The sequence below is a fragment of the Dryobates pubescens genome, chromosome 2 (genome assembly GCF_014839835.1).
Source record: "Dryobates pubescens isolate bDryPub1 chromosome 2, bDryPub1.pri, whole genome shotgun sequence".
NCBI classification, from domain to species: domain Eukaryota; kingdom Metazoa; phylum Chordata; class Aves; order Piciformes; family Picidae; genus Dryobates; species Dryobates pubescens.
In genome coordinates this window covers 17,963,717-18,034,289 of record NC_071613.1, presented here as the reverse complement: position 1 = coordinate 18,034,289, position 70,573 = coordinate 17,963,717, and the positions used below count along the sequence as shown (strand labels likewise).

General features: G+C 47.1%; 1 protein-coding gene across 1 annotated transcript; it reads left to right on the top strand.

Annotated features, from left to right (window-relative positions):
• Positions 1-11,510: 11,510 nt before the first annotated feature.
• XDH (xanthine dehydrogenase) lies at positions 11,511-64,517 on the top strand. The gene is made up of 36 exons (XM_009910570.2): positions 11,511-11,792; positions 17,826-17,883; positions 21,560-21,656; positions 23,346-23,454; positions 24,205-24,331; positions 25,544-25,605; positions 27,805-27,873; positions 28,298-28,384; positions 30,332-30,473; positions 31,289-31,381; positions 33,055-33,206; positions 34,128-34,221; positions 35,055-35,164; positions 37,573-37,757; positions 38,505-38,679; positions 39,120-39,209; positions 39,872-40,041; positions 40,551-40,674; positions 41,878-41,997; positions 43,692-43,788; positions 45,227-45,351; positions 46,055-46,188; positions 49,114-49,201; positions 49,746-49,832; positions 50,968-51,159; positions 52,164-52,309; positions 53,266-53,347; positions 55,206-55,301; positions 56,875-57,003; positions 58,505-58,579; positions 59,396-59,448; positions 60,562-60,676; positions 61,311-61,376; positions 61,649-61,837; positions 63,067-63,234; positions 64,372-64,517. The coding sequence occupies exons 1-36, from the start codon at positions 11,739-11,741 to the stop codon at positions 64,420-64,422; spliced, it is 4,011 nt and encodes a 1,336-aa protein (XP_009908872.2). The 5' UTR covers positions 11,511-11,738; the 3' UTR covers positions 64,423-64,517.
• The last annotated feature ends 6,056 nt before the right edge of the window (positions 64,518-70,573 follow it).

The window sequence follows — 70,573 nt, the reverse complement described above, 5'->3', positions numbered from 1 at the left end:
GAGAGGTGCTCCAGCCCTCTAATTATCTTTGTGGCCCTCCTCTGGACCTGCTCCAGCAGCTCCATGCCTCTGTTGTGCTGGGGGAGCCACAGCTGGACACAGAACTCCAGAGTGGCAGAATCACCTCTCTCAACCTGCTGGCCACCCTGCTTTTGACGCAGCCCAGGCTGCCATTTGCTTTCTGGGTTGCAAGTGCCCATTGCTGGCTCGTGTCCAGCTTCTCATCCACCTCTCTAAACAATCCTGCTCTTGGAAATCCACTGGATTATGCAGTGTAGAATAAGCAACTATAGCTGTCTCATATTCCACACAAAAAAGCCAAACCAAAACCCTTCCAGGAAAATTTGTGGTACCTGTGTTCTTCAGGCTTATGTTGCTTTGATGCCTTGCAGGTCAGTGTGGGAAAACAGTCTGGTCTGTTTACTTTTGTTTTAATTGATCTTACTTTGACTTTGCATCCTTTTGCTGGGGCATCAGTGCTGGGAACTGTAAACAAAGCAAAGATCTATCCCTTGTTTGTTTCAGTCCCTTGTTATGTTTCAGTCAAGAGGGGATAGGTTTAGGTTCAGATTCTAGTCTCAGTGAGACCAGTGGGTGGGTTCTCACTAGATGAAATTATTCAGAAAGCATCTGATGGTTGGTTAGCTACTATCCTACTGAGTACTCTTGAAAATTTCACCCTTGGTGTCATCACCGTTTGTCCTGCTGTTTGGTCAGGTCATCTAACTTTTCTGTACTGCAATAATTTCTTCTGTAAGATGAGAAACTCAAACCACCTTGTGACTTAGGCTGGAAGGGACCTCAGAGATCATCTACTCCAACCTCCCTGCCATGGACAGGGACACCTCTCAACTAGACTCAGCTGCTCAAGGCCTCCACCAACCTTGTGGCCTTGAACCCCTCCCAGTGAGAGGGCACTCAAAACCTCCCTGGGCAACCTATTCCAGAGTCTCACCACTCTCTTACTGAAGAACTTCTCCCCATGATCCAGTCTAACCCTGCTCTGCCTCAGCTTCGAACCATTCCTCTTTGTCCTGTCTCTAGACATCCTTATGAAAAGTCCCTCTCCAGCCTTCCTGCAGGCTCCTTTCAGGTATTGGAAGGCAGCTCTAAGGTCCCCCTGGAGTCTTCTCTTCTCCAGGCTGAACAACCCCAACTCCCTCAGCCTATCCTCATAGAAGATGTGCTCCAGCCCTTGAACCATCTTTATGGCCTTCCCCTGGACTCAGTTTCTATTTCTTCCCACTTATCGGCGGCAGAGATTGGAATCAGTACAGCTGATCAGTATGATCGAGTATCGTTCCTTTATTGTTCCAGTATCGCAGGCCTATGGCACAGGCCTATGGTGAGAGTATAGCACAGTAAAGTAAAGCAAGAAGAAGAAGGGATAGGAAAGGCAGAAGTGCCTAGCAAGGGAACTGCTACAACTCATATAAACTCGGAGAGCCTCGTTGGCATGGACTCATTGGTTCCCTATGAGTGACCACACATCACACTATTATAGATTATTGGTCCAACTACTGATGACACGCGAGGTTTGGTGATGCAGGTGCATGTCCTGTTGTCCCAAGATAACTCGCTGTGTTTATAGCTACCAGTGCCTTGCTTTAGTTACATGCTGCAAGACAGCACTGTTTGGTACACTGATAGCTGGCTCTGCACTTATGCTGAGCATGGCCTACCACCATGTCAGGCTCTAAGCCTGCACTGCCACATTGCTCACACTGCTCATTGCTGGCATTGCCACAGCCACTGGCCTCTCTCAAAAGAAGTTTGGGGTTTTTTCTCTTTTCTTGAGAGGCTTTTGGTTTAGATTGCAAGCTTTGTGGCATAGAAACTGATATATCTCCCTCTTATTGGAATTATTCTTTTGTGGTAACAAAGGCAATAATGTACAGCACTATCGCTGCAGCTCTCCTGGGGCAGAAGTGTCAGAGCATTTACATATAGATTTCAGTTTAGGACTGGAACCATTATAGTTCCAGGTGGTGGAGTCACCATCACTGGAAGTGTTCAAAAAGAGCCTGGATGAGGCACTCAGTGCCATGGTTTAGTTGATTAGATGGTGTTTGGTATAGGTTGGACTTGATGATCTCCAAGGTCTTTTCCAACCTGGTTAATTCTGTATTCTGTTTAGTCTTAAGGGAGATGCATCTGAAATTCTGAATCCAACTCCACTGTGTTTTTTTTTATACAGAAGAGCTTCTACTTTGATCAAGGTGGTAAAAGATTTTCTGTGTTTTTAATAAGGTATTGTTGGCTACTCTGACCACTTAACTGGAGATGCTTTGTCTAGCTCTGCTTTATCTCCTGCAAAGATCACTGCAAAAACATTGCAAAGAAACCTGGGTTACCCAACAAAAGCCAGCCAGAGGTGTGATTGGACATTCCTCTATTGCTAGCAATTGAGATAACAGCAGAAAACAACTAGCAGGCTGTTATCAATATCTGCTGACCCAACTTGTTAACCATCAGGGCACACTTGTCCTAGGAAAACCAGCTTTGCACACTCCTGGTATTCACACACAGAATGACAGAATTGTTAGGGTTGGAAGAGACCTCAAGGATCATCCAGTTCCAACCCCCTCTGCCATGTGCAGGGACACCTCACACTAGAGCAGCCTGCTTAGAGACCCATCCAACCTGGCCTTAAAAACCTCCAGGGATAGAAGGGGATCTTTAGTCTTACTCTTTCATATTTTTTTTAAACTCAAGTATTTTTCCAAGCTGTTTGGTTAAACCCTGTCTTACAATCTTCATTTAACAAGGTTGTTAATCATGTTCCCATGAAGATACATCAGCAGCATTCTCCTGGAAGTGCAGGTATGTCTGTATCCTCCTTAGGTGCCTGCATTAGTCATGCTGCACATTTCATTGCAACAGCCCTGTAATTATTTTATTGGTAGATATTTCAATCCCAACCTCATTTGGCCTGCTTTGATTCTGCAAAACTACCTCCTGCCAAGTTGTTGTGAAAATTATCAGCTTTGTCTTTTGTGTTGGGATATAAACTAACACAAGATACAAACTAACAACAGTGGGGGAAAACAGATTTCTTACCAAAAGGAAGCCACTCCAGTTCAAAAGGGAGAGGAAAACTGTCACATTTGTCATCAGGTGGTACAAAGGACAGTCCTGTCAGAGGACTGGAAGCTCTGCCACATGAGGAAACTGGGTTTGTTCAGCCTTGAGAAGAGAAGGCATAGGGGAGACCGTATTACCGCATACCAGCACATAAAGGGTGGCTAGCAGGAGGATGGAGATTCCCTTATCACAAGGAGTCCCATGGAAAAGACAAAGGGTGATGGGCACAAGTTACTGCTGGGCTCCAGAAGAAAATATTTCCCCATGAGAACAGTTAAACACTGGAATCATCTTCCCAGGGAAGCAGTGGCTTGCCCTACAGTGAGCAGTTTGAAGACTCAACTAGCCAGGGTGCTAGGCCAGCTCATTTCAACTCTAGTGTGACCTAGAAAGGTTGGACCAGATGATCCTTGGGGTCCCTTCCAACCTGGCATTCAGTGATTCATGTTACATGGTCATAAATATTTGGGATCTGTAAGTCTGCCATGGAAATACAGGAAGAATTGTAATGAAATAAGTTAACCTGGTTTCCAGGTGGGTTCTAGAAAAGTGGATGTAAGTTGTTTTTCATGAAGGGAAAAGCTTCAGGAATGATGAAGCTGTCAAGTTTCTGTTCAGTGCCTTCAGATATCTATACCTGGTCATAAAGTCACTGAAAGCAGTGAGTCTTGACTGTGAGGCACTTCTGTTTGAAAACAATCCAGGGGATTAAAAATATATCTCTGTGACTCAGAGAAATGTTTAAGCTGTCCATTATTCCAGGATTTCTATGAGCTGTCAGCTTTCTTCACTGTCCAATCTGATTAGAATAATTTGGGGAGTATGAAGGGGTTTTTATTTTAGGTTGAGGCTGTAGGGTATCCGGTGCATTACTTAAGAAAATCTGTCCTTGAGCATGAGGTATGATTGGAGGGGAAACACAGGACTTGGAGTTATTAAAGTTTCCCCTTCTGGGAAGGAACAACACCATGCACCAGTAGAGGTTAGGGGTTGACTTGCTGGAGAGTAGCTCTGCAGAGAGGGACACTGGAGTCCTGGTTGATAATAAGCTATCCACAGGACAGCAATGTGCCCTGCTGGCCAAGAAAGCCAAGGGTATCCTGGGGTGCATTAAGAAGAGTGTGGCCAGCAGATAAGGGAGGTTCTCCTCCCCTTATACTCATCCCTAGTTAGATCACATCTGGAATATTGTGTCCAGTTCTAGGCTCCCTGGTTCACGAGGGACAGGGAACCGACTGAGAGAGTCCAAAGGAGAGGTATGAGGATGGTTAGGGGACTGAAGCATCTGTCTGGTGAGGAAAGACTGAGACACCTGAGGGTGTTTAATCTGGAGAAGAAAAGGCTGAGAGGGGACCTTATCAACATCTACAAATAACTGAGGGGTGGGTGTCATGGTGAAGGTGCCAGGCTCTTTTTGGTGGTTCCCAGTGATAGGACAAACAACAGTAGGTACAAACTGGAACACAGGAAGTTCTGCCTCAATATGAGCAGAAACTTCTTTCCTGTGAGGGTGCTGGAGCCCTGGAGCAGGCTGCCCAGAGAGGTTGTGGAGTCTCCTTCTCTGAAGACATTCAAAACCTGCCTGGATGTGTTCCTGTGTGACCTGCCCTGGGTGATGATGCTTTGGCTAGGGTGTTGGGCTAGATGATCTTTGGAGGTCCCTTCTGTATCCTAACATTTTGTGATTCTGTAGCTGTTATCAGAGGTTTGATAATGAGCCATCTAATGCACAGACAAGAGAAAACTAAATTTAATGGTCTTCTGAGAGAAATTCATCCATACTTTCACAGGGTCAGAAGAAAACATGCAAGGCAGAGCTTTGTGTAGAGATTGTCTTCTGTGAAGAAAAGCAGTGGAAAATTAGCCACATGCTATGCAAGCTAGGTATGGGGACTAGCTTTGACTTATTTAGAGTGGCCCAGAAGCTCTTACTTGCCTGCTCAGGGACGCTGCAATATCAGGGTGGTTTTTGATGCCAGAGAGGGGATGCTTTAGAGGCTTGTCAGGAGAATGAAGTCGTTACCTTCCTCCCCTTTCTTCTGAAATATTTGCTGGAGACAATGCTTCCAATTGTGACAAAGACAGCAGACAGTCTCTGCAAGGGGACTCTGCTTCCTTCTTGTGCATCCTGGGGCAGAATTATATTGACTAAATATGAAAGGTAGCACCTAGAATACCAGCAGATGAAGAGAAAGAAAGGCCAAGAGGAAAGATTCAAATACCTTACTTATTTGTTGAGTTAGGCTGTCAGGACAGGAGGATGAAGTTTCTCTCTCATTATACCCTGCAACAAGTAACAAGCAACTGCTAGATGTCAGGGTAACTGCTGAAGAAGACAAGGAACATATATTAAAAAATCCTGCTTGAAGACAGATTGCTTTCCAAATCAAATATAGAATCATAGAATCAAGCAGGTTGGAAAAGACCTCAGAGATCATCAGGTCCAATCTATCACCTAATCCCTAACACCTCCTGACAACTAAACCATGGCTCCAAGTGCCACATCCAAGCCTTTCTTGAACACCTCCAGGGATGGGGACTCCACCACCTCCCTGGGCAGCACATTCCAGCGGTCAATTACTCTCTCTGGGAAGTACTTTCTCCTCCCCTCCAGCCTGAACCTCCCTTAGCACAGCTTGAGACTGTGTCCTCTTGTTCTGGTGCTGGGTGCCTGGGAGAAGAGACCAACCCCCACCTGGCTACAACCTCCCTTCAGGTAGTTGTAGAGAGCAAGAAGGTCTCCCCTGAGCCTCCTCGTCTCCAGGCTAAGCAACCCCAGCTCCCTCAGCCTCTCCTCACAGGGCTGTGCTCCAGACCCCTCCCCAGCCTCATTGCCCTTCTCTGGATACCTTCAAGAGTCTCAATATCCTTCTTAAATTGAGGAGCCCAGAACTGGAGGCAGGACTCAAGGTGTGGCCTCACCAGTGCTGAGCATAGGGCAGAATGACTTCCCTGCTCCTGCTGGCCACACTGGCCTGATGCAGGCCAGGATGCCCTTGGCCTTCTTGGCCATCTGGGCACACTGCTGGCTCAAGTTCAGCTGCTGTCCACTGGTACCCCCAGGCCCCTTTCTGCCAGGCTACTCTCCAGCCACTCTGACCCCAGCCTGTAGCACTGCATGGGGCTGTTGTGACCAAAGTGCAGCACCCGGCACTTGGATTTGTTAAGTGCCGTCATGTTGGACTCTGCCCATCTGTCCCGCCTGTCAAGGTCCCTCTGCAGAGCTCTCCTACCCTCTATCTGAAACATCTTTTTTTTTGGTCCACACAAACTGGATAATGAAGGAAAAAACACAGAAATCTTGCTTTGCTACTTGTTCTGAAGGCTGGTGTCACACAGTGCTTCTCACCAGAAGGCACAATTCACTCCTGCCAGAGGAAGCCAGATGCTAGGACTAGGGAAAAGAACTATAATTAAACTCCACCCATCTTCGAATGCAGGTGAAGAGTTTGTAATTAATGAAATGAATCTGTACAATTATACAATATTTATACAATTATAAGCTGAACATGGAATGATTAAGTGATTCATGAATAATGAGCAAGTACTCACAAATAGAATAGAATAGAATAGAATAGAATAGAATAGAATAGAATAGAATAGAATAGAATAGAATAGAATAGGATAAACCAGGTTGGAAGAGACCTTCAAGATCATCGCGCCCAACCCATCAACCAATCCAACCCACCTTTGGGACCAGGAGCTTTTACAAACCTGTATCTATAGCCAGAAAGGAATTTGGATGCCTCATGAGGGAGTGAATGAAACATGAGATTTTTGAAAATTATTATTATTACTCTGAGAAATCCCATTGAAAATAATAAGCAAAAACCTTATTTTCATACTTATTTGGCAGTTTGGTGGATTAGATTTTTCATTTATTACTGCAGGGTTTTCACAAGGGCTTGTAGAGATAGGATGAGAGGGAATGGATCGAAGCTTGAGCAGGGCAGATTTAGGCTGGAGATTAGGAAGAAACCCTTGACAGTGAGAGTGGTGAGACACTGGAACAGGTTGCCCAGGGAGGGTGTGGATGCTCCTTCCCTGGAGGTGTTCAAGGATGGATGAGGCCTTGAGCAACCTGGGCTGGTGGAAGGTGTCCCTGACCATGGCAGGGGGGAAGGAACTGGATGATCTTTATGGTCCCTTCCAACCCAAACCATTATATGAATGTATGAATCTACTGCCTTTGTTAGGACACAGAAAAGATTCTATTTCTCTGAGATCTTTTGGGAGAATCTCTCAGTAAACTATGACTGTCCCTGTCAAGTAAGATAAAAAGATGACTTCTTTCAGGAGCCTTCAACGATGGTCAATAGGTGATGCCAAGGAGAAGAACAGACATCCTCAGGCAACATTCCCTGCCTTTACTTGCACTGTCTGTAATCAGTACTGGATATTTATTTATTTATTTATTTATTTTTAAATGTATACAGAGAAGTTAGCATCACAGAATTGGTTTGGTTGGAAAAGAACTCTAAGATCATCAAATCCAACCGTCAACCTGACACCACTAGGGCCATTAAACCATGCCCACAGGTTTCTTGAACACATAGAGGGACAATGACTCCATCACCTCCCTGGGCAGCCTGTTCCAGTGCCTGACCACTCTTTCAGTAAAGAAATTTTTCCTAATCTCCAAACAAAACCTGCCCTGGCACAACTTCAGGCCATTTCCTCTCATCCTATCAGGTGATACTAAGGCGAAGAGACCAAACCTCACATTCACAACATAGCAACAATAGTTTATGCCCTAAAAAGGAAACTTTAAAAACTAGGATAAAGTGTGTAAAGCCCTAATAACCTTCATATGCCCTTGTAGCTGAACCTTATTTCAGCAGGTGGGGACCTCCTGCAATCCTGAAAAGTGTAGCAGCTGGAGAGGGATCTCCAGATATAAAACAAACAAGCTGTTTCCACTTCAGCTGAAGGGTGTTCTCTGCATGTTTTAGTAGTGGTTGATACTTCACAGATTTGTAGAGTCAGTCCAGCTATTACTGACGGTGCAGCAACCACAGAGTTAATGCAAAAACACTGAGACTTGGTTCATGGGCTACTGCATTAAAGCACTGACTTGGGCCTGTGCTACCTGCCTCACCAAATTGCTCCTTATAAATCTCTCCACAGAATCCTCTTCAGAGCTGCCTGTAATTTCCCCCCTCCCATTTCCCACAAGAGGGACAGGAGAACTCTTATGAAAAGTCCATCTCCAGCTTTTCTGTAGGATGTCTTCAGGTAGTGGAAGGCAGCTCTAAGATACTCCCCCGGAGTCTTCTCCAGGCTGAACAATCCCAGCTCCCTCAGCCTGTCCTCATAGCGGAGGTGTTCCAGCCCTTGAATCATCTTTGTGGCCTCCTCTGGACTCACTCTAACAACTGTGTATCCTTCTTATGATGGAGTCACCAGAACTAGACACAATATTTGATGTGGGCTCTCAGTACAGCAGAGTCAAGGGGCAGAATCCCCTCTCTTGTCCTGCTGACCACATCCTCTTGATGCAGCCTAGGATATGATTTGCCTTCTGGGCTGCATGAGCATATCTATACTTACCTAATGAATGGTGGGTCAAAAATAAACCATCATAAGATGCTGTTTACTGGTTTACCAGAAAGGGAGTGTGCCCAGAGAAGGGCCACAAGGATGAGCAGAGGGCTGGAGCACCTCTCCTACAGACTGAGAGAGTTGGGGCTGTTCAGTTTGGAGAAGAGAAGGCTCCAAGCAGACCTTATTGTGGCCTTCCAGCATCTGAAGGAGGCTACAAGAAAGCTGGGGAGGGACCTTTCAGGGTGTCAGGTAGTGATAGGACTGGGGGGAATGGATCCAAGCCAGAGGAGGAGAGATTCAGATTAGACATTAGGAAGTTCTTCCCCATGAGGGTGGTGAGACACTGGCACAGGTTGCCCGGGGAGGTGGTGGAAGCCTCATCCCTGGAGGTGTTTGCAGCCAGGCTGGATGTGGCTGTGAGCAACCTGTTCTACTGTGAGGTGTCCCTGGCCATGGCAGGGGGGTTGGAACTGGATGATCCTTGAGGTCCCTTCCAACTTTGACAATTCTGTGATACTCTTTAACTGTAAGTTGTCACCTAAAATTTGCATGTGAGATTCCTTCAAGAAGCTCTGCCACACTTACAGGTGTTCTTCACAGCTGAGAACATTGTGGTGTATTGTGGAGAACACAGATAAGGAAGCTAAGCATGTTTGATTCTGCTGTTACTGCTGTTGTGGCTGGTTGCTCCAACGTTGCTGTGACACCTTACCTGTGGTTGTGAGTAATCATGGCCATTTAAACTATTACAAAACCATTTACAAGTGCTAACCTTGTGTACGCTAATTTTGAGACTGATGATTGATGAGACTGAACCAGGGCAGTGCTGCTATGAATTTGCAACACAAAATTACAGAGCTGAAGACTTAGAATCATAGAATTGTTAAGATTGGAAGGGACATCAAGGGTCATCTAGTTCCAACCTTCCTGCCATGGGCAGGGACACCTCACACTAGAGCAGGTTGCGCCTTTCTTGGAGTAAAATGTTGTTTATTCCTAAACCTTTTATGCTACAGAGTGGGAGGTGGCAGACCATGGGTGTCAGCACTGCACAGCTTCACGACAAGTGCAGAAGGAGGCAGCTGGTGTTAAGCACAAGTTTGTCACTGGCTAGGCTTTCAGAGAGCAGAATGCCTGTGAAGAAGTGCTGAGGCAGTGTTTGACAGCTGTTACAAAACACCTTTTCTAGGGGATATACTGGGCAATAGAATACCGTGAGTCAGAAGATAAACGCTGGGAAAAGAATAATGCGTGCCTTGTGTTTGCCCTGGCACATTGCTACAGCACTGAAAGGAAGACTGCCTCATCAGGATTTTGCTGCTTTGTGGCTTGTTTCAGAGAGGGTTCCTGGGAGGGAGGCTTTGGTGTAGTGTATTCCCAGTGATTTTGAGAAAACCAAAGGTCCTAACAGAAACTAGCAAGCCTGGGATGCTGAAGAAAGGGAAACAAAGCCACAAACATCAGAACAGAGCAGATACGATTAAGTACAGTATTAGGAAACTTCCAGGAGACTTTGGAATTCTGCTGTTTGTGGAGAAATTTTTTAAGTGGAATTAAGGGTTTAGGTACTTTGCTCATGAAACTGACAAGTGTCCTATCTAGGGGTCTGCAGACAATTCTGTGGCAACTCTGGAAGGAAAACAGGAAGGCTAAAACAGTGCAAAATACATGACTGTGTAATGGAGAAACCAGAAGAAACCACCACCAAGGAAATGGAAGACAAAGCCTTCAAAGAATTGGTTTTCCTCTGTGTTTCACTGGCATATTGCACCTATGATCCAGGATGTGAGGATTCAGCTAAAATAGGTAAGCCTGAATGTTTTAAGAACCCAGTGAAACCATTGTGATCCTAGCCCAGCAGCTCTTTTGAGCTGCTAGGCATCCACATAGAATTTGTATGCTCAGTAAGTCATTCTGACATCTGATTTTTAAAGGGGATTGAAGTAAAATGTTAATTCCATTTCCATTTAAGAACCCAGAAAACTCTTTAAAAGGGCTGTTCAGTCTGGAGAAGAGAAGGCTCTGAGGAGACATAAGTGTGGCCTTCCAGTATCTGAAGGGGGCCTACAAGAAAGCTGGGGAGGGACTTTTGAGAGTGTCAGGGCAGGATAGGACTGGGGGGGGATGGAGCAAAACTAGAAGTGGGGAGATTCAGATTGGATGTGAGGAAGAAGTTGTTCCCCATGAGGGTGGTGAGAGCCTGGCACAGGTTGCCCAGGGAGGTGGTGGAAGCCTCCTGCCCAGAGGTGTTTGCAGCCAGGCTGGATGTGGCTGTGAGCAACCTGCTGTAGTGTGAGGTGTCCCTGCCCATGGCAGGGGGTTGGGACTGGCTGAGCCTTGAGGTCCCTTCCAGCCCTGACAATCCTGTGATTGTATGACATCTGAAGTCAGTGTGGAGATATAAATCACACTCCTGAACCGAGTGTCGGTTCTGTGGAACTGCTTTGATCTGGGCAAATACACATCTCTTTAAATTATGTCCTGGAAGGTAGAAGGTGCTGTAAGGAAAAAAAAACCAAAAGAAAAGAGTAGTGAAATATTGCTGCTGTTAGTCAGCTAGCTGATGTGCATGGATGGAAGAAGATTGGAGTAAACAGGTGGTATCCTCCTAGACCTCTGTGTAGGGAATGCCACGTGGATGGCTCTGCACAGAGCAAGGGAAACGTAGCTCTTCCATGTCAACATTAGGTGAGGGACAGTTGGGAGAACCTCTCCTCCCCTGGAGTTTGCTCTGGATTGCAAAACACTGTGAATTCCTGGCAGCCCTGGTGGTGGCACACTCCGGGTGCCCTGAGCCTGGCAGTGGGAAATGCAGCTGAGTTCTGATCTGTCACTGTATAAAAGGGGGCGGGCCGCTTCTGCTGTCCCAGCTCCCTTTCTGTCACGACTGCTGCTGCAGAAGCACCAACCAAAGGCAGCTGTCACGCCTCTTCCTTGTCTCTTATATAATATAGGGTTGCACAGGGCGCTGATGCAGAAACAAAGTCAGTCTTGAGGGAGACTCCTATTTCTTGTCCTATCGCTGGTGCTCCCTTGGCTGAGGGGTGTAGGGCTGCTCTTGAGAGGGTGATCAGTGGCCCTGTTGGAGTGACCTGTGGGAGGTGTGCAGGATGGCTCCCAATGAGACGAGGGATGAATTGATTTTTTTTGTGAATGGTAAAAAGGTAAGGAAGATTCCAGCTTTCTGTCCAGCTTGCTCCTGGATTGTGGTTTGATTACTTCTTTTTCAGTCTTTTTCCTCCTCTGGAGTTTTCTAATTGCCTTGACTTTTAAATATTAAGTTGCGAGGGCTGTTTATTTGCTTTTGCTCTTCTTTGACTTTACCTTGTGAATTATTCCCAGGGAGGTGGCGGAGTCACCATCACTGGAAGTGTTTTAAAAGAGCCTGGGTGCGGCACTTGGTGCCATGGTTTAGTTGATTAGGTGGTATTGAATAATAGGTTGGACTCGATGATCTCTGAGGTCTTTTCCAACCTGGTCAATTCTGTATTCAAAGAGTGACACAACTACAGCATGCCCCTTTTGCATTTTAGATTTGTCAGCAATGATTTACTGCAGTTCTGACATAACTGCCCTTAAATGAAGATGCACTGACTTAAGTGCAGGCATTGCTACTAGGAATAACGTCAGTCAACTAAGTCGCTCTGACATTTGATTTTTTAAAGGGGACTGAAGTGAAATGTTCATTCCTTTCCCATTTAAGAAGCTAGAAAACACTTTAAAATCTGAGCCCACCAACTGATTCTCTTTCCCAGAGCAGGTGCTGGGAAGTGGTTGTCTCACAGGAGGCTTGCACATGTGGGACACCTTTGAATACTTTGTCCCAGAGTCCCCTTTGTCAGTTTGGACTACCCTTGATGCTTCAAAAGCTTTTCAAGTCAAGGCTGCCTCAGTTTTGGATTGAGTAGCAAGTTGGTTCTGTTTCTGAGCTCAGCTCAATGCTAATCTTGCCTCACCACCTCCCCCTTGCTGAGATGCTCAGGCAGGGAAGTTTGTGCCAAAGGAGCTTGCAGCTGGGAAAGCTGAGGAGGAGAGTGGGTTTCATATCCACTGTGTACTGTGCAGCTGAGGCTTTTTTGGGCCTTCCCTGTACACTGCTCAGGGGTAAATAATAGGCAGCACTAACTTTGGGATGGAGAATTCCTTTTTTTAACCCCCTGAGGGACTGCAGAATATTAGCTGATTAAAGAGCTCCATGCCCTGCCCTATAGACTGGCACAGGAGTACCATCAGTTTTGCTTTTGTTGCTCTTTCCTGCTAATTTATCCAAGTCTAAATGTGGATAAGATTCTTGCTTCAGTTAGGGTGTTTTACTTAGGAATTTGGATCCCAAACTGGATTGGAATTTGAAGTTTCCGAGGTGCTAGAGCATTTGATGTCAAAATTTTCTCAACCAATAGCTAGGTGAAGAATGAAATTTATCTGGAATGGGTTATAAATCAGTCAAGGAACTCTTGAATGTATTACTGACATAGAACCCAACCCTAGTTCTGAAGTTTTATGAAGACAGATGACAATGAAAACTTTTCTGACACAGATCAGTAATGGTTCATATGTCAGCTTTAATTGACATACACAGCCATCCATTGTTTCTAAATGGAGGTGAAAACTTGAAGCTCCTAGTTAATCATGACTAGCTAGTTGAATCTGGTAACTGAGATTGTGAAGAAGAGGCACAGGATGACCTGTGAGCAGCATCTGATTAATTTTTCTGCTATGATGGGCAAAGGTGGTATATCATTAACTTGTCTTCTTGCTCTGTGAAGGCTCTAGAGACTTCAAACCCTTCTTCTGAGAACCTCAATCTTTGGAGGGTGACCTGGGAGCTTTTTGCAGGAGGAGGTTGGCACAAACATCTTGGGCAATCCAGACCTTGATACAGGCCAAGGCCATGGCCAAGAGTACAGTTTTGCTTTCTTTTTCTGCTGTGCTCTTATTAAAGAATTGCAGTTCTGGTGCCAGAGTGGCTAAGGTTCAGAACCAATATGCTACTCATAGTAGGTATGAAGAATTAATAAATAAATTTCTCTCTGTGTTTTCAGCTGGTGCTGCAGCACTGGTTGGTGCTTAGGTGTTACAGGAGCCTTGTTCTGTGTGAATCATTAGTAAAGCCCTTTCTGGAGGAGATTCTTGGCTAACACAGCCAAATGTGTAGTAGCCAAAGCAAAGGAGAATAGCCTGAGCAGCACAGAACTGGTTTGTATATGCATGTGGAGTGAGGCACAGGAGAGAAAGAGCAGCCTAGGCTCTGAAGGCTAACAGCAGAAAGCAACCAGATCCTTTTGTATCTGCTGTCTGCTCTTGTGATATCCTGGAGCTAAGGAATGTGCTGTGAATGGCATTGCCCTTGGGGCATTTCAGCAGTTTTTATAGCACTGCAGTTCCTGCTTACAAAGGGCACGTCTCAGAGGTGAGCTGCTGCACGTGTGAAGGGCTTTGTCATGGTGTGATGTTGGCAGCTGCGGGCTAAAAGAAGCACACCAGGCTGGATGTGGCTGTGAGCAACCTGCTGCGGTGTGAGGCGTCCCTGGCCATGGCAGGGGGGTTGGAACTGGATGATCCTTGAGGTCCCTTCCAACCCTGACAATTCTGTGATTCTATGTTGAATGCAGCTAATGGTACCAACTCATTCCACCTGTCAAGGCTATCACAGCATCTGTCTCTGCTGGCTCATGGAACCAGCAGTGCTAGCAAAGAAGCAGGTTCCACTTGATCAGAACAGAGAGGGCTTCCTGGATTGTATGCAACCCAGAGCTTTTTTTCTTTTCTTTTCTTTCTCTTTCTTCTCTTTCTCTTTCTTCTCTTTCTCTTTCTTCTCTTTCTCTTTCTTCTCTTTCTCTTTCTTCTCTTTCTCTTTCTCCTTTTCCTATTTCTCTTTTTGGGTGTGCTGCCAAAGTGGCTTGAGTTACACTCCCACCAAATCACAGAATCATAGACCCCAAGGACCATCTAATTCCAACCCCCCTGCCATGGCCAGGGACACCTCACACTACAGCAGGTTGCTCAGATGTGCTGATGTGCCTGTCAGTATGATATTTGCTTTTAAAAAACCCCAAATGCCCCAGTAACAGAGCAAAAAGGAAATATTTCCTTAATGGTGATATACAGTTAGGCTGATGCTACTCATTGAAGGCAGTGGATAGGATTCAGTTTCCTCCTGCACAAAAACACTGAGAGAGGGGGTGGCAAGAATTGTTTTGATGGGTAAGATACTGAGATATTGAGCTGTGAATCATATTGTTCTGGGCATCAGACAAGAGAGGATGTTATCCCCACCCACGGGGTTGTAAAATATTTGAAGAACAAATCACCACAGGTGACTGCAAGAGGCCACTGGAGGAATGACATTTTGGAGAACAAAACCAGATCAATGACAGAGAACAAAAGGCAGGAGCAGGGAAAAGTTCTTCTGCTGTGGCCAGCACTTTCAAGACCCATCTGGATGTGCTCCTGTGTGACTTGTGCTAGATTCTGTGGTCCTGCTCTGGCAGTGAGGTTGAACTCTATGTCCTCCAGAGGTCCCTTCCAATCCCTGACATCCTGTGGTCCTGTAATCTGAATGCAAAGAAACATCTCCTTAATCTCTGATGCATGAGATTTGCTTTAACCCAGAACATCCTCCAAACTCTTACCCCTTATCTCCCTCTCATCCCAAGTCTCTGCAAGCCCTGAAGATACACAGCTACAGCGGAGGCATTTGAAGTGCCTCCAGTAGGAACTGGGCATGGTGGTTTGAGCAGGGTAAGAGTGTGGTTTGTGCAGGACATGTTCTACTATGTAGTGGGATCCACTTTCTTATAAAGTTGAGCAAAGGATTGACTTTGGGGCTCAACAGAGCCCCAGTGTGTGGAGCTGAGTGGCTAAATGCTTTGCTGAATCAAAGCTGAGGCCTGTGTTTTCTTTCTAACTTCTTGAAAAGAAGCCCTTGTGCCAGATGATTAATTTGAGCACATAGTGGAGTGCTTCTTGGATGCTTGCAAGAAAACTTCTTGAGACATTTTCTTTGATCTAAGCAAAGAATAATTCAAATAGTCTTTAACTGTCTGGAAAACTGTCTTGAAGCGTTTTCTGCGCCTGGCTATCTTAGAAGCTGCTTTGGAAGAGTTTGCAATGTCCATTGGCATAGTCCTGAGAAAGAAACTCAGCTTGACAATTTCAGTATGAGTTCAGAGTTCACAGAGTCACAGAATCATAGACTGTTGGGGGTTGGAAGTGATCTCAAAAGATCATCCAGCACAACACCCCCTGCCAGAGCAGGATCACCCACAGCAGATCACACAGGAACACATCCAGGTGGGTTTTGAATATCTCCAGAGGAGGAGACTCCACAACCTCTCTGGGCAGCTTGCTCCAGGGCTCTGTCACCCTCACAGGAAAGAAGGTTTTTTTTTCTCCTGTTGAGATGGAATTTCCTGTGATTAAGTTTATGTCCATAACCCTTTGCCTTGCCACTGGGTGTCACTGAAAACAGCCTGGTTCCATCCTCCTGACAGCCACCCTGTGGATATTTGTAGACTCTCAGCCTTCTCTTCTCCAGACTAATCAGCCCCAGGTCTCTTAGCCTTTCCTGGTAAGAGAGGTGCTTCAGTGTCTCAACCATCCTCATAGCTCCCTGCTCAACTCTCCCAAGCAGTTCCCCATCCCTCTTCAACTGGGGAGCCCAGAGCTGTACATAATATTCCAGATGTGATCTAACTAGGGCTGAGTAGAGGGGGAGGAGGACCCCCAGTGCAGGAATGAGACATGCAAAACATGACCAGTGGTGTTTTGCAGCAGCAGCTTTATTGGACAGCTCTAAAAACAAGGTCTCAAAGAGGAAGCATGAACCTTGCCTGTTTAGAATAACCTCATCACGTGTCAAAGGCATAAACCAGAAGCAGTGCAGATGTTGTAAAGGTTTCTTATCAGTAAGAAAAAAAGTCTCACCTAAATGGCCTCTCTTTCAGTTTGCCCTTCAAACTAGGAGGGATTAATTTAAGTAAACTATAACTACTGTACTTAGGACTCGCACACTGTAAGAGCCAGAAGCTCAGGATTCCATTCTGGCACACAGTGAGCTTGGAGCAGTTTCTTGGTGCTCAATTAATAACAGGAAATCGAAAGACAAGCTCTGCAGCCTTCAGGAGGCGAGTGCAGAACTTTGGTTTCTGACCATGGGGCAGAGGTTGAAGTAGAGTCTGATTTTATGTCTAATAGATAACTGCTAAGAGTGTTTTTCACTGACTCACAATGTGAAGAGAAAAAAAATCTCCCCTGGTTGGCATTTCCCATTGCCACATTTAGGACAGCTACTAATTGAACACTGGCTGATTTAATGCTAGCAGGGAGGGACAAGAAACTTCAAGGTAATGACTGGAGCTTGCAGGCTGTCTTGCAGCATCTGTGTTGGTCACATTAGGGTTTCCACTGTTGGCTTTTTTGTCCTCTGGAAGGTCTGTCCCTGATGCTGTTTCTGTCATCCTGCCCATAGCAGGGAGGGTTGGAACTGGGTGATCCTTGAGGTCTCTTCCAACCCTGACAATTCTATGGTTCTGTGACTACCTGCTCATTTTCTTTTGTTCTAGTTGTAAGAAGGGAGAAGGGGCAGAAGTAAGCTGTGTATGGTCAGTAAAGATGAGATGCAGCTTGGGAAGCTGTCAGGAGTTCAAAATTTGGATACACAAGACAGTTCTTCCTCTGCTCAGCACTAATTCTGCTTGGTATTTGTTTTATTTTGTTTTATTTTACTTTACTGTATTTTACTTTATTTTACTTTATTTCTTTTCCTTTATTTAATTTTATTTTACCTTATTTTATTGTACTTTATTTTCCTTTATTTTATTTCCTTTTACTTTTTTCTTAAATTTAATTTTCATGTTTGCCTCACTGTGCTGTATCTGAAAACCCCTGACTTATGTAATGCGTCTACTTCTATTTCTGCCACAATACATTCAAGTAAATCATGGAATCACAGAATGTTCTGGGTTGGAAGGGACCTCCAAAGGTCACCTAGTCCAATCCCCTCTGCAGTCAGCAGGGACATCCTCAACTAGATCAGGCTGTGTCTGGATACGTGACCAGCATTGTTGAACCTAGCACGGGGCGTTAACCACTGCTGCTGCTTCCTGCTTGGGAAAAGAATTTGCAGAAAGAGTAAACTTTCTCCTTCCACTGTGTGTTGTAAAGCACTCTGTAACAATACCTGTCCCTTCTTGCAGGTTGTGGAAAAAAATGTGGATCCAGAGACAACTCTGCTAACCTATCTCCGGAGAAAACGTATCCAGAAGAATGTCAGAAGAAACTGCAGAAGGCTTCAAATGCCTGCAGCATTTCAGAATTGCTTACTGTTCTGTCTGCCACTTGAGTGCTAGGCAGAGTTTGTGCACAGTGTGTAAGAGGGTAGTGCCCTGCATGGTCTGGTGTCACAGAATCACAGAGTGTTAGTGGTTGGAAGGGACCACTAGAAATCCTCTTGTCCAACCTCGCTGCCAGAGCAGGATCATAGAAGCATAGAATTGTCAGGGTTGGAAAGGACCTCAAGGATCATCCAGTTCCAACCCCCTGCCATGGGCAGGGACACCTCACACTACAGCAGGTTGCTCACAGCCACATCCAGCCTGGGGTTCAAACCCTCCAGGATCACCTAGAGCTGGTCACACAGGAATGCATCCTGGCAGGTTTTGAAAGTCTCCAGAGAAGGAGACTCCACAACCTCCCTGGGCAGCCTGTTCCAGGACTCTGGCATCCTCACAGTGAAAAAGTGGTCGCAGCTGTTTGTCTAAGCTTAAGCAGCAGCAAATTTTGAATAATAAACTTTAAACAAATCAACTTTAAATAATTCATTAATACTTTAAAGAGGAAAATGCTTGGAATTACTAGAATCATAGGATGGCTTAGGTTGGAAGGGACCTTAGACATCATAAGACAGAAAAAGCAATACTGAGGTGACAATAAAATTTAAGTAAATTTGTGTGTGTTCCACACAACCTGCAAAGAATTTTCGGGCCAAAACTCTCCAGCCACTGGAGCTACTTGATGTACAATAATTTGGATAGTTAATATCCAATAACTTGATGATCCTGTGGTTCATTTATCATATGACAGAGGGATGCAAACTCAAGAGGCAGGGTTGCCACCACACACTGTGGGCATGTTTACATGAGCACATGCAAGCAGTCACGTTTCACTCCTGTTGGAAACTGGTCACCACATGAGTCAGATGAGTTTCAGGAGGTGGATAGCTATTACTGTGATGCCCAGGCTGGCTCTGCCAGGTCTGGCTTGGTAGGTGGTGTCATTCCCTGTTTTCTGAGTTCTGTCTGGCCAGGTGGGTGTGTATTGTGGTAGTTTTAGGCTATGCCTTTAAAATTTTTCTCAGATCTTGAACAGAAAAGTAGTAAAATGTAAATAAATTGCTATTGGGTGTAAAAAGGAAATAAAGATAATTCTAAGCAGTCCCCTTGGAGAGAGATCTACCATAAGATTGGTTGTACCAAAACAATTTTTATTTCTTGCTTCTCGGCTCTGGAGAGATACTAACTTGCTTCTGCTTGACCTTGGCTGCACTGTTTTGGTTAAGTCTAACAGCAACTTTCCCTGCCTACCCAGACCCCCTGTACAAAAGGGAGAAGATCTGTTCAAGATCTGTGGAAAATTTTAAAGGCATAGCCTTAAACTACCACAGTACCTTTGCCAGACTGTTCACATCCCTGTTGATGTATTCCTTAAAAAGAATGGTGCACACTTATTTCACCATGCTACCATCTTCTGTCTGACATTGTTGACCTAATTGTGGCCTTCCAGTATCTGAAGGGGGCCTACAAGAAAGCTGGGGAGGGACCTTTTAGGGTGTCAGTGAGTGATAGGACTGGGGAGATTCAGATTGGATGTCAGGAAGAAGTTGTTCCCCATGAGGGTGGTGAGAGACTGACACAGGTTGCCCAGGGAAGTGGTGGAAGCCTCCTGCCTGGAGGTGTTTGCAGCCAGGCTGGATGTGGCTGTGAGCAACCTGCTGCAGTGTGAGGTGTCCCTGCCCATGGCAGAGGGGTTGGGACTGGATGATCCTTGAGGTCCTTTCCAGCCCTGACAATTCTGTGATTGTATGACATCTGAAGTCAGTGTGGAGATATAAATCACACTCCTTCTTCAGTATGAGAGTGGTTGGTGAGACTCTGGAACAGGCTGCCCAGGGAGGTTGTGGATGCCTTCTTCCTGGGGGTGTTCAAGGGCAGGTTGGATGAGGCCTTAAGCCACCTGGGTTGGTGGAAGGTGTCCCTGCCCACGGCTGGGAGGTTGGAGTAGGGTGATCTCCGAGGTCCCTTCCAACCTGAGCCATTCTGTGACTCTGTGACTCCTCTTTGGGGTTTCCAGCAGAACTATCACCAGCCTTACTTTGCCTGACTGTTCCTTGGGTGGCTGATGTTCAAGAGGGAAGATAAGTGGCATGACTTTTGTGCCCACATTCACACCTCACCTCTAGAGCCCTTTTGTGCTGTAGCTTATTAATACCTGAAGCAATAGCTTTGTAAAGAGGTAATGTGAGCTCTTCCAAACCTTCTGATCTTCTACAAAAACATTCTGGTGAAGTTTTTTGTATTTATCTGGTTAAGGTCAGACAAATACTTTGAGAAACGTGTGTTGGTTTGGGGTTTTCTTTGAGGCAGATTAAGACTGCTGTCAAGAGAAACCTTGGATGGCATAAGAAAGCTGTATCTTTGTGGAAGCATGCATGTGGTTCTGGGAGAAATAAGCATGGTGGTTAGGTGCATGATTTGGTGGTGGACTTGGTAGAGTTAGGTTTATGATTGCACTAGATGACCTTAAAGGTCTTTTCCAGACTAAAGGATTCCATGATTTCCACAATTCTGTGAAAATAGTCAGTTCCAGAACCTTTGCAGTGAAGGCAAAGATGATTTGAGTTCCCTCTAGCATGATGCCTGTTCCTTTTCCTCACACCTAAGGTGATTACCTCAGCCTGGACATGTGCACATTGCCACTGAAAGCAGCTGTTCTCTTCCCAACAAGAGTCTCTCAGTGCTGGCTAATCCTCTTGACAATAAGTAGCAGTGGGTAATTGCCTACTAATGTGAGAAGGAATCTAATGGAGAAGTGGCTCAAGGAACTGTCTCCTGAAATCCCTTAGTAAACCAAAGGCTGTGATGCCTGCCTGTAAAGTACAGAGATGAGCTTTGCAACCTGTTTAGGCCAGTCCATACACCTGGTGAGTTCCCAAATGTCTGTGCAGTGGCTCTGTGCACCTCAGTTCTGGATCTCAGAGCCTCCCTCCTCTGGTTCTGTAGGAACTGGGATTCTGAGGAGTGTGCTTGGCTGGTTTTTGTCCTTGGCAATGAGGAAGCCATCATAAATGGGGCCCAGAAAGAAACTGAAGTGGCCTGACTCTGACTCTTGAGATGCAGGTAGTTTGTGAGCAGTTCAAATGTTATGTCCCATGGCAGTGGGAGTTAAACTAGTTGTAGCAATGCATGACTGCCCTGCCTGGGTGCCTTCTAGGTGGTGAGAATCACCAAGTGCAGGAAGAAACCAACCACCACTGGTAAGAGGTGCTGAAGGAGATGTCACAATGTGTCTCAGGGATGTGGCTGTGTGCCTGAACAGCTCCTGCTCAGCAGTTACTGAGTTCTTTGTCTCCCTTGTGTCATTTCCTTTTCTGAGTCTAATGGAAAGTGGGAATTGTTCAGAAATCTTTTGTTTATTCTGAGAGCCTGCTGGAATGTCGACTTGCCTCCTTATTAGGGCTTTTGAGTCATGATCTCAAAGCTTACATGCCAGCATATGAAACTTTGCTTATGTTAAATTAAGTTATTAAGCAGAAAAAAATAACCCTCAGTGCTCAGGTTTCCAGCAAGAACTTGTTGCAAAAGCTTGACTGACAGGTCTTGGAGCAGGCTTCTGCCCAAACTCTTTGTGTTTTCCTTGATTCTTGTTCTCTCAGTGGGCCTATGTGGGACAAAACTAGGCTGTGGAGAAGGTGGATGTGGTGCTTGCACTGTGATGATATCCAAGTACGATCCCTTTAGGAAGAAAATCCTGTATCCTTTGCAATCTGAACTCTTCAGCAGAGAAATGAAGTGGGGACAGATCCAGGTTCTTGACATTTCAGAGGTGGTACTATTAAAAGAAAAATGTTCTGTAATGTGTGTTTCTGCCAAAATGTGATTTTCCACGTGAACTCAGCAGCCTAACACAAGAAGGTGTTTTTCCCTACAGCATTGCACAGTGCTGCCAGGAAACTCCTTCTTCGTGCCCTGAACTATCTGCACTGACTTTAGCACTCAGATTATCTACCTTTTCCCAGCTCATAGAATCTTTCTCTTCCTCTCTTTCATTGTAATATGACTTCTTGCTGTGGTGAATCAAATGGTGATTACTGTGATAAAATCTTTATTGCTGTTCTACCACTACAAAAATCAGGTTTCTGTACACCAGCAGATATTAACTTTCTTTCTCTTGTAACCTTCAGAATTACTCTTATTCCCTGAGACATAAATGTTCCTCATGTTCCGTCTATAATTAATTGAGGACCGAAGCAGTGGAATCACCTGTACTTGGTCCTGGTGAGGCCACAGCCTGAGTTCTGTGTTCAGTTCTGGGCACCACAGGGTAAGAAAGACATTGAGGTGTTGGAGGGTGTCCAGAGAAGAGCAATGAGGCTAGTGAGGGGTCTGGAGGACATGGCTATGAGGAGTGGTTGAGGGAGCTGGGGCTGTTAAGAAGAGAAGGCTGAGGGGAGACCTCATTACGCTCTGCAACTACCTGAAAGGAGGTTGCAGTGAGGCTGGTGTTGGTCTCTTCTCCCAGGTAACTAGTGGTGGGACAAGAGGAAATGGGGTTTTGTTGTGCTAGAGGGAGGTTAGGTTGGATATTAGGATAATTTCTTTCCTGAAGGTGTTGTAACAGGCTGCTCAGGGAGGTGGTGGAGTCACCGTCCCTGGAGGTGTTCAAGAAGCTGTAGATGTGGCCCTTCAGGATATTGTTTACTGGTTGTGGTAGTTGGGTTACGTTTGGACTCAATGATCTTAAAGGTCTTCTTCAGACTTAATGATTCTATAATTCCATGATTCTATGAAAAAGGGGAATGGGGAGGGATAATGAGGCAGAGGGACAGGCCCCATTTCTGTGCTGTGAGGAGTGGAAAGCTCTGAAATCATGGATATATTTGGAATAATACTTGGGAGATACGTTAACTTGGCCTTAAACAGGGTATCTTTAGGGTCATTATTTTCTCTTGATATAGAGAAAATAGTCTAGTCTCTAGGCTAGTCTCTGTAAGAATTTTTGCAACACTGTTCTCTTTTGCCTTTAGCCTGGACTTTTCCCCTATGTGTAGCTGCTAGAGATGGTTTCCTGGGTAAAAGGCCAGGAGATCTAGGGTCTTTTGTAGGTGCAAGTGGGCCAGGCCACTGTCTAACATCTTGGTATTTGTAGCCTGCCTCTATAAATTGATTACATGGGTTCTACAGCTTAACATGCGATGAGGATGTGCAAAGTTGCTCTTTCTAGTCAAATGCTATAGTGCATACTCAATTTAAACTTCAAGTGAAGTTGAAGGGAAATTTGGCTGAGGAGGTGCTGTAGGATTTGACTTCAAACAAATCACATCTAAGTGCTCCTCTTGCATCCACTTGCTCCAGTTTCTGAATACTCTTCAGTCCTCCTGTTCCTCTCTTCATCTGTCAATCAGCCCTGCCAAATGAAATGACCTTAATTTGTTATTTTAGCCACCATACTGCCAATGCCTGCCTCTTCCCTGTCTGTGCCCTGCATCATGTAGCTGTGACTACTGTGGAAGGCATAGGAAACACAAAATCCAGGCTGCACCCAGCCCAGGTAAGCTATGAATGCTGCCAACTTGAAACCTTTGTCCATATTTTCTTCTTGAGGAAACCTGGGACCTTCATCATCATGTTAAAGCCAGGAGTTTGACTTTTTCACATGAGTGGCCTTTACATGCAGGAATGGCTAAGTGATAGAATCAATATCCTGGGTCAGTGCTGCAAGCTCTGCTATGCCCTGGCAAACTGACTGCTGGCTGGGTTGCTAATGCTTGTCTTCTAGGGCTACATGGCTGTATTTGGTCCATGTCCTGGACCAAATCCTGGGAACTGAAAAGGCTAATGTGTTGAAAGCCTCCTTGAGGTCTTTAGGACACTTCACACTAGATCAGGTTGCTCACAGCCACATCCAGCCTGGCCTTCAAAACCTCTAGGGATGAGGCTTCCACCACCTCCCTGGGCAACCTGTGCCAGTCTCTCATCACCCTCATGGGGAACAACTTCTTCCTCACATCCAATCTAAATCTCCACATTTCTAGTTTTGCTCCACCCCCCCACCCCCACCCCCAAGTCCTATCACTCCCTGACACCCTCAAAAGTCCCTCCCCAGCTTTCTTGTAGCCCCCTGCAGATGCTGGAAGGCCACAAATAGGTCTCCTCAGAGCCTCTCTTCTCCAGACTGAACAACCCCAACTCCCTCAGTCTGTCTCCATAGCAGAGCAGCTCCAGAGGGATTGCAGAAACAAGCACAATGATGAGCCCACCTTGATACTGTGAGCTGATGGATGTTGTTACTTTTTCTCAGGAGAGAATAGCAAAGAGCCATGGGTCTCAATGTGGCTTTTGCACTCCAGGCATTGTCATGTCCATGTACACATTGCTTCGGAACAAGCCTGAACCCAAGATGGAGGACATAGAAGATGCTTTCCAAGGTAATACTCTTAGACCTACTGAGATACAGTCTGTTCTCCTTTCATTACCTCTGTTTCACCAAATGGGATGGAGGTGCACCTTTGTTTGATGTATTTTGTTGAAGGTGGAAGTTAAGAAACTAATTTTTCCACTAGGAGAATGGCCAGGCTCTATGATATGAACAAAAATGGCCTCTGGAAACCCTCAGTGAAGCAGGGGCAAGTACCTTCAATCTTAGATCAGGATCCCACTAAGCTTAACACAGAACAAGTGGCCCGTTCCTGGGGGTCTTGCATGAGCCTCCACATCTCTTTGTTTATTCATTGCTGTCACAAGATCTTGCAGAGGTTACAAAGAGCATCTAAGTGAAGGACCAAGAGAGTTGAAGTGGGGCAAAATACAGCTGAAGAAATCATCTGTTGCTATTGCTGAGGTTAGAGCTGTTACCATGCTTCTGGCAGTGACTTGAGAGAAAAGCACATACAGAATCACAGGATCACAGAATTGTCAGGGTTGGAAGGGACCTCAAGGCTCAGCCAGTTCCAACTCCCCTGCCATGGCCAGGGACACCTCACACTGCAGCAGGTTGCTCACAGCCACCTCCAGCCTGTCTGCAAACACCTCCAAGGATGAGGCTTCCACCACCTCCCTGGGCAATCTGTGCCAGGCTCTCACCACCCTCATGGGGAACAACTTCTTCCTAACATCCAATCTGAATCTCCCCACTTCTAGTTTTGCTCCATCCCCCCCAGTCCTGTCCCTCCCTGACACCCTCAAAAGTCCCTCCCCAGCTTTCTTGTAGCCCCCTTCAGATGCTGGAAGGCCACAATTAGGTCTCCTTGGCCTCCAAGAACACAACCTCTTTGTAACTCAGGAGCGTGTACTGATTAGACTTCCACAGCTGAAGTAAGTGAGTGCTGAACAAGGCAGGTTTTGTTTGGTTGGTTTTGTTTCATTTTGGGGGTGTTGCTTGTGTTTTGTGGTTGTTTTGTTGCTGTTGTTGTTTTTCCCTCCTAAAGTAAATTCAATTTCACATTTCTACAAAAAGTGATGGTAGAGTTGTTGCAAGATCACTAATGGAATTTTCCTTGTGCCAGGGTTTTGGTTTTTTTCCCAGTAGTTTTATCTAGATGTGACAAGCTTTGGGGAGAAACACTAAAATGTGCTCAAAGAAGAGAAGTTTGCAGGCAAATGGCACTAAATTTTTACCCTTTTCCACTCTGGCAATGCAGGAAACTTGTGTCGGTGTACAGGGTACAGACCCATTCTGGAAGGATACAGGACATTCGCTACAGTAAGTGGCTTCAAATGGTGTTCAAAACAACCTGGAAAGCTGACTGGTTTTTCCCTCTGATATTGAAGCACCTTATGAGCTGAAATGGGCAGGAAGGAACATGCTGCAACCGGTCAGCTCCAACCTGGCCATCACACTGCAGGATACTGCCTTCCATTAGCAAGGGAAACACCTACTTGCTTGCCACGTCCTGTCTCCTCTTTCAGCTTTGGATACAATAAGTGGGGGGTCTGTTTCTCTCAAAAAGGCAGACAACCCTGACTGACTTCCTTGGAATCTGCAGGTGTTTCTCAGAATGGTTTTTGTCCCTGAGAGGACTCAAATTGTTGTGGCAGAGTAGCCAATGATACTGGATGCTGTCGTGATGGTGGGAGGGAAAATAGCATGGTAGGCTAGATTTTCAAACCTATCACCTCAAATCTGCAATAGAGTGTTAGTTTGGATGTTATTCACCTCTCTGGCCCTACCATAGAATCACAGAATCATTCAGGTTGGAAAAGACCCTCAGAATCACCAAGTCCAGCCATTGACCCTACTCTACATGGTCACCCCTAAACCATAGCCCCAAGTACCACACCCAAACCACCTTTAAACACATCCAGGCTTGGGGATTCCATCACCTCCCTGGGCAGCACATTCCAATGCCTGACCTCTCTTGCTGGGAAAAAATGTTTCCTGATGTTCAGTCCAAACCTACCTAGTCCCAGCTTGAGGCCATTCCCTCTTGTTCTGTCACTAATGACCTGTGAGAAGAGACAAGCACCAACCTCCACAAGGTCCTGAAAGGTAGTTATAGGAAGCAATGAGGTCTCCCCTCAGCTTCCTCTTCTTCCAACTAACCATCCCCAGCTCCTTCAGTTGCTCTTCATCAGATTTATTCTCCAGGCCCTTCACAGCTTCCTTGCCCTCCTCTGCCCTGGCTCCAGCACCTCAATGTCTCTCTTGTGTTGGGGTATCAAAACTGGACATGATACTCGAGGTGTGGCCTCACCAGTGCAGAGTACAGGAGGACAAACACCTCCCTGGTGCATCTACTTAGAACCACCTGAGGTGGTTCGGATGTCAGTATCTTGGAAAGCACTGCAGCTGCCTATGTCCTGGTTAGCATGGTCCACCACCACCACACATGTTCTCCTTCTGAATCTGGGAGGTACAAGAGGGAGGGGACAGGCTCTGCTCACTTGCACCCTGGCATAGGCCAAGGGGCAATGGATGGAAACTCCAGCACAGGAGGTTCCAGCTCAGCATGAGGAGGAACTTCTGCCCTGGGAGGGTCCCAGAGCCCTGGAGCAGGCTGCCCGGAGAGGTTGTGGAGTCTCCTTCTGCGGAGCCTTTCCAGCCCCATCTGGATGTGTTCCTGTGTGCCCTGTGCTGGATTCTATGCTCCTGCTCTGGCAAGGGGGTTGGACTTGAAGATCACTGGAGGTTTTCAGGAGGAGACTTGATGGGGTGCTTGGTGCCGTGGGTTAGTTGTTTGGGTGGTGTTTGATTGGTTGATGGGTTGGATGCGGTGATCTTGAAGGCCTCTTCCAACCTGGTTTATTCTATGTATGTATTCTATGTATCTCTAGAGGTCCCTTCCAACCCCTTGCATCCTGTGAGCTGGTGGGCAATTTTATGACAGCTGTAAGCAATGTGTTACCAGGTCCTGGCACATTGAAGCAATCCATCTTTCTGTGAGAACAGACAGAAAGCTCAGTTAATTCCTCGCTCTTATCTTTCCCAAATTTTGCAGACCAATGACAAATGAGGTAACTTAATGAGCATCCCAATAAATTGTACAATTGGAACTTCTTGGGATATCTGGAGGGGGAAAAAGAGTTCATCACATTTCATGTACCAAGTGAGGTAAAAACAGTGCAAGGATAAAAACAAGGAGTTAAGGCATAAACTAATGTGAGTATAAAATGAATTTAAGGAAGAGAGAATATCATGAAATTCTTTGCCAGGAAATTCCAGTAGATTCCTGTGGATCCTTTGTTAGGAAGCATCCAGTGTTGCATAGAATACTCAGCAACTAAGAGTGCTTGGAGTTCCTTTGTCAAAGTACTTTATTAATGAAAAAATGTTAATGCAAATTTCTAGAATCAAGAGATTGAGAAAAGGTATGGGGGGGAGGGAGGGAAAAATATATCCTGTAAATGTTGGAATGTTCCAGTTTTGAGTAGAATAACAGAAGTGTGCATCCTTCTGCTTCAGAATGGGGGTTGCTGTGGAGGAAAAGCCAATGGTCCAGGCTGCTGCATGAATGGAATAGGAGACAGTGTGGTAAGGTGCCTCTGAAATACTAAGTTTTTCCCTCTGTTTCTGACGTTTTTAAGTCTTAGTGCTTTTAACTTAGCTGCATTTGTGCAACGCCAATTAGACTAATTTGTATTTTCTGCTGGTCTTACATCTGAAAAGGCTCTGTGATGTAATGTAATATGCCAATGTGAAAGAGATGTCGCTTTTGATTGGCAGAAACCTGTTAGTGTGTTCAGGGTTCAGGTTTCTGACCAACACACTTTAGGATCAGAAAAATATGTCTGAAGCACCTGGAATGATGAATCAGGTGGTGTCTTTTTACTGTCTGTCATTCTTTACTCTGTGAAACAGTGATAGGTATTTGACTGGAAAAAGGGAGGAGTTAAGGAAGGAGGTAGGGTTCTGTATGGATAACTTTCTTCTCTGCTTTGCATTTTCTCTGTCATAGACAATGTTGTCCTCCAGCTTGTTCAATTCCTCTGAGTTCCAGCCATTGGACCCTACACAGGAGCCAATTTTCCCACCAGAGTTAATGGTAAGTTCATGAAAAAACCACCCTCAATGTCATTCAGTTGTCCACTGGTTTCATTGTTCTGCATGGGGGTTGAGTTATTCTGTGTCTGTGCCCTATGGAAACGACAAAAGGTGCAAAAGGTGGCTGTTGAGAAAAGAAGATGCATGGGCATGAATTCTTTCCTGTTTGATAAAAGGGAAGGCTTCTAAGCCAGAGTGGCTTAAAAGACATGCAGTTCTTGCCCCAGCTGGCTGGTGTTCCAATGTCTCTCATCATACATGCTTGCCCTTGGGTTGCCTTCCATTCTGCTCACTGCCTATCCAGGGGTGGGGCAGTTGCTGACATCTATACTTCAATTTACTTCTTATACCTTGAGTACATGCAAGTCTGAGCTATTTGCCATGTGCCTCCCTGATAGTGTAGGAATAGAAGTAGGAGCTCTGGGATGTGGCTGAATATATGTTTCAACTAGATGACTTCCCAAAAGCACCAGCTTTTCTCCACTCAGTGTTGCAGGAGTAGAAGTTGGCTGGCTCACACTAACATCAAAAATTAGGTGAGATTAGTTTCTCTCAGGGGCAGTTTTTCACCTAAGCAAATGTGCCCAAGCCAGGAAAGGCAAAGTAAGGCTGGTGATAATTCTGCTGGAAACCCCAAAGAGGAGTCACAGAATGGCTCAGGTTGGAAGTAACCTCGGAGATCATCCTACTCCAACCTCCCAGCAGTGGGCAGGGACACCTTCCACCAACCCAGGTTGCTCAAGACCTCATCTAACTTGCCCTTGAACACTCCCAGGAAGAAGGTATCCACAACCTCCCTGGGCAGCCTGTTCCAGAGTCTCACCACTCTCATACTGAAGAAGAAGTGTGATTTATATCTCCACACTGACTTGAGATGTCATACAATCACAGGATTGTCAGGGCTGGAAGGGACCTCAAGGATCATCCAGCTCCAACCCCCCTGCCATGGGCAGGGACACCTCACACTGCAGCAGGTTGCTCACAGCCACATCCAGCCTGGCTGCAAACACCTCCAGGCAGGAGGCTTCCACCACCTCCCTGGGCAACCTGTGCCAGGCTCTCACCACCCTCATGGGGAAGAACTTCTTCCTAACATCCAATCTGAATCTCCCCATTTCTAGTTTTGCTCCATTCCCCCCAGTCCTATCCCTCCCTGACACCCTCAGAAGTCCCTCCCCAGCTTTCTTGAAGCCCCCTTCAGATCCTGGAAGGCCACAATTAGGTCTCCTGGGAGCCTTCTCTTCTCCAGATGGCAGAACCCCAACTCCCTCAGTCTGTCCTCATAGCAGAGCAGCTCCAGCCCTCTGCTCATCCTCATGGCCCTTCTTTGGACACCTTCCAGCACCTCCAGATCCTTCCTGTAAAAGGAGCTCCAGAACTGGAGGTGTTTACAGCCAGGCTGGATGTGGCTGTGAGCAACCTGCTGTAGTGTGAGGTGTCCCTGCCCCCCTGCAGGGGGGTTGGAACTACATCATCCTTGATGTCCCTTCCAGCCCTGACAATTCTATGACTCTATGTGGTGCCTGGGGATATGGTTTAGGGGTGAACCTTGTAGAGTAGGGTTCTCAGTTGGACTTGGTGATCCTGAGAGTCTTTTCTAACCTGAATGTTTCTGTGATTCTGTGAAAATAGCTGAAGCCAAAAGTATATGCCAGAATTTTGGTCAGCTAGAGCTTGCTGTTGGGGGTCTTGCTGGGGAGATGTGGCAGCAGGATGCACCTGGCACACATCAGGAGGGGAAGACTTTTGTCAGCATGACAAAGACTCTTGTCCCTTGTAGGAAAAGGATGGGGAACAGCTAACTGCCAACAACACTGTGGATATCACAGCCACCCTGTCAGTAGTTTGCCTGAGATGAAGCCTGGCCTGGCACAAGCCTGGTGGGGCATGTGAGCAGAAGCTGCTGGCTTGTGCAGGGTCTGAGCTCTCCCTGAATTCCCTTTTGCAGATGCAGAGCCAGGCGCAGCAGAAGCAGCTGTGCTTCAAAGGTGAGCGCGTGATGTGGATCCAGCCCACGACTCTCAAGGAACTGGTTGCTCTCAAATCCCAGCACCCCAATGCCAAGCTGGTTGTGGGGAACACAGAAGTGGGTAAGAGAAAGGAAGAGCTGACTCAGGCTAAGAGCAGCTGGAGAAGCTTTCCACGTATTTAGTGAGAACAATGCAAAAGTAAACTTTCTTTATGGCACTGCCCTTGTGTAGCTGTTTAACCCTCAAGACTCTGTGTTGGGAACAAATTTCCTTCTCAAGTAGATTCATCTCAGGGTGAATGTTTTTCCTTGTCCTTTGCTGCGTGGGGTAAAGAAAAACCCCAAAGACCATCTAGACCTTTGAGCTTTTCTGCTAGTTTTGTGGACTTTTGAGAAGAGGGCAGGGAGCAGCACAGAGTAAAATGTCCTGACACTCGAATGAATTCAGTTGTCAAACCTGCATTTGGAAAGATTTTTTCAGTGAGTAAACTCCCAAGACATAAATTCCGACTGGTTTCCTCCCCCCCAAATTATACACTTATGCAAACACAGGTGCTGAAGAAGAGAATTCAGATGTGCTTAGTCATTCTTTTATCCTGGACAATTGGTTCAGGAGCCAAACCCCCAAGGTTTGTGTGGATCATTGCATTCATTGTTCTTTCCCGAGGGATTATGTGCGGTAGCTAGGTTCCACAAGTACTAGCCACAGTGTGTTTAAGGTTATTGTAAGCCTAGAAAAGAGTGTCTAAAGCTTCCCTGTGAGGATTCTGGTGCTAGTGGAAAACAGCTGTTTGATATCTCTGGGACCTTTTTTAATCTATGTAAGAGAATGAACTGACTCTGCTCCACCAGACCTGCTGCCACTTCAGTGAGAAATAGGGAACTTGGGCTCTCTGTCACCTGTGTGCAACTGAAGGAGTCTTACTTTTCCTTAAGGTATTGAGATGAGGTTAAAGAACATGTTGTATCCAGTGATAATAGCACCAGCGTGGATCCCTGAGATGAATGCTGTGCAGCAAACTGAAACAGGTGAGCAAAAAGAGGCAGAATGCCTCTGGAGTGAGTGAGGACTCCATGGACAAGAAAGAGGTTATGAAGGAAACCTCCCAACTGAAAACTGATTTCTGTATGCATGCATGCCCCTCCCATCCAGGGAACTCAGTGAGTGATACAAAAAAAAATAATCATGGAATAACAGAATTCTTTTGGTTGGAAAAGACCTCTAAGATCATCAAGTCCAACCATCAGCCTAACACCACCATGGCCATTAAACCATGTCCCCAGAGTGTCATGTCCACATTCTATCACCTGATATTAGAGAGAAGAGCCCAACACCTGCCTCACTCCAACCTCCTTTCAGGGAGCTGTAGAGAGCAATGAGGTCTCCCCTCAGCCTCCTCCTCCCCAGACTAAGCAACCCCAGTTCCCTCAGCTGCTTCTCACCAGCTGTGTTCTCCAGACCCTTCCCCAGCTTTGTTGCCCTTCTCTGGACATGCTCCAGCCCCTCAATGTCCTTCTTGGAGTGAGGGGCCCAAAACTCACCAGAGCTGAGTACAGGGGCCCAATCCCTTCCTGGTGCTGCTGGCTACACCACTGTGGATCCAGGCCAGGATGCTGTTGGCCTTCTTGGCCACCTGAGCACATTGCTGGCTCAGGTTCAGCCAGCTTTCAACCAGCACCCCCAGATTCTTTTCCACCAGGCAATTTTCCAGCCACTCTACCCTAAGCCTGAGAATTAAAGAGGGCTGTCATTAGAAGGTAGACATTTAATCTGTTTCGTGCATGATGTTGTATGTGGTTTAACTGGGCTAATAATGGGTTTCAAAGGGCAATCTTTTCTTTCTTCCTTTCTTCTTCTTTTTTTTTTTAAATATAGAAATATTTTTTAATTATTAACTGGGGGAAAGATGCTGGATATTGACAGCCTAAAGTGACTAAATGAAATACTGCATTTATCCTCAGTGTGGGAACAAGTCAACCTTATAAATAGTTAGAAGTAATTAGGACAAGGGAGTGCATATGGCCCAATGCCTGGTAGCACATTTAAGGTGTGGAAACTGGAGAGGAGTTTCCAAAGGACTTGTCAAATGAAAAACTAATACCTGTAGGAGGGCAATATTATCCCTAATGCTTGGAAGCAAAAGGGCAGTGTGGCTACTGTCATGTAACCTACAAGAAAGTTGAGGAGGGACCTTTTAGGGTGTCAAGCAATGATAGGACTAGGGGGAATGGAGCAAAACTAGAAGTGGGGAGATTCAGATTGGATGTGAGGAAGAAGTTCTTCCCCATGAGGGTGGTAAGAGCCTGGCCCAGGTTGCCCAGGGAGGTGGTGGAAGCCTCCTGCCTGGAGGTGTTTGCAGCCAGGCTGGAGGTGGCTGTGAGCAACCTGCTGTAGTGTGAGGTGTCCCTGCCCATGGCAGGGGGGTTGGAACTGGATGATCTTTGATGTCCCTTTCAACCCTGACAATTCTTTGATTCTATGTGAGAAACACTACTTCCATGAGCTGTGGTGCAAAGGGGAATTTTGATCTGAGGTTTTGCCATTTACATGCAGTGCATGCAAAATAGTCTAGTGTGACTTGAATATCTTTTCTAAACCCAGCTCTCAGGGACACCTAAGTTCTGTAGATAGTCAGAACTGTTCTCCTGTACCCTGACATTTGGGGGCAACAACCACTGTTTTCACTGTTTTTTTTTCACAGGGGTTGCCTTTGGTGCTGCCTGTACCCTGAGCTCAGTAGAGGAGGTGCTGAAAAAAGTCGTAGCAGAGCTTCCTCCTTACAAAACAGAGATGTTCCAGGCTGTGCTCGAGCAGCTGCGGTGGTTTGCAGGGCCCCAGATCAGGAATGTTGCTGTAAGTGACTTGGGAGCATCAAGGGCTGGAGTTTAAAGGTCAGTCTGCAGGAGCTGGCCTGCCTCATTCAGCTATTGGTGTGCTTGTGCTTCTCACATAAGAACATTTGCAAACCTAAGCAAAGAAGCTAGAACACAGAAACGAACCCCAGGAACTCACAGCAACAGGGATCTCAGCTTCTGTACGTGCTACACTGGTATCAGGGATGTAGCAAGCAAGGGAAATGTGGCAGTTGTCCAGGTCCTCCATTGCTGTTATCAGGATACATGGGGGAAACTGCAGCTAAGATTTCTCTAATTTAACAGAAATTGATTTAGAGTAGTGGACAGATTTGCAAGAGGCAGGTTTTGACAGCACAGCTAAGACAGGCATAGTGTTAATGCACCACATCTGGTAAATTTTCCTCTAGTTTCAAAGGGAACGAGGAGATGGGTTCAGTATCTTCAAACCCCATTTACTGGAAGTAAAACCATCTATCAAGCAGATGAACCAACCTGCCAAGCAAAAGATTTTATTCCACAAGATGCTGTGCCCTACATTAGCATTGCAGCCAAAAAACCTTTGGGGTCCTGAATGTTACTGAAATGCTTCTCTGTGCTTTCATGGATCTTCCCTTAATTGCAGCTACAGTGATTGAATTTTGGCATTGTTGGACATACATGATTTGAGTATAAGATAATTCTGATGCATTACCCAATGACTGTTCTTAAACCTGCTCCAGGCAAATGCTGGTTTTGTGGGGGTTATGCTTTCCCACTTCATCCAACACCTAGAACTGCTGAGCGAGCAAATAGGATTTATCAAAGCAAACTCATGCAGAGATAACCTCTAGTGTATGGAGTAATGCAGGATTACAAGATGCTAGGGCTGTGTCTTCAGGAGGTTTATTGGTTTTTTCTGATGCCTGTGTTATCCCTCCAGGCTCTTGGTGGCAACATAATGACAGCAAGCCCAATTTCTGACTTAAATCCTGTGTTAATGGCAAGTGGAAGCAAACTGACTCTGGCATCAAATGGTAAGTTACATTTCCCCTTGGTGAGGAGAGTAGTGGGGATAATCAGCAGTCTTCTGCTGTGGACTGCTAAGTCACCCCAGAGCTTGAAAGTGGAAATTAACACTGTGTAAACCAGGATTAGTCAGAGTCCTCAGGGGTTTTGTCCTTTTTGTGGGTGGAGTCACAAGGCTATGCCTAAGGATGGCTTCCTAAAGAGTTTCTAACGTCAGTGCCAGAATGAACCTCTGGTGCTCTGTATGTGCTCAAAGACACATCCTTGTGATGAGCTGGTTGAAGTTATCTGTTCATGAGAAACATACAGGGCTGAAACAGTTTCTGTCACTATCATATGGGGATCCTTGCGTATTTCTCAGACAATGATTGAAAGTTGTGGTTTGCTTTCTTTAACTTTGAAGAAAGGCAAATGTCTCAGTCTGTGTTTTGCTCTTAGGAAGGTTTTTGTTTTAAACAGGGTCCTTGAAGTAAGTGGGCTGTGCCCACAGTGATCAGTGCCTCTCTCTTGTACTGGTTTGTGCGGAGGAGACGGGACAGAAGGAATTACGTTGGGGTGTTGGAAGTTGGTTCACCTGGAGGTTCAGCTTTAATTGGATAAAGAAGGAGGGAGGTCTCTCTGATTAGTTCCTGAACAAATAGAATTTTGTGTGTAGGCAGAAGCTCTCTTACATTACCTAAGGACCAAGTAAATCTGAGACAATCCTTCCTGATTTGGTGAAAGAAGGTGGGAGAAATGAAAACTGAGAGAAAATTAAGTGTGACTTGTGTAGATTAAAGGCTCTTTCACACATACTATTGCCATTCTTCATTTAAGTTACTCACCTCTCCTTGCTCTACAGAGGGCAAAAGGACCATCACAATGGACGAGAAGTTTTTCACTGGCTACAGAAAGACAATAGTTAAGCCTGAAGAAATACTTCTCTCTGTTGAAATCCCCTACAGCAAGAAGGTAAGCTTGGAGGGAAAGACTTTGTGGAGCTAAAATGCTGTTGTTTCAGTGTTAGTTTCAATGTTAAGCACTTTTTCTCCTTGGCGACTGACCTCCAATAGCTGCTGTAATCCCAAGAAGTCCAGGAAGTGAGCACATTACCTGGAGAAAACCGAGCAACACACATTTTTTTGACAAGCAAGGGGAGCTGGGCTCTCTGATAAAGTCCAGCAAGCCCAAGAGCTTTTCCTAGTGCAAACAATACAAATTTTACTTTATGGTCTGGAGCTTTTTCAGTGCATTCATAAGGATGAAAGGTGTCAAAGTGATGTTCCCAGAGGTCTAAGCTCTGCTTCCAAAAGAGTCAGCAGCAAAAATGCTAGCAGTTCTTGAAGTGAAGGTTACCAAGGTTCCTGCTTCATTTCTTTGAATTGAAGGGGAGTGGGGGAGGGGGAGTGGGGGGAATGGGGCAAAGTCTGTATGGGTAAGAAAGAAGTTTAGTTTCTGCATCCTTGCCTTGCAAGACTGAAAGCACAGGGACTGATTTTTAGGGCTTTTGGCAATGTGGACTTGAAACTTCAAATTAAGCTGCAAAGCTTCCTTCAGATGGAGCAATGAACACTTCCCTTCCACAGCAGCATGCATCACAGACAGGAGGTATAACTCCTTCCCTTTAGGGCTGAGAACAGCAAAATGTCATTTTATGTCTGTGAAGGTTGTTTCTTAGGGATTGAGGTTACAAGTTGAAAAATGCAAGGATTCACAGTGTAGGATACTGATGGAGGAGGTCCAGAGGAGGGCCACAAAGATGCCTGGGGGGCTGGAGCACCTCTGCTACAAGGACAGGCTGAGAAACATGCTTGAGGTAGTGACTGGGCAACTCCATATTCCTCCTTCCACATGACAGTATCATGGGGCAAACAAACAGATGTGTATCCCTAGGTCATATGCTGCTCACTGATCTGAAAAACTAAAGCAACTTTTGAACTCTCTGCTTCACGGTTTCTTGGCTGAACTTTGTTCACAAACACGAAGTCAGGAAGACTAAAGTTCTTCAGCGGATCATTGTCTTTAACTGTGATCTCCTCACAACTGGAAGCAGGGCCTGTGCTAGCACACAGCTAGACTGGTGGTTTGGAACACAGGATCAGAGGATGTTAGGGGTTGGAAGAGACCCAAAGAGATCATGGAGTCCAACCCCCCTGCCAGAGAGTAGGACCATAGAATCCAGCACAGGTCACACAGGAACACATCCAGATGGGGCTGGAAAGGCTCCAGAGAAGGAGACTCCACAACCTCTCTGGGCAGCCTGCTCCAGGGCTCTGGGACCCTCACAGTTATAGTTGCTGATGCTTTTCAAAGATTTTCCTCATTCTTTAGAGAACAGCAGAGGATTCAAGGGAGCTACTGAGCACTGTATTTGCAGTAACAGATTGAAATTGTCTTATTTAACTAGTCTGCTCTATTCTAGAACTGAAAGATATTTGTTATTGCAGGTCTTTCAGAGTTCAAAGACTTCTGAAGGAAAGGGTTTTAGGATGTGATCTTTAATCCATTAGGCTTCCAGCTTAGCAGCCTGGGAAAAAGAAAGAGTTGCTGAGGAAATGTAAACCTGTTTATGTACTAACAAAATCTGTCCTGATTCTTCTTCTCAAGATATAGACAAAATGTGACAGCTATGAGCAGATATCTGTCAAAGATATTTCCCTTGTGGTTCTAGGCTGATTTGATCTGATACATTGGAATTAATCCTTGGATCATGTGGAAACACCCAGCACTACCAGAACATGTCCTGCTTGGCCCTGCAAGATCAATCAGTTAGATGCAGCTCTCTGGGATAGAATCATGGAATGGTCCAGGCTGGAAGGGACATCCAAAGGTCACCCAACCTCCCCGCAGTCAGCAGGGACATCTCCAACTAGATCAGGTTGCTCAGAGCCCTGTTGAGCCTCGCCTTGAATATGAGCCTGAACCACCTCCCTGGGCAACCTCTTCTAGTGTTCCACCACCCTCATGGTGCAGAACTTGTTGTTAACATCCAATCTAAATCTGCTCTTCTCTAGTTTGAAGCCATTGCCCCTGGTCCTATCACTGCAGGCCTTTGGAAACTGTCTCTCTGCATCTTTCCTGTAACCCCCTTCAGGTACTGACAGGCTCCTATTAGGTCTCCCCAGAGCCTTTTCCTCTCCAGGCTGAACACCCCCAGCTCCCTCAGCCTGTCCTTGTAGCAGAGCTGCTCCAAACCCCTGATCACTTTTTGTGGCCTTCCTCTGGACCCTCTCTATCAGGTCCTTGTCCTTCCTGTATTGAGGGCTCCAGACCTGTACACAGTACACACCACATCCACACTGAGAGAGGTTAACAGCTTGTTCATATTTATACTCCAGGGCATGCCAAGACAAAGAACACAACGTTTTCCTGTCTTCCAGGGTGAATACTTCTCAGCTTTCAAGCAGGCTTCCCGTCGGGAGGATGACATTGCCATTGTGACGTGTGGGATGAGAGTCCTGTTTCAGGATGGCACCAGCCGAGTGAAGGAGATAAAACTAAGCTATGGAGGCATGGCTCCTACAACCATCCTGGCACTGAAAACCTGCAAAGACCTCACTGGCAGGTAAGAATTAATCTGTGACAGAAAGGCTATCTGGTGGAGCAGTGCCCTTGTACTGGTGACTGTCCCTTTGTACTCAGCTCTGATGAGGCCACAGCTCCAGTGCTGTGCCCAGTTTTGATACCCCAACACAAGAGAGACACTGAGGTGCTGGAGCCAGGGCAGAGGAGGGCAAGGAAGCTGTGAAGGGCCTGAAGAATAAATCTGATGAAGAGCAACTGAAGGAGCTGGGGATGGTTAGTGTGAAACGGAGGAGGCTGAAGGGAGACCTCATTGCTGTCTACAGCTACCTGAAAGGAGCTTGTGGAGAGGCTGCTGCTGGTCTCTTCTCACAGGTGATTAGTGACAGAACACGAGGGAATGGCCTCAAGCTGGGACTGGAGAGGTTTAGACTGGACATCAGGAAGATTTTTTCCGAGCAAGAGTGGTCAGGGACTGGAATGTGCTGCCCAGGGAGGTGGTGGAGTCCCCAAGCCTGGCTGTATTTGAAGGTGGTTTGGATGTGGCTCTTGGGGCTCTGCTTTAGTGGCAACTCTTGCAGGGTAGGGTTCTGGGCTGGACTTGGTGATTCTGAGGGTCTTTTCCAATCTGAATGTTTCTGTGACTCTGTGACATGAGCACAAGATGAGAGCACAGCTGACACTGACTATAAACAGAGAGCTTGTGAGGCTGCTGTGTCAGAAGAATTGGTCTGCCCTGGTGATATTTAGTGCTGATCACAGGCTCTGCATCCCCTTGGCTCCCTTGCAGAGACTGGAACGAGAAGCTGCTGCAGGATGCGTGCCGCTCACTGGCAGGTGAGATGGAGCTGTCTCCTTCTGCCCCCGGCGGGATGGTGGAGTTCCGACGCACTCTCACCCTCAGCTTCTTCTTCAAGTTCTACCTGACAGTCCTCCAGAAACTCAGCAAGAGCCATAGTAGCACTGTGAGTGCTGCTAGGGGAGGTAGATTTGGGGACAAAGGGGCCTGGGTGTGCTGTCTTGTTTGGGAAGGCATGGAGAGGGTTCGGATTCAAGCAGAGTGTTGCAATAGCTCCCAGAGCTGCTCTGCTCCTTACCTGTAAGGCAGTGCCTGGTGAATCTTCCCTCTTGCTGTCTCATGGCATTCCCACCATGCTGTGGAAGGATGCTGACCCATGGGTTCAGCAGGAGGGTTCCTGGACTTTTTCTCTCCCTTGCATTATGACTACTTCAGTGAGTCTGTGGCTATTCTTTGCACAGAGCCTGAGCCCTGTTTCCCCTTCAACCAGTCAAAGATGCATTATCTGACTGGAGAGTGGAGAGTGGAGGGATATCCTGGGCTACTGGGGAATGTGAGAAAGGGACTAGCAGGGAAGATGACTGTTCTTTAACATGTTTCTGGCAGAAAAATCTGTGTGAGCCCATGCCCTCAAACTACCTCAGTGCTACAGAGCTGTTTCACAAAGATCCCATTGCAAATGCCCAGCTCTTCCAAGTAAGTAGCAGTGCCTGCATGACATGGACCCAGGCTTTTCTGTATCTCAGACTGTGCTTGTCCTCTTACCTGTCTCAGCAGGAGCAGCATGTGAACTTACATAATGCCATTGATAAGGCTTCTCCCTGGCTCTCAGTCCCTTCCTTGCTTTAGGATACAATGTTGTCCCCTGCCATTGCTCAAAATCGTTCCTGATGTGCACGACTTCATAAAAATCGTGCTGGGTAGCACTTCCTTCCTGCAGCCAGCTCCATATCCAAACTGAAATTGCCCTTCTCCTTTCCCCAGTCACAGCCTGCTTCTCTTTGCATTTCTCAGCCTTCAGATTTGGGATGTATCTTCTTCCTTATTTCTCCATTGGAGTCCTGTTCTCTTCTGCTTTGAGAGTAGAAGCTAGGTTCTGAACTTGAACCCTTATGCAAGCTGTCACATTAAACCTCTCTCTTCCATAGCAGTTTCAAAACCTGAATCCTTTTCACTTCATTCTCTACAGCTCCCTTTCTGCAGTCAATCTATCTTGTTTACCTTCCTTTCCCTCAGGTCTGATCCCTCATCCCATTCCCCATCTCACTAGAATACCTCACAGTGTCTTTTGTTCTGCACTCAATGCTTCCGAGCCCTGCAAGTCAAACAGTAGTAGTCAGTTGTGTGTTTTACTCCAGGAAGTGCCCAAGGGTCAGGCAGTTGAAGATATGGTCGGGCGGCCTCTGGTGCATGTTTCAGCTGCCAAGCAAGCCTGTGGAGAAGCTGTTTACTGTGATGACATCCCTCACTATGAGAATGAGCTCTATCTGACACTGGTGACCAGCACCAAAGCCCATGCTAAGATCCTGTAAGTGCTGCACCTGCGTTTCAGATGTTCAGAGCAGATCGAGGGAGGTTCTCCTCCTCCTCTACTCTGCTCTGCTGAGACCTCACCTGGAATGTTGCATGCAGTTTTGGGCTCCCCAGTTCAAGAGGGACAGGGATCTGCTGGAGAGAGTCCAACAGAGAGCTACCAGGATGCTGAAGGGACTGCAGCACTGCCCTGTGAGGAGAGGCTGAGAGCCCTGGGGCTGCTTAGTCTGGAGAGGGGAAGACTGAGAGGGAATCTAATAAATGTCTATAAATATCTGAGGGCTGAAGCAGACTGGTGATCAAACCCCCAGTCAGATCCCAGATGGTTTTAGTCTAATTTGTTGCCCTTTCTGACTTGGGCTCACATCACATTTGTGCATCAAACTGCTCCTCTTTTGCACAGCCAGGCCCAGGGAACCATGAAAATGTGTTGGTAGGTCATAAACACTGACCAAAAGCAGGATGAGAAAGGCTAACAGTGCCTCTCCTCCTTTCTCTCTTTAGGTCTGTGGATGCTTCTGAAGCCCAGAGTGTTCCTGGCTTTGTGTGTTTTGTCTCTGCCAAGGATGTTCCTGGCAGTAACATCACCGGCATTGCTAATGATGAGACTGTCTTTGCTGAGGATATGGTATGTGCTTAAAAATAGCCTTTCCTCCCCTTCTTTCTTCATCACACAGCTCAGGAGATAAGATTTCTCATATTGCCCAGTGAAATCCTCTGCCTTACACACAGATAAATTCTAACGGCACTCAAGAGAAATCTTGGTGCCAAGTTCAATAAGGCCTGAGTCCCTTCATCAAGGGACACTGAGAGTTTGCTCAGCAAGTTTGCTGATGATACCAAACTGAGAGGCTTGGCTGATAGCTTGAAGGCTCTGAGGCCATTCAGTGAGACCTGGACAGGCTGAGAGCTAGGCAGAGAGGAACCTCATGAGGTTCAACAAGGAGAAGTGCAGAGCCCTGCACCTGGGCAGGAAGAATAAACTGCAGCAGGACAGGTTAGGAGGTGATCTGCTGGAGAGCAGCCCCAAGGAGAAGGACCTGGGAGTGCTGGGTGAGAACAAATCATCCATGGGACAGCAATGTGCCCTGGGGGCCAAGAAGGCCAAGGGGATCCTGGGCTGCATTCAGAGGAGTGTGCCCAGCAGATCCAGGGAGGTTCTCTTCCCCCTCTACTCTGCCCTGCTGAGACTGGGGCTTTTTAGTCTAGAGAAAAGCAGACTGAGAGGGGATTTAATCAATGTTTATAAACATCTGAGGGCTGGGGGTCAGGAGGGAGGGGACAGGCTCTGCTCACTTGCACCCTGGGATAGGACAAGGGGCAATGGATATCAACTCCAGCACAGGAGGTTCCACCACAACACAAGGAGGAACTTCTGCACTGTGAGGGTCCCAGAGCCCTGGAGCAGGCTGCCCAGAGAGGTTGTGGAGTCTCCTTCTCTGGAGCCTTTCCAGCCCCATCTGGATGTGTTCCTGTGTGCCCTGTGCTGGATTCTATGGCCCTGCTCTGGCAGAGGGGTTGGACTCAATGACCTTCAGAGGTCCCTTCCAACCCCTAACATCCTCTGATCCGGTGATCCTTTGCCCCACGTCCCTCTCCCCTGGCTTATTTGCACTATTGCCCTCTAAGCTGGAGGTCACTGGGACAGGCTCCCTCACTCAGTTACTGCCCAAAGTTATTTGTCTTAGTCCTCCCTTGACTGGTTTTAAATAGACTGAACAAACAGACGAAAAGCTGCAGAAAAGGAATAGGCAAAGACAATTATCAAGAGCCTCTCAGCACATAGATACACACACCAAATGATGATGATGGGTCCTAATCTTGCCTGTAGGTCACTTGTGTTGGCCATATCATCGGTGCAGTTCTTGCAGACACACAAGAACATTCCAGAAGAGCAGCTAGAGCTGTGAAGATTAGATATGAAGAGCTCAAACCTATCGTCACAATTCAGGTAAGACACCTCAGATCTACTTCTGCAGTTAGGTTGGGACTCTGCTGTCTAGCTAACTTCCCTTCTCACACAGGAGGAGGTTATTTAGCTACAGCTTCTGTTAGTCTTTGGAGGTGCAGCAGGGTATGGAATGAAGGAGTAATTTGTATAGAATTTGATAAGAGGGCTGGAGCACCTCTCCTATGAGGATAGGCTGAGAGAGTTGGGATTGTTCAGTTTGGAGAAGAGAAGGCTCCCAGGAGACCTAATTGTGGCCTTCCAGGATCTGAAGGGGTCTACGAGAAAGCTGGGGAGGGACTTTTGAGGGTGCCAGGGAGGGATAGGACTGGGGGGGATGGAGCAAAACTAGAAATGGGTAGATTCAGATTGGATATTAGGAAGCAGTTGTTCCCCATGAGGGTGGTGAGAGACTGGCACAGGTTGCCCAGGGAGGTGGTAGAAGTGTTTTTAAGGATGTGGCTCTGGTCAGTACGGTCTAGTGTGAGCTATCCCTGCCAATGGCTGGGGGGTTGGAACTAGATGACATTTAAGGTTCCTTCCAACCCAAACCATTCTTTGGATCTATGAATCTAGAAATGTGAACAAAATGTCAGAAGCTATTCTTCTTGGGAAAACATGAGAACTATGGAATTCAAATGAGTTTGTTTGCTGGTCAGTGTTTCATTCCATGTGTTTTGTAACGTGAATTGTATCCAGGCAATTCTGAGGAGGCTGTGCCTTGTCTAGTCTAGGCTGATATTGGTACTGTCATCTGAGGGCAGAGGTTCTGTGTTCTTTGCATGATTTGTGGCTTCACAGATGATGTGTGAGAACTTTGCCTTTTTTGGAGGCTTTTAGTTATTTATTCAGCCAGGAAAGCTGAGTGGAGCCAAAAATATGCATGCTCTTAAAATTATTTGCTGTCATTGTTGTTTGATCACTCTGTGGTGGGTTGGTTTTTTTTCATTATGGAAAGCTTCTGTTTTGGCAAAGGGAAAATGAATGCCTAAAACATTCACAAGAAAGATTATTGTGCATTAGCTTAGAAGCAAACTATTTCTGCAGAAGTTCTCCTCTTTTCTGAGAGATTTCATTTTCTCCTTCTGGTCTCATTCCCTTTTTTTTTGTTTTCCTTTTCCTTTCTTTTATTTTTCCTTTTTTTCCCTTTTCCCCTCTTCTTCTTTTTTTTTTTTTCCCTTTTCCTTTTTCCCTTTTCCATTTATCTTTTTTTTTTATTTTCCTTTTTTCCTTTCCCTTTTTACCTTTTCCTTTTCTTTTCTATTTCCCTTTTTTCCTTTTCTCTTTCCCTTTGTTTTTTTCCTTTTTCTCTTTTCCTTTTCTTTTTTTTTTTTTTTTTAATTTTTTTTAACTTTTTCCCTTTTATTTTTTCCTTTTCCTTCCCCTTCTGTGCACAGAGCACAGTTCATGTAAGTTGTAAGGCATACCTCTGGCTACAGACCTCAAGGTTCTGGGTCTGTAATGCAAAATGGGTCACAAAGCAATCTGAGATTGTCCAGGTGTGGTGTTTATAGTGAAATTGCTGTGTTGCCAAAAATCACTTTGTGCAGCTTTGAGCGAAGCCTCTTGGCTGCTATCATGGTTAGTGTTTGGTGAGTTCTTGTGTTTCTTACCCTGGATATTTCCTCTTCTGCCAGAGGAAGTTTTGTTTGCTCTCCGCTTCCCCAAACATTTCACCATATGATTTTGTCTCCTAGGAAGCTATTGAGAAACAATCCTTTTTTAAGTCTATAAAGAGGATTAAGAAGGGAGATGTGAAGAAAGGATTTGAAGAATCTGATCACATTTTGGAAGGTGAGAATAAGCACTCATGCCTCTTTTTTAAATAGGATAATTCGTGACAAAAGAATTCTAGCTATCAGCTTCCTTTTCATGCCTAATGTACTGACCTCATGAAAGTAAGGCCTGTGGGACTCAACTGACCACATTAAGTTTCAACCAACTGTTTACATCTTTCATGAGCTATTTATGTATAATTTCAGTATCAGACAGTCTTGGATGCTCCCAGCGCTGCCCTGTAAGGACACGTTTTTCTGAAGCAACTTAAGGTCCTTTCCAACCCTAACAATTCTATGATTCTATGAATAAACCAGGGCCAGGACTGAGACAGGAGGTTGCTTCTGTGATTTAATAGTGTGCAGCATCACTGCACCTTGTACCTTTGGCACTGCCAGGTCCTGGGAAAGAGCTGCTTGCAAGGACAGTCGATTGCCAGTTGGGTTTTCTTAAGGCATTTTGGGTTTATGCTTTTTGTTTTCCTCTTTCAAAGTCCTTGTATAATAACCTTGTATTTGCTCTGCTCAGTTGGACTATGCCTGATTTTTTTTTAAGCTTTCATTCTAGTGGGGTTATCATGAAAGGCACCAAACATTCCTTCTGAAGGGATGCTGGGTCAAGGACATGGTGTGCAGGCTTCTTTTTCAAATGTCTTCCATTTGTGTTTTGGAATGAAGATTTCTAGAAAGGGGAGGGGATGCCTGGTTTGAGGTTGGTTTTGGGTTTGTTTTGGGGTTGTTTGTTTGTTTGCTTTTTGTTTTGTTGGAGTATGTGTGTGTTTATGTTTTGCTTTGGGAATTTTGCAAACTGTGTCGATTTTTGATCTAGAGTCATAGAATCATAGGATTGTCAGGGTTGGAAGGGACCTCAAGGCTCAGCCAGTTCCAACCCCCCTGCCAGGGCCAGGGACACCTCACACTGCAGCAGGTTCCTCACAGCCGCATCCAGCCTGGCTGCACACACCTCCAGGCAGGAGGCTTCCACCACCTCCCTGGGAAACCTGTGCCAGTGTCTCACTACCCTCATGGGGAAGAACTTCTTCCTCACATCCAATCTGAATCTCCCCATTTCTAGTTTTGCTCCATCCCCCCCAGTCCTATCCCTCCCTGACACCCTCAAAAGTCCCTCCCCAGCTTTTTTGTAGCCCCCTTCAGATACTGGAAGGCCACAATTAGGTCTCCTGGGAGCCTTCTCTTCTCCAGACTGAACAGCCCCAACTCTCTCAGTCTATCTCCATGGGAAAGGTTCTCCATCCTTCCTGTGGAGACAGACTGAGAAAGTTGGGACTGTTCAGTCTAGAGAGGAGAAGGCTCCAAAGAGACCTTATTCAAGGATATTCAATCTGGGCAGGGCAAAGTGTTGTCATTTAACATGCGTCAAATGGGCAGCAGCTTGCAGGCAGCGCCTTCTAGACCAGGGACACCCTACCTCTGTGTCACCTCTTTCACTTTTCTAGGAGAGATGTACCTTGGTGGCCAGGAGCATTTCTATCTGGAAACTCACAGTACTCTGGCTGTGCCAAAGGGGGAAGATGGTGAGATGGAACTCTTTGTATCAACCCAAAACCCAGCAAAAACACAGGTACCATCTCCCTGCCCTGCTACCTAAAACGCATTTAGTTTCTCAGTTTCAGACCAGATAAATGCTTTCTTCTATGACTGGTCCTACCTTGTCTTGAATTACAAAGACTTAGAGCTAGGGATGGGATCTACAGTTCATACCCATTCAGCTGGTGTCCTGAATCTGCTTCCCAGGTGGCAGAGATGTTTCTGTTGGTGACACATCTTTGTCTCCAGGGATTTTGTGCTTAACCTTTTCTGCAGGGGGAGTCAGCTGCTCAGTAGGCATGGCTGTTGAATGACAGGTCAGAAAGAGAGGCACTGACTGTGTATACCAAATCTCACCTCTTGTGAGAGAGGCTACTGGCACTATGGATTGTCTTTGGCCTATTTACTGCCTCACCAAGACTGTCCAAAAGTGAGGAAAATGGATGGAATGGTACCAACACCAGACCCTATGATAAAGGAGACATATGTCTTTGGTGACTCCTTCTCCTGTCAATCCCTTCCTGAATGTGGTGCTGTCTGCTGAACCACTGTGTGCCTTCCCACACTGGAGATGAAATGCTGAACTCAGTGGTTTCAATTGCAAAACCAATAGAACCTGCACCATAACAGAGTATTTGCACTGTTGGCAGTGGTTGCAGAAAGGCCATGTGCTGATACCTGGTTGCTAGCACTCAGCTGAGCTCTGCAGATGTTCTGCTGCTCTGTTTTTTCTGTAGGAGTTCACTGCTAATGCACTGGGAGTCCCTTCAAACAGGATTGTGGTTCGAGTGAAAAGAATGGGAGGAGGATTTGGAGGGAAAGAGACTAGGAGCACAATTTTGACAACTGCAGTGGCTGTCTCAGCCTTCAAGTAAGTCTGGGTGTGGCGCACAGGACTTTTTCCTTTCAGACTGCCTGGAGCCCCATTTGCTGAGTCTGGTTACTGTACAGCTGATAGCAAGCCTGGGATTTCTCAGAAGAGATGTCTAATAGGCTTTTAGCTGGTGAGAGGACTTGAACCTGCTCAGAGGGGCTAAGCTTATGTGGGAGTGTCAGCTTTTAGTAGGAAAAGGGGGGAAACCCCCTTTCCTTTGCTACTCCTTTGGTGCTCTCTGGCAGTTCTCCTATCTCAGATAATCTGCCTCTCTCACCCCAAATCCTTTAAAAATTCAGCACTAACCACACTTGTTTTGTATAATAGAGGTATGAGGGTCTCTTGCTTGCTCAAAACTCTACTACACCAGCCTTGCACCACTATTGCCCTGCTCTTTGGATTTTTTTCCTTAGAATCATAGAACATTAGAGGTGGGAAGGGACCTCCAGAGATCATCAAGTCCAACCCCCCTGCCAGAGCAGGATCACTTAGGGTAGTCTGCACAGCAATACACCCAGGTGGGTTTTGAAAGTCTCCAGAGAAGGAGACTATCGGCGGCAGAGATTGGAATCGGTACAGGTGATCAGTATGATCGAGTATCGTTCCTTTATTGTTCCAGTATTGCAGGCCTATGGCACAGGCCTATGGTGAGAGTATAGCACAGTAAAGCATGAAAGAAGAAGGGATAGGAAAGGCAGAAGTGCCTAGCAAGGGCTACAACTTATATAATCTCGAAGAGCCTCGTTGGCATGGACTCATTGGTTCCCTATGAGTGACCACACATCCCACTATTATAGACTATTGGTCCAACTACTGATGACACGCGAGGTTTGGTGATGCAGGTGCGTGTCCTGTTGTCCCAAGATAACTCGCTGTGTTTATAGCTACCAGTGCCTTGCTTTAGTTACATGCTGCAAGACAGCACTGTTTGGTACACTGATAGCTGGCTCTGCACTTATGCTGAGCATGGCCTACCACCGTGTCAGGCCTGCACTGCCAGATTGCTCACACTGCTCGTTGCTGGCATTGCCACAGGAGACTCCACAACCTCTCTGGACAGCCTGCCCCAGGGCTCTGTCACCCTCACTACGAAGAAGTTTCTCCTCATGTTAAGATGAAACCTTCTCTGTTCAAGTTTGTCTCCATTGTTCCTTGTCTTACAACTTTGCACCACCAAAAAAAGTTTGGCCCTCTCCACTTGACACCCACCCCTCAGATACTGATAGTCATTGATCAGATCCCTTCTCAGTCTTCCCCAGACTAAACAACCCCAGGTCTCTCAATCTCTCTTTGTAGGGAAGATGCTCATCCTCATAGCTCTCCATTGGATTGTCTCCAGCAGCTTCCTGTCTCTCTTGACCTGGGGAGCCCAAAACTGGACACAGTGTCATTGCAGGTGTGGTCTCACCAGGGCAGAGATTCTATGATTCTTTTAATTATGATGGGATGATGTATTTCATTATGATTAGATTTTAATATCCCTCTTACTGATTCCTCACATTTCCTGCTAGCAGTTTCTCATGATTTCTAGAAACACCTATGCAAAGAAGCTGCACTAAAATCCCCAGGAGAAGAAAAAAAAAAAAAAAGATTAAAATCTCTACAGCACCTTAGGGAGGGTGGCAAGCCACTGAACAGAAACCCATACTTTCCAATCCTCTAAAAGCTGCTGGCTGTGCTAGAATGAAACTCCTGTATATAAAGCAGCTGAATTTTCCCTGTTCTGAGCAAACCACCTCCTTTCTCTAACTAATCAGTAATACATGTGTATTTTTTTCTCTTTATCTTTGCCAGCCAAACCACTATTTTACATCCCAGTGGTTATGGAATAACATCTATGGCAGTCCCTAGATATTTTTACAACCCTAAGTGAGGCACTAGGAAGGTGGAATCAATAGAAATTGAAGAGCAACTCCTCCTTGTTTCCTTTCTTGGATAATAAACAAGCAAATCAAACCCAAGGTCAAATTGAAGGTTAGTTAGCACTGTACTTAGCATTATCACATAATTCACATCTCATTCTCTATTGCAAAGCTAAGGGGATGCCTTGAGAAGTAGCCTGGAAAACAGTGATTGCTGAGTTGTTAGTATCTATCTCTGTAAGAAACTCCCTCTCCTATGAAGAGAGGCTGAGAGCCCTGGGGCTGTTTAGACTAGAGAAGAGAAGGCTGAGGGGTGATCTGATCAATGTCTATCAATATCTGAGGCATGGGTGTCAAGAGGAACGTGCCAGGCTCTTTTTGGTGGTGCCCAGTGATAGGACAAGCAGCAACAGGTATAAGCTGGAACACAGGAGATTCAACCTCAACATGAGGAGAAACTTCTTTACCGTGAGAGTGACAGAGCCCTGGAGCAGGCTGCCCAGAGAGGTTGTGGAGTCTCCTTTTCTGCAGACTTTCAAAATCCACCTGGATGTGTTCCTGTGTGGCCTGCCCCTGGTGATCCTTAAAAGATCTTTAGGGGTTCTTTTCAACCCTCAACAGTCTATGATTCTGTGATTCTACCCTTCATTTTAATGTATGAGTCTCTGCAACAGTTTTCACAAACAGGTCCCAACTTCTAAGACTTTATGGTGGGTTTTTTGCTCATTCTTGCCATTTTCTTAAGAGGAAGATAGATGAATCAAGCTGCCCAGGGAAGTGGTGGAGTCCCCATCCCTGGAGGTGTTCAGAAAAGGCTTGGATGTGGCACTTGGAGCCATGGTTTATTTGTCAGGAGGTGTTAGGGATTAGGTAAGAGGTTGGACTTGATGATCTCCGGGGTCTTTTCCAGCCTGCTTGATTCTATGATTCTAAGCACCTTACTCTTAATTCCCCACTGTCACTCTGGAAAGCCAATGCCCACCAAAGACAGGAGTGGCTTGCTCTGTAGGAACTGTGGTGTACACTTCAGGCTTTGCCTGATCAATGTGTCCCTCAACAGAACTGGGCGCCCCGTCAGGTGCATGCTGGATCGAGATGAGGACATGCTGATAAGTGGTGGGAGACATCCCTTCCTGGGGAGGTACAAGGTATGCAAACATAGGAAATAGGTTCATGGTGCCTCAGTGCTGTCACCTGAAACATAAATACCCTGAAAAAATCACTGCTCTGGTTGTTTAACTGCTCATCTCCCCTGCTGCAAATGGATTGGGCCAGCTGTTGAAGTCTTGCAAAAGTTCTTTAGGTTTTGCATGGTTCCTTTCTTGTCACCTCAGCATAGATACTTCCCTTTCCCTTGGAACTGAGACTGCCCCTATTTGACATATGAATTGCTCTTAGATGCTCCCCCACTCCTTTACAGTCTTGTGCCACTGTTTGTTTCCTTAATTCCCATTCCAACTGCCTCTGCTTTCCAAAGCAGTAACCTCTTCAGGAAGATGTAGCTGTCACAAAAAGGGATCACCAATGTGCACAGATGGCCCTTTACTTCCCCAGTGCTGCTTGTGCTTGTGCTATGCTGCAGCAGAGGACAGGCACCCTTGTGCCCGCTGTGAGGGCCATTCAGCTTTGGGAGGGAAGCACAAAACAGAACATTTTGGAGAAAACTGATTACTGAGGAGTCTCTCTTGACAGGTTGGTTTCATGAAGAATGGGAAAGTCAAGAGTCTGGAGGTGTCATACTACTGCAATGGGGGCAACTCTGTAGACCTCTCTTATGGTGTAAGTAAAATTTTCTGGTGCCTAACTAGGCAGAAGACATTTACCTGTGCAACCTTTTGCTCCACAGAGCTGATACCTACAGCATTGCTAACACATCCTGCTCTCCAACAGGACTGCAAGCAAACCTTGATGGTTTTTTTTGCAGCTTCTACAATTGCTTTCTGAGCTAAGTGACCTGCCTTGATGTGTGCCACTTAATTCCTATTAATGTTGCAATAACCTGAGTTAGGCAACAAGGGTCAAGAGATTGCTCTTTGCATTACAGAGAGCTGTGATGGGAAACTCGTTGCACAATGCAGGATGACTGAGAGGTCCCCAGTTTGGAGGAAAGCTAATCAGTAGGCTGATCAGGGCAGAGTGCCTAAATCAACAAGCTTGTTAAGGACTGGCTGAATCCGGGATTCAGAAGAACTAAGACAAAAATCATAGAATTGTCAGGGTTGGAAGAGACCTCAAGGATCATCCAGTTCCAACCCGCCTGCCATGGCCAGGGACACCTCACACTACAGCAGGTTGCTCACAGCCACCTCCAGCCTGGCCTTCAAAACCTCCAGGGATGAGGCTTCCACCACCTCCCTGGGCAACCTGTGCCAGGCTCTCACCACCCTCTTGGGGAAGAACTTCTTCCTAACATCCATTCTGAATCTCCCCTCCTCTAGCTTGGATCCATTCCCCCTGACACCCTCAAAAGTCCCTCCCCAGCTTTCTTGTAGCCCCCTTCAGATACTGAAGGGCCACAATAAGGTCTCCTCAGAGCTCTCTCCTCTCCAGACTGCACAACCCCAACTCTCTCAGTCTCTCTCCATAGCAGAGCAGCTCCAGCCCTCTGGTCATCCTTATGGCCCTTCTCTGAACATGCTCCAGCATGTCTAACTCCTTCCTGTAATAGAAGTGTGCTTATTGTCCTGTCCCTCAGGAGGATACCACTGAACACTTCCTTGCAACAGGAGGGAAGTACTGGCTGCACCTCATTGCTTACCCAGCAGTGTTGGCAGTGGAGCTGCAGGGTGCAAGAGGAAGTGCTGGCTATTGCAAATCAGCTTCAGAGCTTTCCAGCCTGGCTTTGGCAGCTAGGGAGAAGTCTGATATGTGAGTTATGTAAAAAGTGTTCACCTCCACTCCTTCTCTTCAACAGGTTTTGGACAGAGCCCTCTTACATTTGGATAACTCCTACAATATCCCTAATGTCAGCAGCACAGGCTTTGTTTGCAAGACCAACCTTCCTTCCAACACAGCCTTCCGTGGCTTTGGGGGGCCACAGGGAATGATGATTGCTGAGTGCTGGATGAGCGACATTGCTCGGAAGTGTGGCCTGCCACCTGAGGAGGTATGGTTCCACCCACACCCTTTCAGGGGTCTGCTGTCCTTGAACAAGCTCTGGGAACTGCACATGACAGCCGTATCATAGCATGGGTTATCTTCTGCTTCATTGAACTCCCACAGTAGCCTCCATTTATAACTCCTGCTTTAAGGAGAGGCACCAGATACCTTAATCACAGAAACATTCAGGTTGGAAAAGACCCTCAGGATCACCAAGTCTGACCACGACCCTACTGTACAAGGTTCACCCCTAAACCATGTTCCCAAACCTGCATCCAAAACCACCTTCAAACACAGCCAGGCTTGGGGACTGCACCACCTCCCTGGGCAAGCACATTCCAATGCCTGACCACTCTTAATCTTGCTAACAATGTGCTTAACTCCCAATCTCTTGAAAATTCCCAGCCTTAATGTCTTAGCTCCATTTTCCCAAACTATAGAATCATAGAATTACTTCAGTTGAAAGAGACCTCCAACTTCCACACCATGGGCAGGAATGCCTCTCAACTAGACTTGGCTGCTCAAGGCCTCGTCCAACCTGGCCTTGAGCACCCACAGGGAGGAGGCATCTACAGCCTCCCTGGGCAACCTATTCCAGAGTCTCACCACCTTCATACTGAAGAACTTCTTCCTAAATCCAATCTAACCCTGCTCTCCCTCAGCTTCAGACCATTGCCCCCTGTCCTGTCTCTAGACACCCTTACAAAAAGTCCCTCTGCAGCCTTCCTGCAGGATCCCTTCAGGTATTGGAAGGCAGCTCTAAGGTCCCCCTGGAGTCTTCTCTTCTCCAGGCTGAACACCCCCAGCTCCCTCAGCCTGTCCTTATAGCAGAGGTGCTCCAGCCCTTGCATCATCTTTGTGGCCCACAGATATGTGTCTGTTAATTCTGTTGCTTTGCAGAGTAAGTGGAGAAGTAAAACTGGGACTCAACATACTTTTGATGTCATTCAATGCAAAGACCAAGTTTGAAGCACTGAACTTGGCATGTCCTGTCTATGTCTCTCTGGGCAGGTGAGGAAACTCAATCTCTATCATGAAGGAGACCTGACTCATTTTAACCAAAAGCTGGAGGGATTTACTCTACGAAGATGCTGGGATGAGTGTTTGTCAAGCTCCAGCTATCATGCCAGGAAGAAAGTGATTGAAGAATTCAACAAGTAGGTGTTGTGGAGCTGTCTTGGTACTGGGTGCATTTGTTGCCTGTTAACTTTTGAAGTTCTCTTAGCAACTTGAGTGACATCCAGATAGACCTCATAGCTGCAGAGTGACTTCTAAAAATGTCTCCTTTTGGGACTCCTTCATGAATTCCTTCATTCCATCAGTGAGCTGATAGCTTAAATAAGGCAGTGATCAGACCTAGCATGGCATGGTTTCTGAAGAGAAATGTAGGAAAGGATGGGGAGGCTCTTAAGTCCAGCTAGACTTTTCAAATGAACTGCCAAGACAATTTGTTGAGGCTTTACACCACCTTAGAGTCTTTTTCTTCCCACGGTTTGCCTGTATACAACTGAATAGTTAATAGTGCAGACAATTGCTTCCATAATGCCTGAAGGAGCATGGTCAGGTTGGATTTCTTCATGTTGGGACCCATAAATGAAGGCAACCTTTTATAAAATCTACTGATTAACTCCATCTGTATCTCACTCAGGTATTTTCAGTGTGGCCAGCAGGAGCAGGGAAGTCCTTGTGCCCTGTACTCAGCACTGGTTAGGCCACACCTTGAGTCCTGTGTCCAGTTCTGGGCTCCTCAATTTGGACATTGAGACTCTTGAAAGTGTCCAGAGAAAGACAACAAAGCTGAGGAGGGGTATGGAGCATAGCCCTGTGAGGAGAGGCTAAGGGAGGTGGGGTTGCTTAGCCTGCAGAAGAGGAGGCTCAGGGAAGACCTTCTCACTCTCCCCAACTCCCTGAAGGGTGGTTGTAGCCAGGTGGGGGTTGGTCTCTTCTCCCAGGCACCCAGCACCAGAACAAGAGGACACAGTCTCTAGCTGTGCCAACCTGGTTAATTCTAACTCTAAATTCATACCTGCTTTGACTCCCAAGATGTCAGAGGGAAAGAACTGAGTTGTGATGAAAGCTTCCTGGGCATATGAATAACGTTCTCTCCTTGCAGGCAGAATCGCTGGAAGAAGAGAGGGATGTGCATCACTCCTACCAAATTTGGCATCAGTTTCACTGTCCCATTTCTCAACCAGGTCTGTGAGTGTCCTTCAGCCTTTCAGCTGAGAAGTTAGATTTATGCTGCCTCCCCCATTTGAAATGAACTGGGGCTTATCAGAGAAGGAGTGAAATAGTTAAGAGAGAGCTTGCTTTGCTCATACCAAGATGAGCAGCACAACGGTTTAGACTGTCTCACAGACACCTCAGTGCAGCTGATATTGTGTTCTGTTCATTTCCCTGCCTGGTCCCTCTTCCTCAATAGTCAAAATGCTGTTCCTGTGTCTGACCTGCCAGTGTTGTTAGCTAGTTCAGCTGTGAGGCCATTTGAGGCTGTGGGTGCCTTTAAGAACCACAAAGTGACAGAGCTCCAGAGGGGCTAGGCTGTCCAGGAGGGGAACTAGAAGATGTATTTCCTACCCATAAATGCTGCATCCCTATAAATCTGGCTGCAAAATCAATTCGCTTCACTTTTCCCTCCCTCTCTCCTCCTGGGAAGGATGCCCAGGCTCTTATCTCTCTTGGTGGGGGAGTAAGGCCTGGTGTCAGCCTTGGCGATGCTGACAATTAGGCCTGGAGCTGCCTAATTGGGGCCTGAAGTTGCCTAGCTGAATTTTGTGCTGCATCACAACGGTGTGGTACGGAGGGCAGAGAGGCTTGGTAGGGAGGGGGGCAGGAAGGTTTGGGTTTTGTTAGCCTGGTTTAAAGGGAGGTTTGTGTAAAGCTTTGGCTTAATGAGCTTCTGTGTTAAACTCAGACTATGGATCTTTGTGTATTATATGCTTTGTACTGCTGTATGTAGTTGTGAACAGCCTTTCCATTTTAACTTTCCATCCTACCCAATCCATTGTGTGAGTGATTTTATTTTATTTTATTTTGCCCCTTTTGCTGCAAAAGAGCAATTCATAGAATCACAGAATCAACCAGGTTGGAAAAGACCTCAGAGATCATCAAGTCCAACCTATGACCTAATCCCTAACACCTCCTAACAACTAAACCATGGCTCCAAGTGCCACATCCAAGCCTTTCTTGAACACCTCCAGGAATGGGGACTCCACCACCTCCCTGGGCAGCACATCCCAATGGCCAATTACTCTCTCTGGGAAGAACTTTCTCCTCCCCTCTAGCCTAAACCTCCCTTGGCATAGCTTGAGACTGTGTCCTCTTGTTCTGGTGCTGGTTGCCTGGGAGAAGAGACCAACCCCCACCTGGCTACAACCTCCCTTCAGGGAGTTGCAGAGAGCAAGAAGGTCTCCCCTGAGCCTCCTCTTCTGCAGGCTAAGCAACCCCAGCTCCCTCAGCCTCTCCTCACAGGGCTGTTCCCCAGACCCCTCCCCAGCTTTGTCGCCTTTCTCTGGACACCTTCAAGAGTCTCAATGTCCTTCTTAAATTGAGGAGCCCAGAACTGGACACAGGACTCCAGGTGTGGCCTAACTAGTGCTGAGCACAGGGCAGAATTAGCTCCCTGCTCCTGCTGGCCACACTGTTCCTGATGCAGGCCAGGATGCCCTTGGCCTTCTTGCCACCTGGGCACACTGCTGGCTTATGTTCAGCCTACTGTCAACCAGTACCCCCCAGGTCACTTTCTGCCTGGCTGCTCATTAGACCAAGACAAGGTGAAGGCTGCATCATTTTCACAGGGCCAGGTTTGGGTTACCTCACTTTCTTTTTGAGCTGAAAATACAACCTGAGGTTTGTTAGGCCATTAGAATTTCTAGTGAGCTGGTGAGACTTAAACCAAACTCACCTCAAGTGTAAACGAATGGCCTTAATTCCACCAAAGAGCCACACTGATCTGCTTCCAAATGATTTATCTCTGTCCTTTGCAATTGAAACGTTTTAAGTAGTTCACCAGTTCATTTGTGATGACTCTTGGATTAATGCTCACTTCTACAGGCTGGAGCTCTGGTCCACGTGTATACAGACGGATCTGTGTTAATCACACACGGCGGGACCGAGATGGGTCAAGGGCTTCACACCAAAATGATTCAGGTAACAATGACCTCGGGCTTAAAAAGGAATGAGACATCCTTCCAGGAAAACTACACTCAGCCTGCTTATTGCCTCAGAAAGCTTTACACTTCTTCCGTGTGCATGCCAAGGGAACAAATCTTGCCTAATTCCTCTTAATTGTTTTAGCAGCAGTGCTCCATTTCCAGGGGATTATCACAACTGAGTGGGAGAAACAGATTCTTCTTTGTCTTCCCCAGATTATGTAGGTAATGCAGGTCATGTTTACAATCTAGCTACTCTGGCTATGTAATCTCATCCCATTAAAATACAGTTTATACCTATTTTGTACACAAATTAGTCCTGTTGCAGATGTGTCTCTGCCTATGCTTAACACCTTTGTAGTTAAAAAGGCCTAAGGGAACAACATTGCTTTGGCAGGGAAATGAAAGGAAGCCTAATAGCACTTTTCATCCTCTGATTCTTGTAACCATTGAGAGAGAACATTGTGGGCCTGGAGGGTGTCCAGAGAAGAGCAGTGAGGCTGGTGAGGGGGTTTGGAGGGCATGGTGGATGAAGAGTGGCTGAAGGAGCTGGGGTTGTTTTGTCTGGAGAAGAGAAGGCTGAGGGGAGATCTCACTGCTCTCTACAACTCCCTGAGATTGTAGTGAGGCTGGTGTTAGTCTCTTCTCCCAGGTAACTAGTGATAGGATGAGAGGAAATGGCCTAAAATTGTGCCAGGGGAGGTTTAGGTTGGAGATTAGGAAACACATCTTTGCTGCAAGAGTGGTCAGGCACTGGAACAGGCTGCCCGGGGAGGTGGTGGAGTCACCCTCCCTGGAGGTGTTCAAGAAAACTGTGGACAGGGTATGTGGGGACATGGTTTAATGGCCATGGTAGTGTTGGGTTGATGGTTGGACTGGATGGTCTTGGAGGCCTTTTCCAATCTTAGTGATTCTAGTATTGTATGACTTCTATGATTCTAGTCTGACAATAACTAAGTGTATGTCATTGTGGCCATGTGTATGTGTCTCTCACACACTCAGGCTGTGAAGGGCAAGCATACCAATGTCTTGGCTAGCCCTCAGACACCACATCAGCTGAGCCTGCAAGAAAAGTTACATTTAGGATGGGAGGGAGGGTAGAGGTTGCAGTAGTATTAGCAATGAATAATAATTATGAGGAGAGACTGAGGGAGCTGGGGCTTTTCAGCTTGGAGAAGAGGAGACTGAGAGATGACCTTATCAATGTTTATAAAGATGTGCAGGGTGAGTGCCCAGAGGCTAGAGCCAGGCTCTGCTGGGTGATGCCCAGTGCCAGCAAAAGGGGCAGTGGTGGAAGCTGAGGTTTAGGAAGTTCCATGGAAACAAGAGGAAGAATTATTTTGCTGTGAGGGTGACAGAACATTGGAGCAGGCTGCCCAGGGGGGTGGTGGAGTCTCCCTCTCTGGATATATTCAAGACCTGCCTAGATGAGTTCCTGTGTGACCTGCTGTAGGTGCTCCTGCTCTGGACTGGATGATCTCTCAAGATCCCTTCCAGCCCCTGACATTCTGTGATTCTGATGCTTACATATAAGAGCAGCTGCTTACTAGCTGTTTACCTTTGCTCTGCAGGTGGCTAGCAGATCCCTGGGAGTCCCCACCTCCAAGATTTACATCAGTGAGACCAGCACAAACACCGTCCCAAACACCTCCCCGACAGCTGCGTCCGTCAGCGCGGACATCAACGGCATGGCCGTCCATGTATGGAAACCAAGTTACTCAGACTAGTGGGTTGTGAGCTGGGGCTCCACAATGTGACAGGTTGATGGGTATTTATCTATTGCTCAAGGAAGACATGACCACCAAAAGGCAGTTCCAAGGCTAAGGGTGACTCAGAACTCTTTTACCACTGCTGGTGTTAGAAGAATGACCACATTTGTTTTCAAGCTGTTTGAAGTTCTCTTCAGTTTTGTAGTTCTAAATTGGAGTGTTTGTGATTGCTCCCAATTAACAGAACAAAACATCCATTTAAATAAGTAGCCTCTTAATAATTAATGTGGCCTTATCCTGCACTTGGCTCACACCAACCCCCAGCAATGCTGCAGGCTTGGGGCAGAGTGGCTGGAAAATTGCCTGGCTGGAAAAAGGACCTAGGGGTGCTAGTTGATAGCTGACTGACTATGAGCCAGTGGGTGGCCAAGAAGGCCACCAGCATCCTAGCCTGGATCAGGAACAGTGTGGCCAGTAGGAGCGGGGCAGTGATCATGCCCCTGTACTGGGTGCTGGTGAGGCTGCACCTCAAATACTGGGGTCAGTTTTGGGCTCCTCACTGTAAGAAGGACGTTGAGGTGCTGGAGCAGGTCCAGGGAAGGGCCACAAAGCTGGTGAAGGGTCTGGAGAAGAGGGCTGGTGAAGAGCAGCCGAGGCAACTGAGGTGGTTTAGTCTGGAGAAGAGGAGGCTGAGGAGAGACCTCATTGCTCTCTACAGCTCCCTAAGGAGATTGGAGTGAGTTTGGTGTTGGTCTCTTCTCCCTAGTATCAGGTAATAGGATGAGAGGCAATGGCCTGAAAATGTGCCAGGGGAGGTTTAGGTTGCACTGTGCTGCAAATATGAATAGCAGATGGTTTGTGGGCCACACTCCAGAACCAAAGACCTCAAAGTGTTGATGCACTCAGAGCAATCATCCTTCTGGAGCAATGACCTGGGCACGATTCTCTGACCTAGTGGAGCATATATTTTCAAGCTATGTGACTGAAAAAGACTTATTTAGTAGTGGTGATTCTCAGGTTGGAAGACAAAGGGAAATGCCACCTGAGAAGTGAACCCATCAGCCTGTTTTTAAGTCTCTGCACAGCTTGCCTGAGGAGGTTGATTTCTGGCAAGAATATTGATTATTTTTTGCAGTGCTATAGGCTCATCTTTCTAGATATGCCAAGCTGTCCTGCTGTAACTCAGTGCAGATGAAGTTCCTGTATAAATGGGTGGATTTCTGAGGTTGTGTGTCATGGTCTGGAAAGTTCTGTACTGTATTTGTGATTCCCTTTTGCTAGCAATGTAATCAACCTGCTTTAAAATCCTTTATAGTCAACATTTCTTCCTATATAGCAAGAAATCTGTTAGTGAAGTTTGATCCTTTTTATGCTACCCCAAAGTCCTGAACACTGATTTAAAGAGAAGGTTCTTTGAGACTCTTAGAGGGCTCTCAATACTATGACTTTTCAAACCTTAAAATACTGCTTCTCTCTCTCTCTCTGTTTCTAGAATGCTTGTCAGACTATCTTAAAGAGACTTGAGCCGATCAAACAGTCTAATCCCAAAGGATCCTGGGAAGACTGGGTAAGCTGCTTCTTATCTGTCATGAGTCAAGTGGGCATGGTCAGAGATTGTCGCCCTGGGTCACCCTGTATGCAGCTATATCCTCCAGGCCTCCTGCATCTCACTAGCAAAGATCTAAGCAGAGCTGAAACAAAAACCCAGCAAGGGAAGTAAACCAAGCTTGCAAGAGGTCATCCCCAAAACATCATTTAGGAGTTTAATACTGAGATTTCTCTAGATCCTGGGACCTACCTATGACAAACTTGACCAAATAAAATTCTGGAGTGGTTCCCTGTATCCTTCTAGTCAGCCTGCAATCTTGGGCAGGAAGAAAACTGACTTATAATGAAGAGCTTCTGTGACAAAGATTACTCTTTGTTGAGCTACCACCCACCTCCTGTAATGCTCCTTGGCTGCAGCATCTGTCTCCTCAATAATGAGAGACTGATTTGCTGTAAGGCTCTGAGACCATTTTCAGACCCAAGTTCTTCTCTTCATTTGGAAGTCAGGATAGGATTTGCCCTGGCTTCACTGAAGCCAAGATGACTGTCGGTTTAACCTTTGTCTCTTGAGTTTGAAAGTCTAACCTGCAGCTGAAAGCTGAGCAAACAAGAGCAAGTCTCATCCCTCTGCCAGTGCTCCTGGTTGCTGCTGACTGGGCAGTTTGGGGTAGCAGCTGCATGATGATGTTTCCCTTGGCACTTGCTGGGGCAGGATGGCAAACCAGGTGTCTGCCACTGGGCTCTCTCTGTTCATGTTCTCCTGGAAATCTGTCTTGAGGCAGCTATTTTATAGTTGGACAGTTAATGTTTTCAAACTCTTGTTTTGTGTTGCCAGATTAAAGCTGCCTATGAGGACTGTGTTAGCCTGTCAGCCACGGGGTTCTATAGGTGAGTGAGTAGCCATACTGCAGAATACAGCTCTTACTCTGTGGAATGGATTTGCACCCAGAAAAATTCTGGGAGGATTTACAACCCCTATCGCCCTCTCACTGACTTACGGCTACCTTCCCTTCCTCACCTAGAAATGTTAAGTTTAGGTTAGAATCATCACAGAGTCATAGAACATGAGAGGTTGGAAGGGACTTCCAGAGATCATCCAGCCCAACCCCCTGCCAGAGCAGGATCACTTAGGGTAGTCTGCACAGGAATACATCCAGGTGGGGTTGGAAAGTCTTCAGAGAAGGAGACTCCGCAACATCTCTGGACAGCCTGCTCCAGTGCTTCATCACCCTCCCTGTAAAGAAGTTTCTCATGTTGAGGTGAAACCTTCTATGTTCAAGTATTTCTCTTTACTGTTCCTTGTCTCAGCCTTTTCTCACAAGACAGATGTTCTATTTCTTTAACCATCCCCATCTCTCTGTTGAATACTCTCAAGCATTTCCCCATCCCTCTTGAACTGGGGAGCCCAAAACTGTACACAGTATTCCAGACAACTGTCAGCACAAGCCCTGAGATTCCTGGAAAAAAGAGAGATGGCCAAAATAGGAGGTTGTAGCCAGGTGGTGGTTGGTCTCTTCTCCCAGGCAATCAGCACCAGAACAAGAGGACACAGTCTCAAGCTGTGCCAGGAGAAGTTTAGGCTGGAGGTGAGGAGAAAGTTATTCCCAGAAAGAGTAATTGGCCACTGGGATGTGCTGCCCAGGGAGGTAGTGGAGTCCCTGTCCCTGGAGGTGCTCAAGAAAGGCTTGGATGTGGCACTTGGAGCCATGGTTTGGTTGTCAGGAGGTGTTAGGGATTAGGTCATAGGTTGGACTTGATGATCTCTGAGGTGTTTTCCAGCCTGGTTGATGCTATGATAGTTTGGTAGTTCAGTGAGGTTTGGGAACACAGTGCAGCTTCAGCAGGTTGCTGTGGATAGCTGTTTACACTTTTCATTACCACAAGGGCTAGGTGATCAAAACCAAAGTGACTAAGTGGCAGTGGTCTGTGAGCTGTAATGTGTTTGTGTTCACTTTGAATGCTCATGGAAACAAACCTGGTTTTGTTTTCCTTTGTCTCAAGAATTCCTGACCTTGGCTACAGCTTTGAAAAGAACGAAGGGAAACCATTCTGCTACTTCAGTTATGGTGTGGCCTGCTCCGAGGTGGAGATAGATTGCCTGACAGGTGACCACAAGGTGAGGAGGTCAGCACTTGGAATTGTCCTCTGTGTTCAAGGCAAGGAAATGTTCACAAACAAGTGGTGGGTGTCAGCCTGTTCTCAGCTCTGCCATTGGTGTGGTGTGACCTTCAGTAAGTTTCTTAACTCCTCTGTTTCACAGTGCAACAATCTATAAAGTGTAATAAAATGATCATTATCTGCCCTGCAGGGATATCAAGAGACTTAACAAATGATTGCAGAAGTTATTGGGTTGGCTTAAGTAAGAGATAGCAGCACTGTGTTAGCACTTAGGAACAGAAACATACTGGTATTGAGTTAATCATTTAAAATAGCACTTTTAGAAAGAGGAGAGGAAAGAGGGGTGAGGGGAGAGGGGAGCAGAGGATGTGACCTAGTTGGTTACACTCCTATCTGGGAGCTAATAGAAACTTGGTCTGTTGGATCCCTAGGGAAAACTGCAGTGAGTTCCTTTGATTTACTGCTGGGACAGACTCAGATTAGAAATCAGTATGAAGAGTTGAGCTGAAATAGGTTGTTGAATACTGGCCAAGTGAAGGTAGTGGTTGGCTGCATTACTACTCCTCCTCCAAGCCCATGGTGTGCCAGTTTCAGTGTTCTGGGCTGATCTGTTCTTTATTTCTGCCCTGCAGAACATTCGTACAGACATTGTTATGGATGTTGGCACCAGTCTGAACCCAGCCATCGATATAGGGCAGGTAAGTGTTGCTGCTTCAAGGAATGTTAGGGGTTGGGAGGGCCTTCCAGTATCTGAAGGGGGCTACTAGAAAGCTGAGAAGGGACTTTTTAGGGCATCAGGGAATGATAGGATGGGTCCTATCCTTGAGGACCTTTCCAACCCTGACAGTTCTGTGATTCTGTGCAATCAGAAGGTGGGGGGGGGCGGCAAAGTCATCGATGCTTGTTCTAGTGCAGGGAAGAACAACAGCGATAAAACCCTGAATGTAACCTTGTTTGGATGTGTTTGTAGATAGAAGGAGCATTTGTCCAAGGCCTTGGGCTCTTCACCATGGAGGAGCTACGCTACTCTCCTGAAGGGAACTTGTACACTCGAGGGCCTGGCATGTACAAGATCCCAGCTTTTGGAGACATCCCCACAGAATTCTATGTGTCCCTTCTGCGTGACTGCCCAAACAGTAAAGCAGTTTATTCATCCAAGGTATGCCTGGGTGACCTGCAACTCTCACTGCTCTCTAGCTCTGTAGGGCTGAGTGTGATAATGATGCCTCAGTGTAAATAATGAATCTTTTTTTTTTCCTGCTGGCTTCCTTTACAGGTAGGAAGAACCGAACCAACCCATGTATTGCTCCCCTGATTGTCCACTAGAGAGAACTGAAGTGACTTTGCTGTGCTAGTTCTGCTGAAACTGCCAACCTCCCTCTGTGTGTCAGCTCCCTAGTTGCCCTTGCTGGCACCAGATAACATTCAGCAGCACCGTAGAATCACTTGGGTTGGAAAAGACCTCTAAGATCATCAAGTCCAACCTTCTACCCAACATCTCTAAGACCACTACACTATGTCTCAAAGTGCCACATCTACTCTTTTCTTTAAACTCATCCAGGGCTGGTGACCTCACCACCTGCCTGAGCAGCCTGCTCCAGCAGTGCCATTTCCCCACATTTGATTATCAAGACTTTATGCCTGAGTTTTCATGTCTCACTTTCTTTACAGTCTCACAGTGCTCCTGTCACCCTTAAGGGTCCACTTGCCCTTCAGCTGCTTCTACTGCAGTCGGTGCTGTTTGTGAGGACAGCATCAATGATTAGGCTTCAACTGCCAATATCCATTTCTGAGTACGTCTGGCCAGCCTCCTTACAATCTCCATTTCCATTCCACCCACAGGAGCATCTTTGTAAATGAGGAGAACTTTTTGATGATTAGTGCTGATGACAGAATTAAGAAAAAAAGAGGCTGCCAGGGACCTCAGGACAGGATAATACTCATGTAATCCTTGAGGAAGGCATTCCTGCTGGTTTGCAGGGACCTCCAGTGATGGAGCATCATGCCTCTGCCCAGACAGCTCACCACTGCCTTCTCTGAATTCCCTTTGCTGCAATTCCAGCACCACCCAAAAGGTTATGGGAAGGGGTTAGTCCATTTCTCCTCCATAAACAGCCTTGCTGTGTCAGACAGCCTGTGTTTGCCTGCTGTTTCTTCTTAAACTGGCTGGAGGTTGTTTCACCTCAGGCTTTCACACTGGCAAACTGGAGTCTGTTTTGAAGTTGTGTTTCCTCACTGAGAGGTTACAAAGAAGAAGGAATGAGGAATGCAAACAATTCCTAGTTCTCTCCCAGGGCTAGCTCAGCTTTCTGTTAGCCTCTTTAAGCCTTTCCAGGGCCAGGACTGTTTTGGGCTCCAACCTCACTCTTTGCTTGTTGCTCTGTCTAGGCTGTGGGAGAGCCACCTCTGTTCCTGTCTGCCTCAGTGTTTTATGCCATCAAAGATGCCATCTATGCAGCAAGGCAGGACTCTGGTGTGACTGAACCCTTCAGGCTGGACAGCCCTGCTACCCCCGAGAGGATCCGCAATGCTTGCGTGGACATCTTCACCAAAATGGTAACAGCTCCTGGCTTCACAGCCTGCTTCTTAGCCTGCCTCCACCCCAGGGAGTCTGTGTGCTGGTCTGGCTTTAGAGAAGGATGGAGAGGATGTGGCCCTGCTTAAGCAGATGTTTTGATTTTATGAGTGTTATCCCTCCTTTAACGTGCCCCCAAATGAGACAACTCCACAGACCCACACTGCTCAGGCTCCCACTGCAGGAGGTGCTGCCACACAACATCCAGGAAGTTGCTGCTCCTCCCTTCATCCTCCAAGTGCTGCCTGTTGAACAAAGGCACTAACCTGCTAACCTAATTGTCCTATAATCTTTTAGGGAGTCACCACCACTGACTTTGCAGATCCACCCTGTGATTTAGTGGTGTCCCTCAGGGAGAAAGAGAAAAGTGCCACTGAAAATGTTCTAATCTCCTGAACGTTAAGGCCACAGGAGTCTCCTTCAGGGCTGTGAGCTTGACAGGAAGGAGTGAAACAGTCAAACCTTTCACTCTCTCCATGGGTTCCTCAGTGCTGTGACAGTGCTACATAGACATGGGTCCTTACACCGAGTCCTGCTGACTCCTGTGTGACTTGGAAAACCACAGCTGCCTGTCCATGTGGGCATCCTCCAGGCTTTGTGAGCTAGAACCCAGCTGTGGATGGCAGCAAAACCCGGGTACCTCAGCCCTTCTCACCTAACACCTGCACCACTGCCTGGGGAGAGGGACTGGGGCACCCACTGCACATCCATCAGGCCTTCCAACAGCTAACTGAAGAGCCATGAGCTCAGATCTTTGAGGATACCAAATCACCCACCTCAAAGGGAGTGTGGTAAGGCACTCTGAACCCGGGCCAGGACCTTCAGTTAGAATCATAGAACTGTTAGGGTTGGAAGGGACCCCAAGGATCAGCCAGTTCCAAGCCCCCTGCCATGGGCAGGGACACCTCACACTACAGCAAGTTGCTCACAGCCACATCCAGCCTGGCTGCAAACACCTCCAGGCAGGAGGCTTCCACCACCTCCCTGGGCAACCTGTGCCAGTCTCTCACCACCCTCATGGGGAAGAACTTACTTCTTCCTCACATCCAATCTGAATCTCCCCATTTCTAGTTTTGTTCTTGCTAAGTGATTTTCCCCCCCACTCTCTCTCTCTCCAGTGCCCTTCTGCTGAGCCAGGAACCTTCAAGCCATGGTGCGTGCGTGTGTGAAGGGGAAGTTTGAGGATCAAACTCTCCTCAAGAAACTGAGCTTACATCAGAAGGGCCACAAGCCACTAGGACTGCAAAGGAAAAAAAATATATGTATGGAGCATCTAAGTTGATGTGGCTCACCCACTGACTCATGGAGCTTTCACATTTAATTGTCCAACCACTGTTTTCTCTAGGAGAGGGAACTGCTGCTGTGGTGTAAATTCATATGAAGAGTAAATGGAGGTAGTGTGAGAATAAGTGAAGGCTGGTTCCCACCTTTCCCAGAAAGCTAAAGCCTGAAGTGCAGCAGCTAATTGGTGAATTCATTCACTAACAGGAGGACCTTCAGCCCTCTCCAGGAAAGAAGGGCTCCACACCAGTTCTGCACATGGTTTAGTGGCCATTGGAAGGGGGTAGGAGGTGGTGTTGGGTTGATGGCTGGACCCTCCAGACCCTTCCTCAGTGCAGTGGGTTGAAATTCCACACACACACCCCTGCCCCTTAACTTTACCAGACCAGCTCAGTTGGAAGCAAATGAAAGCTGTATTTACAAGCCAAAACTACAATCCACAATGAAGAGCCATGAATGTGTACAAAATATGCAGTAGTTACAATATCTGCAGGTATTTACAATTAATGAACCCCCCTGGTCAGAAGCCAGGGGGAGCTACTAAATTCTCCTTCCCTGCCTCCCCCTGAACAAAAGGGAGAAAGGAGCAGAGGAATGTTAATACCAAAAGAATGCAGCCAAGGTCAAGCAGAAGCAAGTCAGTATATCTCCAGACCTGAGAAGAGAAAATTGTTTTGAGAACAATATCTTATGTCAGACATCTCTCCAATGGGATTGTTTAGAATTACCTTTGTTTTCCTCTTTACACCCAATAGTGACTTACTTACATTTTACTTCTTTTCTACTCAAGATCTGTGAAAAATTTTAAAGACATAGCCTAAAACTACCACACCCAGCTCTGTTGCCCTTCTCTGGCCCTGCTCCAGCTCTCAAGGTCCTTCTTGGAGTGAGGCCCCCAAACTGAACCCAGCACTCAAGCTGTGGCCTCCCCAGTGCCCAGTTGAGAAGGACAATCCTTGCTCTCCCCCTCTGCCCACACCACTGCTGATGCAGGCCAGACTGCTGGTGGTCTTCTTGGCTACCTTCACCTTGGTCACTTTGGCCACTGCTGCCTCACCTTCAGCCAGCTGTTGATCAGCACCTCCAGGTTCTTCTGGGCACTTTCCAGCCACTCTGCCCCCCAGCCTGGAGCTTCCATGGGGTTGTTGTGAGTCAAAATCTTTTCTGTAGTGCAGCAGTTGACACCAACACAAGCAGGAGGTTACAAATCAGCCTTACATTAAAATTTGATCCTTGTGGTGGGTTGGAAATTCCCCCCCAACGTTACCTTTGCCAGACCAGCTCAGTTGCAAGCAAATGAAAGCTGTATTTACAAGCAGAACTACAATGGAACACAATGGATATGTACAAAATACACAGTAGTTACAATAATCAGATGTTGACAATTACAAACAGCACAAGAACCCCTCTGGCCAGAGACCCGGGGAAGCTACTAGCTTCTCCTTTTCTGCCCCCCATCCTTTCCCCCCTGTACAAAAGAAGGGAGAAAGGAACAGAGGAATGTTAATAGAAAACAAAGCAGCCAAGGTCAAGCAGAAGCAAGTTAGCATCTCCCCAGAGCAAAGAAGCAAGAAGAGAGACACTGTTTTGGGAACAAGGTCTTATGGTAGGTATCTCCAATGGGACTGTTCAGAAGTATCTTTGTTTCCCTTTTTACACCCCATAGTGAGTTATTTACATTTTACTACTTTTCTGTTTAAGAGCTGTGAAAAAAAATTAAAGGCATAGCCTAAAACTACCACAATCCTCTAAGTGCCAAGGAGCACAGCTCCTCACACCACTGCTGTGCTCTCTGCTAAACGCTATATCAATTCCCGAGCTCACACAGCTCTGAAACCTACCTTGGGGATGCTCCAAAGCTTCCTGCAGTCAAAGGGCAGCTGCTTTAATTACAAAAGCAAACTTGGTTAAACCTCTTGCTACAGCTATCAAACACCCTTCAAGCTGCTATTTTTGAAGGCAGACTTACCACCCAGGCAGCACTTGGGCTTGCTTCAAGACTTGCTTGGGTCTGGAACTGTTCATCCTATGCATCAATGACCTGGCTAAGGGCACTGCTAGCCAGTATGCTGATGATACACAAAAGGGAGGGGTGGCTGACACCCCCTCAGGCTGTGCTGCTCCTGCTCCCTACCCCAACCTTTGGCTTGCCAGAGAGGCTCCCACTACCCCTCTCCCCCTACCTTTGGCTTGCCAAAGTGGCTCCTGCTCCCCTACCCCATCCTCCACCCTGCCTAAACAGCTCCTGCTCCACCACAACCATTCCTGCATACATCCCAGAGCCAGGGATGGATGCAAGAGAGCACTCAGAGCAGCTCAGCCCCAGCAAGGAGCCCCAGCCAGCACCCGTGGAGGGGAGTGGGGGAAGTCAGCAATGTTGGCCCTAACAACCGGGGGGCCAGCAGGCCCCCCGGCCTTTTGTCACCACCACCATCACCCAGGGTGCAGCAGAGGCACTCACCAGAGATGAGAGGAGGATCCTCAGCCCCTGAAGGGCTCAGCTTAGGGCTGCTGCCCTGCCCAGGAGGCATTAAATAGGGGAGAGGGTGGGGAGCGCAAAGTGGCCGCCCCTGGGGTGGGAGGAGACTGAAACAGAGTCCAGGTGCCCTGGGTTGGAGGGGAACAAGGGGGAAATTGGGGTGGGAGGAGACTCAGCAGAGCCCAGGTGCCCTGGGTTGGAGGGGAACAAGGGGGAAATTGGGGTGGGAGGAGGAGGGGGGGGGGGGGGGGGGGAAAGGGGTGGGAGGAGACTCAGCAGAGCCCAGGTGCCCTGGGTTGGAGGGGAACAAGGGGGAAATTGGGGTGGGAGGAGACTCAGCAGAGCCCAGGGGCCCTGGGTTGGAGGGGAACAAGGGGGAAATTGGGGTGGGAGGAGACTCAGCAGAGCCCAGGGGCCCTGGGTTGGAGGGGAACAAGGGGGAAATTGGGGTGGGAGGAGGCTCAGCAGAGCCCAGGGGCCCTGGGTTGGAGGGGAACAAGGGGGAAATTGGGGTGGGAGGAGGCTCAGCAGAGCCCAGGGGCCCTGGGTTGGAGGGGAACAAGGGGGAAATTGGGGTGGGAGGGGTGGCAAAGGGGCAGGGGGTGAAACCAGTGCTCTTGAGACAGAGTGGAGATTAAAATGACATTCAGGAGTGGATTGTTGCCGTGCAGTGATTGCTGGGTGCTTCATGTGGCTGCTCCCAGGCTGCTCCACTCCTCTTGGAGAGCAGAGAATTCATTGACAGCCCCAAGAGGATCTTGAGAGGCCAATGATGAGTTCCATAAACAGACCCCAAACAGCTTTTGCTCAGGAGGTGATTGGGTACAGTCAGCACAGCAAAGTAGAATAGGATAGGATAGGATAGGATAGGATAGGATAGGATAGGATAGGATAGGATAGAATAGAATAGAATAGAATATACCAGACCAGGTTGGAAGAGCCCTTCAAGGTCATCATGTCCAACCTATCATCCAACACCACCTAATCAACTAAACCATGCAACCCAGCACCCCATCAAGTCTCTTCCTGAACACCTCCAGTGACAGCGACTCCACCACCTCCCCAGGCAGCCCATTCCAATGGGCAATCACTCTCTCTGTGTAGAACTTCCTCCTAACCTCCAGTAATCACAGTAATCACAGAAACTGCTCTTGAGGGGGAAATGGAAGCTTGGGGACTAGTAGGAGTTTACAAAGAGGTCATTGTAACACTTGGCTGGGCTGTGGGGGGAGACAGGGACTCTAGTAAAGAACACAAAGCTGTGATTTTCATTTCACCTCTCTGGGTCTTAGCATTTCATGCATTACTTTCCCATGGAACTAAGGGCCAGGCACCTTAGAGAAGGGCTGGGATATGCTGTGGAGGGCTGGCAGGAAGAGATGATCCAACCTAAGGTGTGGGCTGCACTACAGAGCTGTCCAAGGGCAGCTCTCCAGGTGTAAGCACACAGCACTATGCTTTGCTTGGGTGCTGTATCTCATCCCTCCATGCACATCTCAGCACGTGGGAGTTCAGCTGGTAATCACTGGAAGGAAAAACCTCCTTCCCCTGTAGCTGCCAGCGAAATACAGCACGGATGCATGGTTCTAATGTCACCTGTCACTGGGAATTTGCTGCTGCTCTCCTGCAGAAGGGATTCCTCAGAAGAGGAACCATGCCATCTGGCTAGGCTGTGGAGCATTACCCACAGTTACTGCTGCAGCTGGATAGTTAGTTTGTGGGGAGAATGGAGGAGGCCATCTGATGTCTTAACACCATGAATCACATGTCCCTCCATGGAAGAGAGGCATCAAGGTGGTGGTGATTGTTTTAGGTCACTTCTAATTAGCAACTTTCATTGTTCTTTAATGAGCAGTGTCCAGTCAGGGTCACATGAAGGAAGGCAGAATTCTCACAGTATTACAGGATGTCAGGGGTCAGAAGGGACCTCCAGAGATCTTTGAGACCAACCCCCCTTCCAGAGCAGCATCACCCAGGGTAGTCCTCACAGGAATGCATCCAGGTGGGTTTTGAAAGCCTCCAGAGAAGGAGACTCCGCAACCTCTCTGAGTAGCCTACTCCGGTGCTTTGTCACCCTCACTGTAAAGAAGTTTCTCCTCATGTTGAGCTGAAACCTTCTCTGTTCAAGCTTGAACCTGCTGTTCCTTGTCTTATTAGTGCACACCACCCAAGAGAGCTTGGCCCCCTCCACCTGACCCCCACCCCTCAGCTATTGATAGGCATTGATCAGATCCCCTCTCAGTCTTCTCCTCTCCAGATTAAACAGCCCCAGGCCTCTCAGTGTCTCTTCACTGGTCTCTCTTCAAGTCCCATAATCATCCTCCTGGCTCTCTGTTGGACTCTCTTCAGCAGGTCTCTGTCTCTCCTGAACTGGGGAGCCCAAAACTGGACTCAGTATTCCAGGTGTGGTCTCAGCAGGGCAGAACAGAGGAGAAGCAGAACCTCCCCAGCCCTGCTGGCCACACTTTGCTTGATGCCCCCCAGGGTACCATTGGCTCTCTTGGCCAACAGGGCACATTGCTGTCCCATGCAGAACTTGCACTCCAAGGTCTTTCTCCATGGAGCTGCTCTCCAGCAGGGCAGCTCCCAAGCTGTCCTGGTGTTACTGCTCCCCAGATGCAGGACCCTGCACTTGTCCTTATTGGCCTTCATGAGGTTTGCTTGCAGCCAGCTCTCAGCCTGTCCAGCTCTCATTAGATGGCAGCACAGCCTGAGGGGTTGTCAACCAACTTCCCCAGTAATCAATGCTCCTCCAAGCTCTGGCTGGGTTGTTTCTACCAGGGCTGTGGGGTGCTGGGGAGGCCTGTCAGAAAACTGCTAGAAAATGGGAACGCAGCAAGGTCCCACTGGTAGAAACGAGAGAGTTGCTGCTTCTGTTGGGGGGACAGCTCCTTGAACATCTGCTCTGACAACCAGCTGTAGGTCCACCTCACCTGGGTGTCAGTGAAGTCCAGGAGGAGGCGGCTGTCCACAGGCAACCCAGCTCGCTGCAGCACATGGCTCAGCTCCTGCCTGAAGAAGCCAAACAGCACCACGAAGTCATAGTGGACAGAGCAGGGCTGGCAGAGGCTGACGAGCGGTTCCCAAGCAGCGTTGGCATTGCGCTGGCCACTGCCTAGCACATCCTGAATGAAGCTGCTGAAGGAAGGGCTGCTGCCCATGCCTTGCATGAATGTGGAGATCAGCCTGTGGAAAGGGTCCCTGACAAACACCACCTTGGTGTAAGACCTTAGCATGGTTTCTGTCTCTGTCAGGTTGAAGTCTCTCAGCCGTGTCCCCTGAGCATGCTGCTGTGGATATGGAAGTGGCACTGGGAGTGTCAGGTTTGCCTTCTCTAGCTTCTCCAAAAGCTGTTGCCATTCTTCCATCCCTGTAGATGGCACCTGGCAGTAGAGAAGGTCAAGCTTGGTGCTTACCCTCAAATGTGAGAGCAGGTGGGCTCTCTCCGCCTGGCTCCTTGGCAGTGTGCTGTCTTTGCCTGATTGGCTGCAGAAATCTCGCAGCCTCTTCTTCCTGAGCTGCTGCACATGAAGGAAGGTGTCCAGTGTCAAAGTGAAGTT

What these genes read in the sequence shown, in the direction of transcription:
- XDH (XM_009910570.2), top strand. Translation starts at nt 11,739, where the DNA reads ATGGCTCCCAATGAGACGAGGGATGAATTGATTTTTTTTGTGAATGGT. An exon ending in TTTTCCCACCAGAGTTAATG is followed by an intron (nt 28,385 to 30,331) that starts GTAAGTTCATGA and finishes TCCCTTTTGCAG; the next exon opens with ATGCAGAGCCAGGCGCAGCA. An exon ending in AAGGATCCTGGGAAGACTGG is followed by an intron (nt 58,580 to 59,395) that starts GTAAGCTGCTTC and finishes TTGTGTTGCCAG; the next exon opens with ATTAAAGCTGCCTATGAGGA.